The sequence below is a fragment of the Eleutherodactylus coqui genome, chromosome 13 (genome assembly GCF_035609145.1).
Source record: "Eleutherodactylus coqui strain aEleCoq1 chromosome 13, aEleCoq1.hap1, whole genome shotgun sequence".
Taxonomy (NCBI): Eukaryota; Metazoa; Chordata; class Amphibia; order Anura; family Eleutherodactylidae; genus Eleutherodactylus; species Eleutherodactylus coqui.
Window position 1 is genome coordinate 38,879,030 of NC_089849.1, and position 72,089 is coordinate 38,951,118.

The following is a 72,089-nucleotide window of genomic DNA, read 5'->3' on the forward strand; positions in this document are numbered from 1 at the left end:
CCCTCGGCCCTTGGCCGTGTCACCTTCCGGGTGGAAGACGGTAGAGCCACCGTGACAAGGCCAAACTCTACTCTGCTGTCTCCTAGGCTGTGTCTTGCTTCTCGGACACTGCATTAACATCTGCTACTAGTGTTTGCGATTGGCTATGGTGCGATTATGGCTCTGTGTGTCTTTTTACTCTGTCCAGTTGTCCCTGTTGGTGGTGGCATGTGTATACGTCCTAGCCTGGGTGCACAGGCTCCTAGGGGTAGCAAGGGCCCAAATCTGAAAACCGCTGGGCTGCCCCTTATTGGGGTGATGTCCCCGCTAAGGTAGGTCCTTGGTCATCTTCCTTTGTAGAAGATAGGGAGAAGTGTTAATCGGTGTTTTTTCACCTGGTGTTACATGAATGTAACACCAACAGAACTGTCCCAGACAATAGCCTTTTGTGCGTTTGTGTGTTTTATTATTAATAGGCTGAACTGGATGGATATGACTTTTTTTGGCCTTACATACTATGTAACTTGATTTAAACAATAGGTCATTTTCTGATGATACGTAACCTTTAAACTCTGCCTAGTCATGGCAATGGGGCAATGCCAATGGAATGTTTTTTAGCATTAACTTTTGTGTATGGGTTAGGCCAGGATATTTTTCACTCTCCGCTTGCAGGAAACAAAACAAGGTGCTTCCTGAACACCAGGAAAGTATGTTTTTTCATAGACATGGAAGATTTGGAGAACTTCCAGAGTAGAATCCTCTTGAGACAACAGCATGGATCAACACACAGGTAATTCTCTGTTTCCACAGCATTACTGATCCTTGTAATTTACTGTAATTTAATTCACTTTACTGTATTTTTCAACCATATTTAATTTATTTTACCAGGTTTCTAACATTTTTTATCCAGGATCATATAATTTGCAAGACACAGCATTCCAATTAAGATGTTATTTAGCTGTAGACCCAACCAGGGCTTTAGGCTTGTGACAGGAGATAAAACCATATATATTTGTGGTCATCTTGGTCAATCCAGTGCACTCTGACTGTGACCATCATTTTTGGAGTACTGAATAATAAGGAATGGACTGCAGTGATCTAGGAGTGTTTTTTGAAATGCTAAATTTCCTCAAGGAATAATATAGCCTTCTGTTAACTCTACACTTGGAATGGCTTATATTTTACTAGGAATGGGCTTCGAAAACTGATTGTTAAACAAATGACTCTACTTGTTTCACAAATTCTTGATGGTTACAAGCAGATAGAGTGGCACAACAGGCTTGGTGGTTGTAGGTCACACTTTGTGTTACAAAACACTTGAAGGTCCTAACTCTTTTGTTCACCTTTGAACAATCCTCTACCAGGGCTGGGGGACCATATGGAACTCCACTGAGAGTCAAATTGCACCCAAAGTGTCTGCCGGCTTTAATTAATCTTATATGGCCACTATGGACCTCTGTGGGAGCTGACAAAGCCATCTTGATGTTTCTCACAGGGCTGCAACCGACACTTTGTACAGATCTGTCTTGTGCCTCTGCAGGCCCTTGTGACTGGCCACTACCTTTCATGGAATTTAGTCTCAACCGCTCTTGTTTACAAACATGCAAATGGGCAAGTCATTCAACAAACTGTGCAACAAGAGTACAGTCCCAGGTCACTAAGTGGTCACAAAGTCTAAGTCTCAGTAACAGTTTACAGCCTCTTAAAGGGCTGCTCAACTTTAAGGCCACATTGACACCTCCATACCTCCCTTGGAGCTACACCATTTGGCACCATTATAGGAGCCTAGCAATGAATATTGTGGAAGTGCTGGATTCGGTACATGCTGGATTAGAATGGCACCAGGCCATTGATGGGGTCCGTCCAGCTTCTGGCATGCCACCCGAAATGTTCCCAGGCAAGTCTCCAAACAGAGCTGCCAGCACAGATGTGAATGTGGTCATGTTTGCAGCGACAATGATGCCATATTGACTATGCTCACAATTTCCATTTGTGGCTCATAGAGGTCGAAAGCAAAGGGTCCATATATTTCCCTTACATAGGGGCTCTTTGCCGTCTTTGCCCTGCAATAGGAAGTGCACAAAATTTTCCTTTAAGAAACCAATGTGAATATCTTTGGCTGATTTAAACAGTTCCCAAACAATCCATTGCCGAAGGGGAAAAAAGGGAGAAGACAATGATGTACTTTTCATAGTGGAGTCCACGGCTTTGCAGTGAGACAGATCCCTTGAGACATGCAGTCATCTCTGGATCTGGACCCTGCTGAGCCGGTTTGCCTGTTAAAGGGGTTGTCCCGAGGCAGCAAGTGGGTCTATACACTTCTGCATGGCCATAATAATGCACTTTGTAATGTACATTGTGCATTAATTATGAGCCATGCAGAAGTTATAAAAAGTTTTATACTTACCTGCTCCGTTGCTGGCGTCCTCGTCTCCATGGTGCCGACTAATTTTCGCCCTCCGATGGCCAAATTAGCCGCGCTTGCGCAGTCCGGGTCTTCTGCAGTCTTCTATGGGGCTCCGTGTAGCTCCGTGTAGCTCCGCCCCGTCACGTGCCGATTCCAGCCAATCAGGAGGCTGGAATCGGCAATGGACCGCACAGAAGAGCTGCGGTCCACGGAGGAAGAGGCCATCTTCAGCGGTGAGTAGAGAAGTCACCGGAGCGCGGGGATTAAGGTAAGCGCTCCGGTGAGCTTTCTTTACCTCCCTGCATCGGGGTTGTCTCGCGCCGAACGGGGGGGGGGGTTGAAAAAAAAAAAAACCCGTTTCGGCGCGGGACAACCCCTTTAATGAAGCAGGTGCTGCTATGTCAACAAACTGAGCTGAAGGAGATAATTTATATTACCTTGTTCCCGCTGCCGGCAACAAAACCCAACTGTTTTATTGCTCTGTGTGGTATATGACTGTAGGAGAATAGAATATAAACTATACCTGCCATTTTGCACCGATTCCCCAATACTATATACATCTATGGTGGTCTGCCCTAAGCTGGTCATAGGTATAAGCTATCCGCCCAAAGAATCAGTTTGTAGCCAAGTATTGAGTCTAATGCTATTTTCTTTGATTTCCTCAGTAATATAACAATTCTACTCAGTTATAGATATGCTTTGACTCGATATAAAGAAATGGAGCTAAATAGCTGCAATGCACATATGATCTGAGAGGTCAAATCAGGACCATCAGCCTTAGATTGTCGGCAGACCAAAAATAATTCTGACGAAGGCCTCTTTGTCTGCCATGTAACTCTGCCTATTAAGCCCTGCCTCTTGCAGAGTTTACTATGCTGCTGTCATAGGCTTAGTAGACTGCACTACATAAGTATTGCAGTGTACTATCTTAATGTTTGCACGATTACATCTTCAAGACCCCTTCAGGGACTGAAAAATAGGATGAAAAAAGTTCAATAAAGTTTAATCTAAATTTTAAAAATCCAGTTAAAAAAATAAGCATTTTTTACCACAAAAGTTTTTTGAAATGGATAAAATGCATAAGAAAATGTTAACAAAATCAGCACATAATAGGTACTACCGCACTCGTAATCACCCAGACAATCAAAATATTTTGTTATTTATCGCACAGGGTGAAAACTTTAAAAATAATTTTAAAAACTAATGCCAGAATTGCTCTTTTTCTTTTGTTTGACTCCTAAAAAAATGCAATAAAAAGTAATCCAAAAAGCACATAAATCTTAAAATGATACCAATAAAAACTACATCTCTTCCTGCAAAAAACAAAATCTCACTGCTAGAAAACTAAAAATGTTATGAATCTTAGAATGCGGTGATGCAGATTCAATTGTTTTTCAATTTGTATTAAAAAATAAAAAAAATCCCTATAAACTTGGTATCACAGTAATCGTGCTGATCCAGATAAGAAAGTTATCATGTTATTTTTCTGAATGGTGAATGTCGTAAAAACAAAACCCCAAAACAATAGAGAAATTTCTGAGGGTATTTTCCACCACCTAATAGTTGAATAAGTTATACAACACATTATATGTACCTCAGAGTGGGGCCATTAGAATATACAACTCATCCCACAAAAAACAAGCCCACATTTGGCTATGTCAACGAGTTATGGCTCTTACAATGTGAAGATGAAAATCCCTTGGTCTTGAAAGCAAAAAAACAGGCGGCTCACTAAGGGGTTAAGATAGATATACCTAATTGTCACTTTATTAGATCCCCACATCTACCGGTAGTAGCACGTTGGACCTTCTTTGGCCTTCAGAACCGTAGCAATCTATTGTGGTGTAGATTCTACTAGGTGATGAAAGTGGAATCTTCAGTGAGTAAACTACTTGCTTCCATGGTTGTGACTCAGGGGTGAGCAGGGCACACTATTGCCATTGGGGCCACTATAAGGCACACTATTGCCATTGGAGCCACTAAGGAGTACACTATTACCATTGGGGCCACTGAGGGGGGTATTATTACTACTGAGGCCATAGAGAGGGGGCTCTGTTACTACTAAGGCCCCTCAGAAGTGGTGCTTTTACTACTGGGGCTACTCATAAGGGGCAATATTACTACTGGGACCACTGAGATGGGATTCTTTTATTACTGGGACCACTGAAAGGGCATGCTATTATTATTCATACTGCCGATAGGGGATGCTATTACTACTGGGGCCATCGACAGGGGGCTCTGTAACTACTGGGTCCACTCAGAGCTGGTGCTATTAATACTGGGGCCACTGAGAGGGGGTGCTATTACTATAGGGGCCACTGGAATAATGGAGGTAAAATAATATGTTGTGATAAGCCAGCTGGGTACTCATTTTACCAACCTCGGAAGGATGAGTCAACCTTGAGCTGGCTACCTGAACCATGCAGGTTTGAACTTGCAACCTTCAGGTCGTGAGTGAGGGCTTAGGAATGCGCAAAGGTGAGAACCTTCCATTAACCAGAGTGGTGCTGTTTACGGAAAAAAAAAAAGCTGTCCCTTGTTACTAATCTCCGGCACTCCTTTGAACATACCGTAACAGTTTATGTCGCTTCCTCCCCGTTATACATTGTTCTCATCAGATTATTTAAATACCAACTCTAGTATGAGAGCTAAAAAAACTTAAAAATCACATACACAAAGCAAAAAGAACAGAACAATAAATAAGTTTCACATTTTCTCGCAGAGCCTTCATGTCTCTAAGACATCTGACAGTCAGATAGGCATATTTATCTCAACAGGCTAATCCTCTCTATGGTTACACATACCAAGCGCATACTGAGAGGCAGAGGTCGTAGGGAGGAAAAAGGGTGGAACAAAAATTGGGATTGAGCCAGTTGACTGCCTTCTGCTTTCTAGCCTGCTATATGAAGTTCAGTCTGTTTATGCTGAGTGGATTTGGTCATGTACTTGGAGAGCTGACTTGATAATCATTGTACTACTGTACGCCGTATGACAAGTTCTCCAAAAACATACTTTTAGCAAAAATTGTCATATGGCACACAATATTTTTGGTTGGTAATCTGGATGAGAATCTATGAACACCACATGGGAAACCTCCTTGTGTATATGGAATTTCTCCAGTTCATCTGAAGATGCTAGTAAATGACGCAACTCTTGAGCCCTAATACAAAGACAAGTCCCCACAACCTACCATGTGGCATTTATAACACTTATATCTTTTTATGTGACAGAAGGACCTTTAGGCCCCTTCAGGCATCTGGACCCCAGTGCAATTTCATCTTCTCCACCTTTGTTATCTAGTATGGTTGGTAAATCTGTAATTAAAATGAGAATGGGAAATTGATGCACTCAGTAATTTCCCTCCATCCCATAAAAGTAAATGGAGCAGCGGTTGAGCATTCACACTACTTACCAGTGTACCTATCAACACATAGCAACTAGTCATGTATGTCTGCCATAATCCACAAAGTCCATAAAGTTTGTCAAGTGTGCACACACTTAAGGCTTATTTACACGCAACGACAATCTTTCAAAGGATTGAAGGATTGACAGTTTCAGCGATAATTTAGCATAAAGTGCTAATGGACGCTAATGCCCATTAGCACTTTATTGGCTTTATTTACATGTAAATGAGCCTCCAGGAGCTGCTTACTGAACACAGCAGGTGGTCTGAGCTCCGCAATCAGCTCCTTTGTTCTCGCAAGGGCTGTCACCTGAATACAATGTAATCAACTGCTCCCTTGGAGAACACAGCATGCGGTCCCTGCTATCTCTCTCCGGCTAAACGATGGATTTTATGCTCAACTAAAAGTCATCCTTCAGCCAAAGAGTGAAAGATGGAAGCATTTACACGCAACAGCTCTGTATCCGCATCCGGATTGCTGAGGTCTACTTCGGGACCTAGTCCCGGCAGAGAGGGAGCCTCTCTTTCCTTCCACATGGTCTGTTGTTTTTGGCCTTCTAGTGTCTTTCAGTAGTAATGTTCCACATAGAGGCATTACTACTGAGTGTGAGCCTTCCAGGCACCCACTCAGTGATAATGTCCCATATAGGCCCACAAACTCAGTGATAACACCCCATGTAGGCCCCCACTTAGTAATATTGCACCTCGCAGGCCCCCACACAGTAATAATGCCCTATATGAGCTCCCACTGGGTAATAATTTCCCATATAGGCCCCCACTCAGTAATAATGCCCCTCTCCACCTCCATTCACTAGTTACGATAGTTCCTGTGTAAAAGTATAGGAACGATCATTGCGCCCAACAGATTGTCCCATGTAAAAGTTATCTAATGATTTGAAACTGGATTGAAAGACAAAGAATATTAAGAAGTTGAAAAACATCTCATTATAATGATTCAGGTTTATTTATATGAAACCAGAGAAACCTCTTTAATTAAACCCTTCCATCCGCTATCAGTGTTTATGGGGAAATGAATGACTCATTTATTTCGCAAGCCTCTAGGTCAGACATTGCTCAGACTTTTTATCTCACTGTGATATGGTTGTTCAAAGCAATGAACTAAGTAGCTTGAAAGTTTCTTCAACAGCGCTCCAGTCAGGCGAGACGCTGGAGATTTCTTCATATTAACTGCTACATGCTGGGAATTCTGGGTGATTTTTAAAAGTAGTACCGTAGTTATTTTTCTTTCAAAGTGTTATAGGAGAGTCACTTGAAAATCTGCAGAACGTCATTAAGGTTTTGAGTACTGTATAGAAGTCTTGCTACAAAACGTCTAGGTGTAAGCCTAGCTTAAATGGATTGGCCTATAGGATACACAGAATAGATGATAAATTAGTTAGCACTGAGGGTCCGACCACTGGGACCCCCATCAATCACAAGAATAGGGACTCTCAGTCCCCTGTGAGAATGCAGCTGTGGTCATGCATGTGCACTTTCGTTCACTTTCTATGTAATTAATGGAAATAGCCAAGTGCTGTACTGAGCTATATGCCTCTGTCCCATAGACAGTGATTGGAGGAATAGTGCGCATGTGTGACAGTCCCTCCTTTCACATAGGGGACTTGATTGGTAGGCACTGCTGGCGCAGTGCTGGCCTTAGTTTAGACCCCTTCCCCAGTCATAGCAAAAAAAGCTATATATATATATATATTGCACTGATAGGCAGTCTGCCTGTATTCTGCTTGTGCAGAAGGCAGCAAGTTAGCCGCATACCCACACCAGAACAGCTCAATGAATAAATACAGTACCGAACACAAGCTTATAATATAAATACAGCACCAGAACCAAGCTCATAGTATAAATGCAGCACCAGAATCAAGTTCACTACATTAATACAGCATCAAAACCAACTTCAGTACATAAAAACAGCAACAGAATCAAGCTCATAGCATAAATACAGTAGCAGAACTAAGCAATTGTGTTGCAGGGGTCTGATGGGCTTACAGCAGTGCCTCAAAGCATCAGAGGGGAGGAGACAGAGTCAGGAGGAGGATGATTCATGAAGCTCCACAAGACAGTGCCACATGACGGAAGATCATTTGGTCGTGCAGACTTAAAGGGGTTGTCCAGGTTGTATTTTTTAAATTAAATCCCCAAGCTATAACATAACTAACCGGCATATACTCACCTCTCTACGCTCTTACTGTATCTCGTGGCGCTGCTTGGTCCTCCTTTGTTTGATCACAAGTGCTGCAGCCAATGACAGAGCTCAGTGATCAAGCGGTTATGTTATAGTATGGGGAATGGGGGTTTTACTAAAAAATACAACTCGGACAGCTGCTTTAAGCTGGTGGCCAGAACCCTGTGCAACTGCACGGATCCCACGTAGCTGACGTCAGCCATTTCAGTGGGGTCGGACCTCTAGGTATCATACATTTAGGACCTGTCCTGTGATACGTTGTTTATGGGTCAACCTCTTTAATCCGACATAGGAAAGAATCAGGAAGCAAGCAAGAGCTGATATTATTTTACTACATGGACGTACGTTACAGTCACATCTGGGCCCTGGTGTCTGGGGGGAACACTTGTGCCACATAAGAAGACCCCAATATTATAAATAGCACATGTTGCATGGTGAGGTCCTACCAGGATAGGCCCAAGGATGTTGCAACCTCACTTTTGTAGGCGCCTTAGACTTAGGATCCTTGGACCCACCAGATAAGATGATTCAGAAGACCCTTCTCCATTTATATAGAACATTTGTACGCCCACTTTTAATTGCATTGTTACCTTTACTATAATCTCTGTACACACAGGACAGATCATTAAGAAGATCTAATAGGTTATTTGTAATCAACCAAGAAGAAATAGACCTGAATGTTATGTGATTACGTGATTGGCTCCAATTGCGATTGTCTTTTGCTCAACTTTCGAGGTCATATTGTATTCAAAGCCATAACTGACTCATTACTTGGTTCCTTGGAGTATCTTCTGGTATTATGATGGATGAGACCAAGCCTCGTGATAGATAATGGAGTCCATAAGACTTATAACCAATGTGCAATCGAACTGGTCAACGATGGTGCTCTTGGCCAAATAATGCCCTGTTTCAATTGCCGTGGGACTCCATTGTTTCTTGCTCCATCCCTGGATCGGGAACTGAATTTTAACATTATGCCATTGCCCAACAAGTAGTATTTAATAAATGAAGACTTAACATTGAGGCCGTGGGACCATTATACCAAGGTCTGTATTTACATTGGGCTTTCAAAATGTCTATAGAACTACTTGGTCAAACAGTATTATATGTAGAACTACTGAGTTAATATATGTCCCATTTGTCACTGCAAGTTAGGAAATCCCATTTTCATGGTTGCAGGCAGCTCTGCAGGATCCCTCAGGAGTTGCTAAATAAACCTTTGGCCTTGTGATTTCTTAACTACTTAGGAAACCATAAAAGGGAACAGCTGCTTTATCGGGAGGCTCAGCCGGAGACACCACAGGGAACACTACACAGTCATATTTTCCAGTTTCATGTGGATAAAGCTGTATCACTGCATAAGGAAAAGCTATGCAAACTTCTTGATCTACCAGTGAATGGTGGAAGGAATGGTGGGAGCGCTGTTATTTAGTTATACCAGTAGTGGGCCCCTTAGCCAACAGGCTCCTTTCTCTCATTGACGACAAGTCTGTTAAGTTACTTATTAAACTTGTCGTTAATGAGGGAAAATTAGTTATCAGTTACTAATAGTCATGTCACCGCGTCATGTATGGGCTATCTCTTCATACTTGCATACCCAGTGCTTCCAAGTACATGTATAGATAGAACCCATGAAAGATATAGTCACATAATGTCATATGAATGTTGCATACCAGCGGCCATATTGTTTACATAATCATGGCTTTTTACAGGTTGGTATCTTGGGCATAGTTATGAATGAAAATACATTGTCTGCCAGACATAATGAGGTCCTGCAGTAGGTATAATGCACTATAAATTCTGCTCTTCGATAAACCAGTATTCATCTGTTAAATCTAGGGTTGCCACCTTTGTCATCAAAAAATAGTAGCCAAGGTAAAATGGGCATGGTTAGTGGCAGAATAGGGGCGTGACTTATCACAGTGTATATTTTTACCTCCGTTATTCCTATAGCCCCAGTAGTAATAGTGGCCCCCCTCTCAATTGCCCCTGTAACATTAGTGCTCCCTCTCAGTAACTCCATTAATAATAGTGCCTACACTCAGTGGCCTTGTAGTAATGGTGCTTCCTCTAAGTGGTCCCAGTAGTAATAGTGCTTCCTCTAAATGGTCCAAGTAGTAATAGTGCCTTCTTTAGTAATCCCAAAAGTAATAGTTCCCTCTTTAGTGGCTCTAGTAATAACAGTGCACCCTCTCAATCGCCCAAGTAGTAATAGTGCCCCCTCTCAGTGGCCCCAATAGTAATACCGCCCTCTCTCAGTGGCCCCAATAATAATAGTGCTCCCTTAAGTGATGCCAATAATAGTAGTTCCCTCTTTGGTGGCCCCAATAGTAATAATAGTGCCCCTTTTAGTTCCCCAGTAATAACAGTGCTCTCTCTCTCTTAGTGCCCTCCCCACTGTGAACCTTCAGCCGAGCAGCATCCCTGTCATCAAGCATAGTAACTAGAGATGAGCGAACGTACTCGTCCGAGCTTGATGCTCGGGCGAATATTAGGGTGTTCGGGATGCTCGTTACTCGTAACGAGTACCACGCGATGTTCGGGTTACTTTCACTTTCCTCTCTGAGACGTTAGCGCGCTTTTCTGGCCAATTGAAAGACAGGGAAGGCATTACAACTTCCCCCTGCGTCGTTCAAGCCCTATACCACCCCCCTGCTGTGAGTGGCTGGGGAGATCAGGTGTCACCCGAGTATAAAAATCGTCCCCTCCCGCGGCTCGCCTCAGATGCATTGTGACAGAGATCAGGGACAGTGGTATCGTGTTGGAGCTGCTGTAGGGAGAGTGTTAGGAGTTAGTGTAGGCTTCAAGAACCCCAACGGTCCTTCTTAGGGCCACATCTAACAGTGTGCAGTACTGTGGAGGCTGCCTTTTGCAGTGGTGCACATTTTTTTTTTTTTTGCTATATCGGCCGTGCAGAGCATTGCGCCCTGCAGTAATACTACAGGGACAGAAGTGGTGGTTAGGCAGGGAGAGTGTTAGGAGTTAGTGTAGGCTTCAAGAACCCCAACGGTCCTTCTTAGGGCCACATCTAACCGTGTGCAGTAGTGTGGAGGCTGCTGTTAGCAGTGTTGCACTTTTTTTTTTTTTTCCAAATCGGCCGTGCAGAGCATTGCGCCCTGCAGTAATACTCCAGGGACAGAATTGTGTAGGCAGGGCCAGAAGACATATTTTATTGATTGAATATAGTCAGTGGGCCTTTCCTTTAAAAAAAAAGGGAAAAAATTCTATTTGGCTTGCCTCTGACAGTCCTCAGCGTTCTGGGTACGTGTGTGCTGGGGGGAGAACTTAAAAAAAATCATACGCAGCCAGCTAAGTTTAACAGCAGGCTTGCGCCAATTTATTTCCTGGCTGGGAAATCACCGCTCTGCTGCAGTTAATAACAGTGCAAGACTGCAGTTCTGTGACACACTGCAGGGCCACAACACATTTATTATTGATTGAATATAGTCAGTGGGCCTTTCCTTTAAAAAAAAGGGAAAAAATTCTATTTGGCCTGCAGGCTTGCGCCAATTTATTTCCTGGCTGGGAAATCACCGCTCTGCTGCAGTTAATAACAGTGCAAGACTGCAGTTCTGTGACACTCTGCAGGGCCACAACACATTTATTATTGATTGAATATAGGCAGTGGGCCTTTCCTTGAAAAAAAAAGGGAAAAAACTCTATTTGGCCTGCAGGCTTGCGCCAATTTATTTCCTGGGTGGGAAATCACCGCTCTGCTGCAGTTCATAACAGTGCAAGACTGCAGTTCTGTGACACACTGCAGGGCCACAACACATTTATTTTTGATTGAATATAGTCAGTGGGCCTTTCCTTTAAAAAAAAAGGGAAAAAATTCTATTTGGCCTGCAGGCTTGCGCCAATTTATTTCCTGGCTGGGAAATCAAATCACTGGTAATACACCATGCTGAGGGGTAGGGGTAGGCCTATAGGACGTGGACGCGGGTGAGGACGCGGAGGCCCAAGTCAGGGTGTGGGCACAGGCCGAGCCAGTGCGGTGGCCAGGGGTAGAGGCAGGGCCAGACCGAATAATCCACCAACTGGTTCCCAAAGCGCCCCCTCGCGCCATGCCACCCTGCAGAGGTCAAGGTGCTCTACGGTGTGGCAGTTTTTCACAGAGACGCCTGACGACCGACGAACAGTGGTGTGCAACCTTTGTCGCGCCAAGATCAGCTGGGGAGGCACCACCACCAGCATGCGCAGGCATATGATGGCCAAGCACCCCACAAGGTGGGACGATGCCCGTTCACCGCCTCCAGTTTGCACCACTGCCTCTCCCCCTGTGCCCCAACCTGCCACTGAGATCCAACCCCCCTCTGAGGACACAGGCAGTACTGTCTCCTGGCCTGCACCCACACCCTCACCTCCGCTGTCCTCGGCCCCATCCAGCAATGTCTCTCAGCGTAGCGTCCAGACGTCGCTAGCGCCACAGTTTGAGCGCAAGCGCAAGTACGACGCCATGCACCCGCACGCTCAAGCGTTAAACCTGCACATTGCAAAATTGATCAGCCTAGAGATGCTGCCGTATAGGCTTGTGGAAACGGAGGCTTTCAAAAGCATGATGGCGGCGGCGGCCCCGTGCTACTCGGTTCCCAGTCGCCACTACTTTTCCCAATGTGCCGTCCCAGGCCTGCACGACCACGTCTCCCGCAACATTGTACGCGCCCTCACCAACGCGGTTACTGCCAAGGTCCACTTAACAACAGACACGTGGACAAGCACAGGCGGGCAGGGCCACTATATCTCCCTGACGGCACATTGGGTGAATTTAGTGGAGGCTGGGACAGAGTCAGAGCCTGGGACCGCTCACGTCCTACCCACCCCCCGAATTGCGTGCCCCAGCTCGGTGGTGGTATCTGCGGGGGTGTATGCTTCCTCCACTAAACCACCCTCCTCCTCCTCCTACGCAACCTCTGTCTCGCAATCAAGATGTGTCAGCAGCAGCACGTCGCCAGCAGTCGGTGTCACGCGGCGTGGCAGCACAGCGGTGGCCAAGCGTCAGCAGGCCGTGCTGAAACTACTCAGCTTAGGAGAGAAGAGGCACACGGCCCACGAACTGCTGCAGGGTCTGACAGAGCAGACCGACCGCTGGCTTGCGCCGCTGAGCCTCCAACCGGGCATGGTCGTGTGTGACAACGGGCGTAACCTGGTGGCGGCTCTGCAGCTCGGCAGCCTCACGCACGTGCCATGCCTGGCCCACGTCTTTAATTTGGTGGTTCAGCGCTTTCTGAAAAGCTACCCCCACTTGTCATACCTGCTAGGAAAGGTGCGCCAGCTCTGCGCACATTTCCGCAAATCCCACACGCACGCTGCCACCCTGCGGACCCTGCAACATCGGTTTAATCTGCCAGTGCACCAACTGCTATGCGACGTGCCCACACAGTGGAACTCTACGCTCCACATGTTGGCCAGACTCTATGAGCAGCGTAGAGCTATAGTGGAATACCAACTCCAACTTGCGCGGCGCAGTGGGAGTCAGCCTCCTCAATTATTTACAGAAGAGTGGGCCTGGTTGGCAGCCATCTGCCAGGTCCTTGGAAAATTTGAGGAGTCTACCCAGATGGTGAGCGGGGATGCTGCAATCATTAGCGTCACCATTCCTCTGCTATGGCTCTTGAGAAGTTCCCTGCAAAGCATAAAGGCAGACGCTTTGGAATCAGAAACGGAGGCGGGGGAAGACAGTATGTCGCTGGATAGTCAGAGCAACCTCATGTCTATATCTCAGCGCGTTGAGGAGGAGGGGGAGGAACATGAGGAGGAGGAACATGAGGAGGAGGGGGAAGAGACAGCTTGGCCCACTGCTGAGGGAACAGATGCTGCTTGCCTGTCATCCTTTCAGCGTGTATGGCCAGAGGAGGAGGAGGAGGAGGAGGAGGAGGGGGAGTAGCATGAGGAGGAGGGGGAAGAGACAGCTTGGCCCACTGCTGAGGGTACAGATGCAGCTTGCCTGTCATCCTTTCAGCGTGTATGGCCAGAGGAGGAGGAGGAGGAGGAGGAGGAGGAGGAGGATCCTGAAAGTGATCTTCCGAGTGAGGACAGCCATGTGTTGCGTACAGGTACCCTGGCACACATGGCTGACTTCATGTTAGGATGCCTTTCTCGTGACCCTCGCGTTACACGCATTCTTGCCACTACGGATTACTGGGTGTACACACTGCTCGATCCACGGTATAAGGAGAGCCTTTGCACTCTCATTCCCGAAGAGGAAAGGGGTTCGAGAATGATGCTATACCACAGGGCGCTGGTGGACAAACTGATGGTAAACTTCCCATCCGACAGCGCTAGTGGCCGAAGGCGCATTTCCGCGGCCCAGGTAGCAGGGGAGGCGCAGAGATCAGGCAGCATGTACAGCGCAGGCAGGGGAACACTCTCTAAGGCCTTTGACAGCTTTATGGCTCCCCAGCAAGACTGAGTCACAGGTCTCCAGTCACGGCTGAGTTGGCGGGAGCACTGCAAAAGGATGGTGAGGGAGTACGTAGCCGATTGCAGCACCGTCCTCGGTGACGCCTCTGCCCCCTACAACTACTGGGTGTTGAAGCTGGACACGTGGCCTGAACTCGCGCTGTATGCCCTGGAGGTGCTTGTTTGTCCTGCGGCTAGCGTCTTGTCAGAGAGTGTGTTTAGTGTGGCTGGGGGAATCATCACGGATAAGCGTACCCACCTGTCAACCGACAGTGCCGACAGGCTTACACTCATCAAGATGAACAAAGCCTGGATTTCACCAGACTTCTCTTCTCCACCAGCGGACAGCAGCGATACCTAAGCAATACGTAGGCTGCACCCGCGGATGGAAGCATCGTTCTCTCTCACCATCCAAAATGGGGACATTTCTGCTTCATCAATCTGTGTCTAATATTCCTCCTCCTCCTCCTGCTCCTCCTCCTCCTGCTCCTCCTCCTGAAACCTCATGTAATCACGCCGAACGGGCAATTTTTCTTAGGGCCACAAGGCTCACTCATATAATTTTTCTAAACAATTTTTATACGTTTCAATGCTCTTAAAAGCGTTGAAACTTTAACTTGAACCAATTTTTCGTTCAACTGGGCTGCCTCCAGGCCTAGTTACCACTTAAGCCACATTAACCAAAGCGATTAATGGGTTTCACCTGCCATCTTGATTGGGCATGGCCAATTTTTTTTGAGGTACATTAGTACTGTTGGTACACCAATTTTTTTGGGCCCTCACCTACAGTGTAATCATAGTAATTTCTATGTTCTTCGCCTGCACTCATGGTACAGAAAGGTGTGTGGGGTTGGCCTACACTTTAGCTACATAAATGTAACTGGGGCCTTGTCTATACTGCAGCTACTGAAATGTGAAAGAGACTGTTATCTCCCTAAACTGCTGCAATGGGAATGTTACTGGGGCCTGTCTTGAGTGCTACTATTACTGAAATGGAACTAAGACTGCGCTCCCCCTATACTGCTGCTAGAAATATGTTAGTGGGGCCTGTCCCTAATGCTACCGCTGAAATGTTAATAATTCTGGGCTCTGCCTATACCGCTGCTAATGGTATGTCACTGGGGTGTGGAAACAGAGGCTTCACAAAGACATGATGGCGGCGAGGCCATTTCCCACCAACGCTGTTACTGTTAAGGTGCATATAACCACGGACACGTGTAGAGGATACATAGTGCCTCCAAAACATCCCCCTCCTCCTCCAACAATGAAAACATTCTTGGCAAATACCTTTGCATTGGTCCGTCTGGTGGCAGTCCAAGAATTTCACCTTTAACGACAAAACAAGAGAGCACCACCACCATCCCCCCGCCACGGCCCACTTAATCCTGGCCACATTCCGAAAGCCAACTACATAAAACCGCGCTACCAGGTCCGCAGTCACCACCACATTACCACCAACGAGGTTACTGTTAAGGTACATATTACCAGTCTGACTGGGGCATGCAGTGTGGGCCGAAGTCCACCTGTATTGTATCTGACGTTAGCTCTGCTGAGTAGGGCACTGCAATGGGATATATTTATGTACCGCCGGTGGGTTCCAGGGAGCCACCCATGCTGTGGGTCCACACGGAGTTGTAACTGCATCTGTCCACTGGTAAAGAACCCCAGTCAGACTGGGGCATGCAGTGTGGGCCGAAGCCCACCTGCATTAAGCACGACATTACTACCTCAGCTGTGTTGGGCAATGCAATGGGATATTTTTATGTACTACCGGTGGGTTCCAGGAAGCCACCCATGCTGTAGGTGCACACGGAGTTTAACCTACATCTGTCCACTTGTAAAGAACCCCAGTCAGACTGGGGCATGCAGTGTGGGCCGAAGCCCACCAGTATTAAGCACGACATTACCTCAGCTGTGATGGGCAATGCAATGGGATATTTTTATGTACCGCCGGTGGCTTCCTGGCACCCACCCATGCTGTGGGTCCACAGGGAGTTGTTACTACATCTGTCCACTTGTAAAGAACCCCAGTCTGACTGGGGCATGCAGTGTGGGCCGAAGCCCACCTGTATTAAGCACGACATTACCTCAGCTGTGATGGGCACTGCAATGGGATACATTTATGTACAGCGGGTGGGTTCCAGGGAGCCACCCATGCTGTGGGTGCACATGGAATTCCCAATGCAGAGTTGTACCTGCCTGTGACTATTTATAAAAAACCGCGGTCTGACTGGGGCATGCAGACACCTTGACAGAATGAATAGTGTGTGGCACATAGGTTCCCCATTGCTATGCCCACGTGTGCAGCTCCACATGGAGGTGGCACAGGATTGGATTTCTCATTGCTTCTGTACAGCATTGTGGACTATCGCCCCGCCCCTTTTATGGGGGGGTCGCTGCCTAGCCATGCCAACCCTCTGCAGTGTGTGCCTGCTTTTCCTGTGGCAGACGCACTTATAAATAGACATGAGGGTGGCGTGGCATGAGGGCAGCTGAAGGCTGGGCAGGGACAATTTGGTGTACGCTGTGGACACTGTCGTGCGCGCGGGGGGGGGGGGGGGGGGGTTCGGCAGCATGTAACCCAGGAGAAGTGACAGTGGAGTGTCATGCAGGCAGTGATTGTGCTTTGTTGGAGGTAGTGTGGTGCTTAGCTAAGGTATGCATTGCTAATGAGGGCTTTTCAGAAGTAAAAGTTGTTGGGAGGGGGGGGGGCCCACTCTTGCCGGTATTGTGGCTTAATAGTGGGACCTGTGAACTTGAGATGCAGCCCAACATGTAGCCCCTCGCCTGCCCTATCCGTTGCTGTGTCGTTCCCATCACTTTCTTGAATTGCCCAGATTTTCACACATGAAAACCTTAGCGAGCATCGGCGAAATACAAAAATGCTCGGGTCGCCCATTGACTTCAATGGGGTTCGTTACTCGAAACGAACCCTCGAGCATCGCGATAATTTTGTCCCGAGTAACGAGCACCCGAGCATTTTGGTGCTCGCTCATCTCTAATAGTAACTCATTCGGAAGCTCTAGTCCGGATAGGACGCTGCTACAGCACTTAAAGAAGATCCTCTCTTCCACCCCCACTGCCTGTATTCCTGAATGTACTGTACACAGCACAGATGCCGGTGGGAGGATTGAGGATCTTCTCTGAATGCTGGATTGGCGTTCTATCTCACCTGGAGCTTAATAGTGTGTTACAGCACTTAATTAATTTTCCCTATAGGAGGAGTAGCCAGCTTCTGCAATGTAAGCCCAACGAGCTGTTGGGAAATCACTGAGAATGAGACTAGAAGTGCATGCGGTACAGTTACTACTTTCAGGTGGCATATCACCAAGCGAGACCTCTCCTGAAGTAGAGATCTCTGAGCGTTTATTTCAGGGGTGGGCAATTAATTTTCCCATGGGGCCACATGAGAAATTGGAATGGTTTTAGAGGGCCAGACCAACATACGAAGGCTCCATGCACATTGCCTTAATGGGGCCGTATTCCAGCCGCCCGATTTGCGGCCAGAATACGGCCGCCATTGAAAATGAATGGCGCTGTAATACGGCTCCTCCAACAGTGCAACAAATTGTCTGTGATTTAGTGCTCTTGCCCTGATGAAATTAACTATCTTTTGCGAATGCTTCTTTTTTCTCAGGACAAATTAGCGCTGCAGAGTCCACCAAACATTCTTTGACAAACTCCCCATCAGAGAATGGCTTACTGTTTCTTGCAATTTTGTAGGATACTACAAAGCAGGTCTTTACGGCTGCATCCCTGGATGAGTGAAGCTTTTTAAAAAATCCTTGCTGACTTTGCAGTTTTGCTAGCAAATCTTCAGATACCCGTGCCCGCTCTGCCTCCGTCAAGTTCTTGTATTTCTCTCCGTGTTTAGTCTCATAATGGCGATGCAAATTGTAATCTTTAAATACAGCTATCTGCTCTCCACAAACTAAACACACAGCTTTACCTTTGGTTTCAGTAAATAGATATTTAGAAGTCCATTCTTTGTTAAAAACTCGGCATTCTGCATCAATTTTTCTTTTTTTAATGTTAGCCGCCATATTTAAGGGTTAACAGCTAACCTCGGAAAATAGATTTTTTTAATACACAGTAGTATGCTCCTAGGAGAGGGCACAGAGAGCTGCCCCAAGAAGAGAGATTAAAAAGTGAATATTATTAGTATTATTATTCTAATTACAATGCAAAGGGAAAAGTCCTGACACTTACCAATGACGAGCGTGGAACGATTGTCCTGGCACTCCCCAAGGTCCGCAACGAGCATCCTGGCACTCAGAAGTTACAGTGGCATCACTTACTCAGCATCGGGAAGCAGTGAAACTACAAACTCCGAAGCCTTGTCCATTTTGTTAACTTATGTGCTGCTTAATAAAGTTATTCAAGCCTACGTCATTGGTAGAGGTGCTTGAATAAGTAAGGCCTGAATAACTATTAGCACAGCACAGAAGTGAACAAAATGGACAAGGCTTCGGAGTGCATAGTTTCGCTGCTTCCCGTTGCTGACACCGGACTCATTGGTGAGTCACCAGGACACTCTTTGCGGGCCGGTCCGAGCTATTCAGCGGGCCGGATGTGGCCCGCGGGCCGTGCTTTGCCCAGGTCTGGTTTATTTGCTCCCCGTTAGCCTGTTGGTATTCGCGAGTAAGGGCGCCCACCCACTGGCGTTTTTTTACCTGCGTTTGCGTTTTGCGTTTTTCCTGCACAGGCATAGAGATAACATGTGTTCCTGTCCACTGGTGTTTTTTTTTCGGTCCGTTGCGATTTTTAACATAGGAACTGTCAGTTGCATATGTGTCCTTATTTTTCTCTTAATGCACCCATGAATGGCAATGGAAATTAACGGAAAAGCCGCGAAAACGCCGCAAAAAACGCGCGGAAAAATCGCGGAAAACGCGCCAAAACGCTGCGTTTTTCACGCACGGAAATCGCAAACGCCAGTGGGTGGGCGCCCTAAAAAATGAGTTCTACAGCAAACATGTGGCCCTCAGGTGATTTGTGCCGAGAGTTACAAGAGCTGCAACTCCGCTGTGTACCACGTAAGATGTCCTACCACATCCTCCCTACTGGACTCTAGTCTAGAGTACTTTCTTGTGATCCCAGAGAGCTAACCTTGGGTATAGCAATGCCCAATCTAGCTGGGGAAGCCCTCTAACTAGAAACCACCAGGGGCCGATCCTCCGTAACTGTTCTGGACTTTGAAGCATCCAATCACAGCACAGGTTTAATTTCTTAAAATGCTGTGGGAAAATGAAAGCTGTGCTGTGATTGGTTGCTATGGGCAACAAAGCCAGTCTTTGTGTCAGACAGTTTTTATGAATTTCCCTCTCTGTTCAATGGAGAAATATGAGATCACTGGCAATGAATACCATAACAAAATATTTTGGCCCTGTTTCACTTAGAGGATCATCTCCATATAGGGATCCAATGCTTTCTGTACAGCATTGCTCAGTTCTATGCTCCATATCATTGACTAACGTACAATACATTGTCCTCAAAGGCATATTGTTAGGCTCCCGAGCCCTCAACTACCCAGTAATGGCCTTGTAGAAAATGTGGAGTGTTCCTTAAAGGGGCTGTCCGGTTTCCAATTCCCTTCAATAGCGAGACCACGGCAGGGGTGCGTCACTGGATCCCGGTGGAGGGATAAGTAGTGTTTAGTTTGTTATTTTACTATAGTGAGCTCTATTGAAGGGATGTTGTCCACCAACCAGAAAACTTATTCATAGGGCTTTCCTACAGAATGATTGGAAAGTCAGGGCCACCCAGAATATTTTCTGAACAAAAAATAAGTACAAGTAGGAAACTTTGAAGAACACTTAGATCGGTGAGAGAAAACTCTTTGACACTATTTTAGTGTCTATTGGCCATATTGGTGTCAGCCATCTTGGATTCAGCCAAGAAAATTCAATGGAAAGGCGGTCATGGGATACATGATTTAAGGGTAGAATTTTATCACACACTAATAGCTGCAGTCATTTTTTTTCAGTACCTGAAACCATTTTCGAGTTATGGTGATGTCATATTGAGTATTAATAAAATTGTTATGTTGAATTATGTGACTTTTAATCAAGAACATGCAGAAAGATGGACAGTGAGTGTATGAACTGTTAGGAAACTGATTCAGAAGTTCAGGGAAACTGGTAGTGGCTGGGACAAACCGAGAACTGGTCAAGTAAGCCACCCTGGCTAATCAGAGAGCAGGTCTATTGCAGTAAATCTAACACTGCCAATTCACTGTGGGTATAAGGTAGTTTGAAGATTACATCAGGTAACTGGAACCTGGAACTGGTCCATCAGAGCTGAACAGCAGCAGGTAATACACTATTCATCCACTCTAGTCCCAGGACAGAATTTTGTCCTCAAACCGGAGGGTCGCTTAGCTTCAGTAGTTTCCAATAGTATAATTATGTATAATTAGTATTACAATTATGTCTCATTCAGATTATCTACAATTTCCTGTTGGGATTGCTCACTATTATAATGAAGCTGCTGTAAGGATCAGTTGATTCCAACAAGTCTGGTCTCTGTAAACCTTCACAGTCAGCTACGAAGAAGTTACAAGGGAAATTTCAGTGGAACAGATGGAGATAGCCAAGTATATATGCCCTCACTTCAGGATGCGCCTAGGGGGATAACTGTCAATCATAGCACAACTCCTCTAAAGAAACACCGCAATTACCACTTTGAGAGTGTTACATCCATGCAGGCCATTGAAACAATGACCTACACAAACCTAAATGGAAGGCTGGAGGAAAGAGAAACAGAAAGGATATGCACCATGACACAAACAACATACATGAACCGAAAGAGTATACAAACAACCACGAAGACAACAGATGCCAAAATACTTACCAAATGGACTACAACTCAAACAGATGGAAAAAAGAATAAGTAGTTACGAGGTATTGGTTTGTATTTTGGCCAGAATACGTAATTTCACAAGCCCATGTCACACCAACCCTCTCTTACGACCCATCGCTTGTGTTGCGCATCCAGCTGACTGACACCTATAGTCTGTCTAGTCAGTATTAAAGACTGCTGCTATTGTTCAGAGCCCTGTGTGGTTGAAGTAGCCGGATCAAGGTTGACTCATCCTTCTGAGGTCGGTAAAATGAGTACCCAACTTGCTGGGGGGTAAAAGATGACTGGGGAAGGCAATGGCAAGCCACCCCGCAAAAACAGTCTGCCAAGAGAGCCAAAATTGTGCAATAGGGGGTCTGTTTCAGTACACCCTATAACCACCATGTTGCATGTACCCTTTACACTTAGTAAGTTGTTTTTTTTAAGAAAACTTTATACCATTTTCTTTTCATCTTACTAAAGAATTACTATTTTAAATGTTTATTACAAAGGGGTTAACTGGGTGCAAAAGCAATAAAAGCAGCAGAACTCACCCATTCGATACCCCGGCAATCTGCTCTTGCAGTCCTCCTGTTCTTTGTTTACAAATAACTACCACCTGACCACTGAGGCCAGTGGTGTGTGACCAAAGCAATGGTTCACACACTTGCGGCTCAGTCTCTCGTCCCGGTGATGCAAGACACAAACAAGGAGCAGCGCCAAGCTCTGTCACACTCCATGGGCTTGGTAGTTAAGGGACAATTGGCTATGACATGTCCCGACTCTTGGTATCTCCAACACCTCAACATCTCTGGTCTCTTTGACTGAGAGTCCTTTCTAGGGCCCACTGGGCCTCTGGGCTCATCAGTCCTTAACACTTTCCAATCCACTGTCTGATCTCTGAAGACATTATGATTTAGGGCTGTACAGCTCCGATGTTGGAAGATGCCCGTCGGGGGTTCTCTTACTGTATATTGCCAGCCTCTCTGCTGTCGGAGCCTATCCAACGTGTCACTTCATGCAGTACTGGCTTTAGCCAGCATATAGCGCTATTGTATAACGGCAGAAAAAGAGTAAGCCCCCTAGGAAAACCAGCATACAAATTGGATTGTAAAGGGTTAATCCACGTAGTGTCAGTTCAGGGGCCCTTGGCTTTTTCTCCACAAGGCTGAACCCACACCCAGAACTGCCTCTTTCAGCACTACAGTTTGTTATTGCTCTGCCGGCAGTTGCCGCTCAAATGTTTTTTGCTGCTGTGTATTTATCTGTTGCAGCTGGGCATTCACCTGAGCAAAATGCTTGACAAGGTTTTACCCATGACATCAGGCCATTTAGTACTTAAATATTAAGAGGTTGTCCTGCCATTGCCCCTAGTAACCAGGCATGCCCGCATCCTCCACCATATATGGCAATGTCTGCGTGTGTGCGTGTGCGGGGATGACACAGTGGCACACCCAGTTCTTGTAAAAGTCCAAATAACTTTATTTTCTTCAATGTTCAGAGAGAACAGAAAACTCAGTGGAAAACAATAACTACTGGCAGAACATAATAATAATAATAATCTTTATTTATATAGCGCTTACAAAACAGAGGAGAACAGATACAAAAAAAATCGAAGATACAAAAACCACTGTGATATGAAGTAATCAGTTGATGGAAACAATAGGGGTGAGGGTCCTGCTCCAACGAGCTTACATGCTACAAGTAATGGGGGGATACAGAAGGTAAAGGGCTGGAGATGTGCACGGTATGGCGAGGTGGAGAGTGAGGGATGCTATACACATAGACAATGGTCAGACGTAAGCTGTGTGGAATTGCACTTTGTGCAATCAACAAAACAAAAGCTTGCCTGTCAAGGCGCTAACTAAACAGCAGTACTCTCACCTACTACTAATGTGCAGCAATGGTCAGCAAACAGCAGAAGTCCACCAGGTGGATGTGCTCACTTCAGGCTCTGACACTGACTGCCGGAGCTTGTAGCCTTTTATGTCCCAGTGATTACCTCAGTGGATCCAGCTGAGCTCACCGGGATCCAGAAGGAAGACACCTGTACTGGAGTTTTATCTCATATATGTATGCGCGGGTCTGCGCAAAACACTGCACCTACCCTAAGGACTTACTTACACAAGCACATTTGAGCATGAAGACTTTGTGTGTGCAAAGAATAGAACCCATTGTTGTCAATGCATTCATTCTCACTTTCGTTATTGCATGCGCCAAAAAAAAAAAATACACGACATGCTCTATTTTGATACGCATTTGCTCACCAAAGGCACCATACGACTGTATGGAAGTTTGCAAATGCATACTCAATCCTTGCGCTATTGCACAATGAGCTGCGCAATTTTGCAGGAAAAGTGAAAACACCGGGGATTAATCAGTCTGCACAGCTTTTTAAATCACAGCGCTGATGTGAACGGTCCCCGGCAGCACAGAAAGTAAGGAAAAAGGTGCAGATACTCACGCAATAGTGCGACTTTCACAGTTCAAAAAGTCGCACTAACATTTCTGTGCTTACGCTCGTTCAAAGGTACCCTAAAGGGCAGTTTCGATAGTCATTTAGGACGGCTTAACATGAACGTATGTGCAATTGCACGCGCCTCAATTCAATAAATTTGTGCACTGAATGCGGCCTTTTGCCCAGTATTAGAGCCTTGTACTGTACCTTTTCTGCCCACATGGCGCAAAATATAGAAATGTGAACGAATCCATTTAAATCTATTGCACCCGCAAAATTTTCATGCGCAAATACATCCATGTGAAGTTGGTCTAGGTGATTAAAGATAGCTTAGCCATAAAATGGAAATATCAGTCTCTGACTTTTCAGTTGATGTTCTTGTAATACTTTGGTCAGCCATTTATGAGACAAACTGAAAGCACTATAATGGGTCCGAAAACTACTGGGCTATTTAACAGCTTAAACAGGCGTTGTCAGCTCCGCTACATGTCTCCTCTGCAGCTCCGGTACATTTGTCTGTAATCTTTAGCCAGAGCTTCCTGGGATGCCGCCTCCAGGAAGCGCTGGCTCTAATTGGTTCTCGAGTACCACGGCTCAGCCAAACAATGCAGCGCTCGATGAACTAATCACAGCCATCGCATTGAATGGCTGTAATTGGTTCATTAAGTGCTGCAGTCATTGGTTGAGCCAATCAGAGCCAGTGCTTCCTGCAGTTGGGATCCCAGGAAGCGCATGCTGAAGACTACAGACAAATGTTGCGAAGCTTCAGAAGGAGACGTGCGGCGGAACAAACAGCGCCTGTTAATGCAGCTAGGGTTTATTTTCGGGGTAGGGGAAAGCCCCACCGAAAATCCCGGCAAAAGAGCGCTACAAAGTCGCGCAACTTTGTAGTGACACAAAATGCAGTGATATCGCACAGAACACAGCTGCGATATTGCTGCGATTTTTTTCACAGTGATATCGCTTTCGCCCATGTACAAGAGGCCTTAAACCTTCACATACATCTTTTTAAGGCGATGGCTTAGCTGACTACTAACAGCCAGGCTCCTGCACTAACAGCCAGGAACAGAGAGGCCTCAGATCTTAGCAGCTTAACCTGCCACAATCAATAGCAACTGCAGCAAGTACGTAGATGACAGAGGGAGGGGGCTCTTTCTGTCACCCACTGGCACCCTGCAATGAGATCACAAGGTACCAATGGGTTCTAATGGCAGCTGGAAGTCTGACAAAGGCCTTCATGCTTGCTATGTAACTCACTCTATTAGGCCACACTTACCAGTCTAATAGGCTGATGTCATAGGCTTAGTAGAATGCACTGCATAAGTAATGCAGTGTACTATGCTAGCGATCGAACAATCGCATCTTCAGGTTCCCTTGAGGGACTAAAAAATAGCTGAATAAGGTTTAATTTAAAGAAAAAAAATTGTTCAAAAGAACGTAAGTTTTTTGTCCTCACAAAAATCTGTTTTAAATGGATAAATTTTATTGTGCAAAGGTAGCAAAAATAAAAAAAATCTCCATAACCTTGTTATTGCAGTAATCGTGCTGATCAGATAAGAACGTTACATGTTATACTTGCCGAATGGTGAATGCTGTAAAAACAAAACCCCCAAACAATTGCTAAATTTCTATACATTTTCCAATCTCTCCCCCAAAAAACAGTAACAAAAGTTCTACAATATATTATACGTCCCCCAGAGTACTGACATTAAAAAATACAACTTGCCCCCCTTCCCCCCCAAAAAGCCCTCATTTTACTATGTCAATGAGTTATGGCTCTTGCCATGCAACAATGAAAATTGTCTGGTCACCAGAGATGTAACTTGAAGCTCCTTGGCCCCAATGCAAAATCTGTAACAGGGCCCCCAACTATAATACTTTATTCATAGTACTGGGCTCCCTGTATGGAGAAGAGAGGCCTTATGGGCCCCCTAAGGCTCCTGGGATCAGGTGCAGACACATTTCCTATAGTTACGCCAGTGATGGTGAATAATGGGTTAATCAGGATTTTCTACCATCTGAATGATTTGTTGAAGTGGAAGTTGCACTTCAAATAAAGGTTGTGCACCTCTTATCTGGGCATGGAATGGGTCTTAGGAAAGTACAAGTACCCACTTTAGACACAGTGAGGAAACTTTCAAGAAATTTTTACCTCGAGATTTCATGTGTCTTGTGAGTGAATACTTATCATATCCAACACGGGGGTGATACTGACTGGACAACATTTTTTCTCTGGTTGTCATATTTCTCTTTACAATTGAAGAGGAATTCCCAAGATTTATATCTTATTTCTATCAAATTATTAATAGAGATGAGCGATCGTACTCGGAAAAGCACTACTCGCTCGAGTAATTTGCCTCATCCGAGTATCGCTGCGCTCGTCCCTGAAGATTCGGGTGCCGCTGCGGCTGACAGGTGAGTCGCAGCGGGGAGCAGGGGAGAGCGGGCGGGAGAGAGGGAGAGAAAGATCTCCCCTCCGTTCCTCCCCGCTCTCCCCTGCAGCTCCCCGCTCCGTGCCAGCACCCGAATCTTCAGGGACGAGCACAGCGATACTCGGATAAAGCAAATTACTCGAGCGAGTAGTGCTTTTCCGAGTACGCTCGCTCATGTCTAATTATTAATCTTATTCGGATTTACTGTAGATGAGTTCCTATGCCTATAGAATTAATGTTCGTGGTGTGGTCAAAACCTAAAGGGGTATTCCCAAGATTGATTTATATTGCCTATTCGTGGGATAGGTGATAAAGGTATGATCTGTTCAGGATTTCACCGCTGAGACTCCCATCAATCCTGAAAATGGCAGTCCTGTGCCCCCTCTTCTCTTCACTGCAGGATCACTGCACCCCTGCAGTGACATGAAGTTTGAATGAAGGATGGCCGAGCATGTGTGGTGTCGCTTCATTCATTTTAATGATGTTACGGGAAATGGCCAAGTCCGAGTCTAAGTGCTCGGCTTTCTCCGGTAGTCCCATTGAAGATGAATGGAGCAGCACCGTACATGCTCAACCGAAGCTCCATTCAAGCTCCTCCTCAATTCGGAGAGTACAGTGAGTCAACGCTGAGGATTAGGGACAGGGGGTCCCTATTATTAAGATTGGTGGTGGTCTCAGCAATGAGCCCATCCTGTGGATAGGTGATAAGAGTCAATCTTGTCACAAAAGTTTTCTAACAGATTCCTTCTATGTTTTTTTCTCTTTTGGTGGGGGAAGAGTTTGTGCCCTTAACCCTTTCCAATCCACTGTCTGACGTCTGAAGACATTATGATTTAAGGCTGTATAGCTCCGATGTTACTAGACTTCCGTCGGGGGTTCTCTTACTGTATTATTGCCAGCTTCTCTGCTGTCGGAGCCTATCCAACGTGTCACCTCATGCAGTACTGGCTTTAGCCAGCATATAGCGCTGTTGTACAATGGCAGAAAAAGAGAAAGCCCCCTAGGAAAACCAGGATACAAATGGGACTGGAAAGGGTTAAGTCCCGTTTAGATAGAATGACTATCGTTCGGTTTAAACGTGGGCAAACGACTGAACGATGAGCGAGAATCATGAGGTTATTGCTTGGCTTCAGTTTCAAACAGCATAAAAATTATGAGATTCTCGGCCCGTATAAAAAGGTCCATAAGTCTTTTATAACTCTTGCAATGTCCCTGGCGGCTGTGCGGCGTCGGTGGGCTACTTAAGAGACCAAGTGAGGCAGTGGAGCGATTTGGGCAGACCATGAAGAGCAGTAAGTAGGGGGGCCCATGCTGAACTCTTTGCACCTGTACCCATTGGCCTTTAGCTATGCCCCTGGCGCCTTAAGGTGAAAGTGTTATGCCGCTTCTTTACAAAAAAATCAAAATCTGTAACAAAACCCCCAGCCATCAACTCCTCCTTATAAAACAGGTGTCTTACGTGGCAGAGGGGCTTGCATACTTATGTACCCGCATAGATTCCTATTGTGCCTTGGGTGTACAAATATGCACAGAATAGAGCACGGAAAAACGCTGAATATGAAGGAACCCATTGAAATCAATGGATTCTATTGCCAGCGGTATGCGAGAGCGATTGTGTAGACGAGCGCATGCTTAGAACGCTCGCGAGAGCTTGATGTAATTGGGCTGTGAAGGGAGCGCTTACGACAGCTATCGCGCGTGTATCCTCACATTCTGCTGTACTTTTCCATGCTGCCAGGACCATTCACATTGTCGCGGGAGGCCACACCACATGCCTTCATTGAACTGGCTCAGCAGCCTAATTAGTCCTTGTTATTATCAATTAAGACCACAAAATCTCGCAGTTCAGTGCACCATTTTATGCGGATGGGGAGTACATTTGCGCCCCCCCCATAGATTCCTGCGGTGCACAAATGCACACAAAAGTAGAGCATGTTGCGTATATTTACATGTGCGTGAAAATTGAGCGCAAAAATACAGAATGTGAGGGAACACATTAAAATCAATTGGTTCCATTGTCTGCGATTTGCGCAAGTGATTGTGCAAAAACGTTCATCTGCAGAAACCCTAAAGCGGATTCAATGCTGTTTCAAGAAGTAACACGTCAGTTCTTTATTTTTCTGCATATGCGATTTCAAATCCGTGTGCAGAAAAAAATCTGCACCGTATAGACCGCGGCAAAGATTTGCATTGAAAACAATCAGGCACGAAGGAGATGCGGCTTCCACATGAAATCCACGGCATAATCAGTATGAGAGACTTTTGGCAGGTTCATGCGAGCATGTTATGTTCATGCGCCTGTATGAAGAAGCCCTCAGGGTGGCATCAGACAACTGTATGCACAAATACACTAATCTCAGCGCGATGTATTCGCTCAGTGAGCTCGGTTGATTTGCGCACGTATTAGGTTATGCAGGGCGCAACTCCCCCCCCCCCCACTTCCCCGCCATGATTTCAAAGGCTATTTAGCCTAATGTGATCCAGATGTGTCACCTATTCCAGGGAATTGTGTGGCGTATTGTGGATTTGTGCGTGCATTTGCACCCCCCATAGACTTCTATGGGGACCCATGCTGCATAAATATGCGGAAAGATAGAGCACATGACTGAAATGCGCACAAAAAAATTGTTCACGTGAAAGAAACCATCGACATCAATGGTTTCTGCTCTCTGCGTATTGCACATATATTTCGCCTGTGTCACACGGGCATATTTGCACAGTGTTTGGCGTGCGCAGTATGCAGTGAATAGAACCCATTGATTATAATGGGTGTATTCACATTGTGCGCGCATTTCGTTCTTGCAAAAAAAATCTGCAGCGATCTTCGTTAGCATGATTGCGTGTTTCTTTGTGTGTGCAAAAAATACAGTAACACACGCCTAGGCATCTGCAAAAGCGCAACGCCCATTGCGCAAATGCACGCTTATGCCCGTGTGATATTGTCCTAATGGCCCTTTAACAGGAAACGACAGTCAAATAAGTGCCTGTGCAGGAAACAGTAAACCGAATGCCCGTTTGTGTTCCAGCGGTCATAACTTTTTTATTTATTTGTCATTGTAGTTGCGGGACACTTCTTATTTTGCGTGACGAGTTCTAGTCTTTATAGGAACCAATCTCAGCTGCATACAATGTATTGCAAAAGTTTTATTATTTTTTTTTTGCTGGGGGCAATAGAAAAAAGCAATTTCACCTCTGCTCTTTGTAATTTATTTTCACGGCATACACAGTGCGGTATAAACATGATGTTACCCTTATTCTATGAGTCAGTACGATTATGTATTTTTAATCACTTTTGTGCAACATAAACACTTTAAAAATTTTTTTTATAAGAAGACTCTTTGTGTGGCGCCACGTTCTAGGCCCGAAGCGTTTTTACTTTTCAGTTGACAGAGCTGTATCAGGCCTGCCTTTTGAGGTATGTGTAGTTTTTATTGGTACCATTTTGGGGTATATACATTTTTTTAATGGCTTTTATTTCTGTTTGCGGGAAGAGAGCTGCTCAGAAAACGGCTATTTTAGATTTTTTTTTTAATGGAACTATCCCCGTTTGATAAATCATGTAATATTTGATAGTACAGGTTGTTATGGATGTGGTAATACCAATTATGTGTAGGGGAAAGGGGGTTTGTTCTTTTAATTGTTGCAATATTTAAAGTCTTGTATGGGATTAAACGTTGTAGAGGAGTGATTAGATGAACAAGTCCTAATCATTTCACTCTTTGTGACAATCAGAGAGCAAATATGCTCTCTGACTGATAGGGGAGGCAGTGATAACATGAACAAAAAGTCAAGTCGCCTCACCTTGGGATAGAGAATCACAGATGTTCTTTGTTGGCTGCTCTCCCTCCCTCCTTCTTTCCCTCTCTCCTTTGCACACACTAGTTTTAATATTCCTGACCCCACTTCCAATGCGACTCTATTTCTAATGGCTGTAACCCCTGTTCTGTAAGGGATAGTCAAGAATTAGCTTTAAAATCACACCAAAAAAAAAAAAATAACTGAAGAGAAATGTGAAAAAATGAAATTCTGCCAACTTTTACAGACGCAGCGATACCAAATATGTATTTGTGTTTTATTATTTAGATTCTTTTATTATAAATATGGCAAAAGGGTTTTTCTGCAAACTTTTATAACTTTTTTAAATATTTAGTAAAGCTTTATCTTATTTTTAATTTTTTTCTTAGTCCTCAAAAGGCACAACAACTTGCGATGCTTTGATCGCTCCTGCAGTATAATGTAATGCCATAACATTACATCATACTGCGATCGGGCAGGCATTCTGTCAAGCCACCCCATGGGCATGGCTTGTTAGACATTCTGTCATGGCAACCCTGGGGCCATTCAGAAGGCCCCCGGCTGCCATGACATCTTCACGGCTCCCTCCGATCTCATCGCGGGGGTCTGTACAGGATCCACGAACATTGTTCGGGGGATTTAAATGCCACTGTCAGAATTAAGAAACAGCTGGTGCCCGCGATGTATGGAGAGAGATCACCCCGCGATCTCTCTTCATACATATCCCCCTGATGCAGCCTATTAAAAGGCGTATCGGCGGTCACCAAGGGGTTAAAGTAGAACGAGCTCTGTTACTCCTAAAATGTCTTTTTCCTGAAGAAGAAACAGCGCTCGTCCAAAACTGATGGGGGGTTAAATGGGGTATGTTTCTTTAAAATAGGTAACTGTGGATAGCTCAGAGGAATCCGAAGTGAGGATGAGTGGCTCAATCATGTGGTAGCGCAGTGGAGAGTTGAGAGCACAAGTGAGCGGATGCAGTTGAGTGAGCTCTGACTCCTCCATGTAGAAGACCGTCACAGGGGCGTAACTATAGGGGATGCAGAGGATGCGGTTGCACACAGGCCGAGGAGCCTTAGTGGACCCATGAGGTCACTCTTCTCTATACAGGGACACCAGTACTATGAATAAAACATTATATTTGGGGGCACCATTACAGATTTTGCATTGGGGCCCAGGAGCATCAACATACGCCTCTGCCGTAGAGTACAGCTACACCCATATACAAGGATATGTAACCGTGCATTGTCAGGGAGCTCAGGCTCCAAGGATCTGGGAATCCGACGAGCCATCCTCATGAACCAACACCGCTGAGAGTTCTGCTGAAGTACTGCCAAGAATAAAGCTGTATGAACTGTAGAATGTGGCGTGGTTCTGAGTATTATTCACTTGGAGACAATTCTCCATGGACCGTAACTGTGATTTCTTCTGGTCATATGGACAATCCAAACAGGAGTGGGTTCAACCCTGGAGCTCCCCAGCACCAGTCTGCCACCAGATGATGCCCACTGCCAGTCCCACATGTAGGCTACCTAACATCCCATGCCTCATTCCAGCAGGGTGTCCCCTACAATCTAGCAGACTGTTAAAAACAGGCCTAAGGCCTCCTTCACACGGGCGACAAAGTCGCGCGATTTTGTAGCATTGCTACGATGCTACAAATCGCATGTATGTGAAGCCCATGGTTTCCTATGGGTTCCTTCACACATGAGATGTTTTGTAGCATGCTACAAAACGACACACAAACCTCGCAGGTCCGGTGATATGCCAGTGACATGCTAGGTTTAGTAGCCCATGTTTCTCCTTTCTCTCTGTTGCATCGCATCTCACGAAAACGCAGTTTGCATGCGATGCGATGCAACTTTGACAGTAGCAAATGCTACAAAGTCGCGTGATTCCGTAGTGTCACATGTGGCTTTGTAGCGCTACAAAATCGCGGTATTGCTGCGAGAAAATCGCAGCGATATCATACGGTGCAGCGATGCAATATTGCTGCGATTTTCTCGCAGCGATGCGGTGTCGCCCGTGTGAGGGAGGCCTAATATTATTAGGTTTTATTATATACAGGATTTTCCCATTTACTTTTATACAGGTTGTAGAAAAAAAGTCTGATCCAGGACATCTCCATACTGATGTCCTACATGGTATGGCGCACAGGTCCGTGGGGGTTCCGGAATATGGATGTCAAATTTTTTGTTGTGGTTCCTATAAGAGATAGAGGGTGAAACCCAATTGCGAAGCTGAACAGCTTTCCGCAACTTTTTAAGTTCCGGGGGATGGCTACTATGACTAAAGTAAGAAAAAGTGTACACGAAGTGGCCTCCTTCTGCTACGATACATGCATGGAGCCGTTCAACAGTCTAGGCTGATTCTATCATTCCGGGATGGTATTAGTGAATAGCAAAATACCGATTAAATGCAGATGTAATGCAAAGTACTAGTAAGACCACAACTTAATAGGAAGACAATGCACAATTCAGTGTGAATGTGTGGGTTGCAATTTGGCACCATAGCTTTGTTCATTCTGGGGACTCTGAACGTGAATCGGTACTGAATCTCTGTAGATGACATTGGATGACTTCCTGGATGATCTACCCCTATTGTAGTAGAAGGAGGCAACTTTAAGTACGCTTTCTGTACTTCAGTCATAGCAACGGTCCCATGGGTCCCATGAGAGATGCGGAAAGCGATTTCTGCTTCTCACACGCTACTCCTCAACTTTGCAATTGCTTTTTACTCTCTCTCTTTCCTGCAGGGCCCCCAGGAGTCCGTGTGGCATACCATCACGTAGCACATCCATGTCTTCCTATTCAAGTACACTACTGTTATTTCAATATAGGACACCAGTATTGAGATACAGGGCTGATCAGACTTTTTGACTGCACCCAGTTTGATATTACTTTGTAGTTACTTTACTTTTCTGTGTACTGTAAACTAAATCCTGCAAACTGCACCTTTTATTCCACTTTGGTGATAAATGAGTTAAAGTGGAGAATGAATTCTCTGCACCATACATAATCACAGAGATATTTTCTCAGATCTTAGGCTATCTTCCCCCCTTCCTCCCTCCTTCCGTCCCCACCTGAGTCTGAATCAGCTCTTTTGTCTAAACTTTTAGGAAAGGAAAAAAAAATGCAGCCTGTTTGCTTAGTGTCAAATGTAATTTCGGGGGCAGATAAAGATAAAGGGATCATTCTAGCAGACCAATGAGAAATTTCTGTTCTTACTTGGCATGTGAAGAAGGAACCGGTAAAATTCCAAAGGGCTTTGTGGCACCACCCAGCTTGTGAGGCAATAAAAGGAGGCAGGAGGAGAGAGAACAGTTACACTCCTGTGATCTGCATCTCTACGTCTGCACCGGCCAGTTACTCTATAACCATGTCCTACTCTCTTCGCCAGTCCTCTACTTCCTACAGAAGTGGTGTTGGTGGTGGTGGAGCTGGGAGAGTCTCCTTCAAAGCCCCAAGTGTCCATGGTGGGTATGGAGGCCAGGGGGTCTCAGTGTCATCTGCCCGCTTTGTTTCTTCCGGATTCGGTGGTGGTCTGGGTGGTGGCAGTGGTTACAGCAGTAGCTTCGGATCTGGTGGTGGCTATGGCGGTGGGTACAGTGTCAGTGTCTCAGGGGATGCCCTGTTGGCTGGCAATGAGAAGGAGACCATGCAGAACCTGAATGACCGTCTGGCCACCTACCTGGACAAGGTGCGCTCTCTGGAGACCGCCAATGCAGACCTAGAGTTGAAGATCCGGGAGTGGTATGAAAAGCAAGGACCCAGCCCAACCCGTGACTACAGTCACTACTTCAAGATCATTGACGACCTGAGAGACAAGGTAAGCCGGCATTAATGCCAACCCAAACATATGTTACGATTCTAGCTTATAGTGGATGTATCCAGTACCCAACATATGAATGCAACTTTCTTTTTCTTCTCTTCTTCCTTGAACATCCAACTATGTGTCTACTACTCTTTAACTTTCATGTTACACTATATTTTAATTTTACCATTGCAAATCCCATACAACTTAGTTACGTTACTTCTCCATGTGCACTGAATTATTAGTTCACAGCATTATATACAATGTATTCCATGTCCTGATGATGAGGGTTTGCAACCTGTGGCTCTCTGGCTGTTGGAAAACTACAAGTCCCTGCATGCCCTAGCAGCTGGCAAGCAAGGAGTTGTTGTTTGGCAAAGCCAGAAAGTCGCAGGTTGGAGGAGACCACTACATATATGTATATAATAGGTGGACAAATATACATTCTTGCATAGAATTCCTATAGTGGTATCCTTAATTATATAGACTTTAGTTGCTTGCAGTTTCCGCCCTGAAGCAGAACCTCAGTGAGGTTACGCGTGGGACACTAAAACTGGCCAGACCGGTTTCATTAATTGAAATTGCACCAGTTACATCTCTTTGAGCTGCTATCGTATTAATGTAATATAGGATAATGAGGCATCTTTTATCATTATTATTAATTATGTGTAATTTGAAGATGGATTAAGAGTAATTAATTAAATAGTGAAGATTTCATTATTCTGGAACCAGCTTTTAAAGGAGAACAGGTGTGACCAATGTGTGCAGAATATAGGCAGCGCCTCATGGTCCTCTGACTCGGTTATAAGGGTTGTCCACTTTGGGTGAACCCTTTTTGTCATTAGGGTTACCTGAAAATAAGCTGACCACAGAGTTTCCCGCTGCTCATCTATGTAGAAATCTGCTATCAAGTGTAATATTCTCTAATAGCACCCCATCAGGGAAAATGAAGTATTGCACAATTCCCTTTAAAACCGGTGGGTCATCTGTGTAATGCACGAACATGATGATCCTCCACACTACATATGTTATAGTTTCTATTGTCTTGATTTCCATATGCTAAAGTATGTCTAGATTTGACCTTGTTTCGAAATTGCTTTAATTAAATTGGAAGCCCTGCAGGTTTTACACCTAAATAGACATTTTTAGTTTTGGTCATACTACTAATTTAGAGGTTCAGGGATCCCAAGAATGTAAGATAATGAGGTACTCGCAGTGCAGGTACAGTTACCATTATCTCTGTCTTCTGTGTCTCTTGGGTGTGGCATAGCCTTGGAGCACTATGACTGCTGGTAAGCAAGACTAAAGAAGAGTGAGGTGTGGTTTACTGTCAGTGAAAGTGGAAATTAACTGCTGTTTTCTACTAATACGCTTGTAAAAATGTCACCTGTCTTGCCTTCCAGATCCTTGCTGCTACTATTGACAACTCCAAGGTTGTCCTGCAGGTAGACAATGCCAGGCTGGCAGCAGATGATTTCAGAACCAAGTAAGTATTGGACTTTTTAAAGGATTTGATTGCAAGAGCTTTATAAGTTTGCAGGTTATGACCCTTTTATCAGTGGTTCCTTCTTTGTTCATGACTCGCCTTGGCTGGTCCCATTGACCTTCTCCATTGAGGGTGGTTCTTGCTACACATGTACAGGTAGGTGGGAGGGTCAATTTTCCTTGTCCTACTACATAAGGCATGGGAAGGGTGTGCCAACAGTAAATGTCAGGCCTCCCTGACCTAAGATGGGTAGTGTAATAGTGTGAACCAAAATTAACGAAAATCTAATTGGGCCCATTTGATCATCATTATAATTGGTCTGTATAGAATGATATATAATTTACTGGTTATAGAAAAGTCTAGGCTAGATACAGTAGTGTACATAGAAAAGAGGGGGTCCCATAGCAAAGATCAAAATGAGCCCCCAATTATTAAAGTGCTGGATTTTTACATACAAGGATCTAGTGCTTTTTCCCTTCCACTCCCTTTTCATGACCCTTAAAGGGAACCTATCACCACCATCTCACCCCTAAAACTAACTTTACTGGCTTATAGGGGATGAAACATCAATCATTTCTAATCCGTTCCCCCCCCCTAATGAACCCATGTACCACTGTGCAAATAGGTTCCACAGTTATAGCTTGCCATATACAAATGAGCTGAGAAGAGTCATCTGACCAAGAAAAGTCATGATGATATATAAGCCACCAAGCTAAATCTTACCCTCTTTCTCTGGATATACAGGGTTTACAATGCAATGGGGGATATGAGAAGCTGTCTATCAAGAGAAAGTAGGTGTAATTATCTTGTCAGCTCATAAATCAGCATTACTCTTCTCTACTCATCTGCATGCATGAGACAAGCTATAACCTTTGGTACATGGACTCGTTAGGAAAAATGAGGGCATTAGAAGTGATCGATTTTTCAACCCCTACCCGCCAGTAAAGTCAGTTTTAGCGGTGAGATGATGGTGACAGGTGCCCTTTAAAAAGGTTTCCTAACCCCTTGTTTCTGAGAAGTTCAGTTTTCCTGGAAAAAGGGAGTTCTGCACTGATTCTAGCCACCCAGTAGAAAATGGGTTGGAATGAAACACTGCAGGGCATCCTTACTCTGGACCTCATAGCAGCCGCATGGTCTGCCTTTATGATATGTACATCCTTGGGTAGATCTATAACTAATGCTCTCAACTCGTTGTACAGTAACCTCAGGAACATTAAGAAACATTTCTCCACTGGGAGAAGAATCAAGAAGAGTTAATAGCAGCAGATTCTGTATGTGACCATTTATGGCAACCTAAGCCTGTAATAAGTCGCTAGCACATAAATGCCTTTCCTTCTCTGGGGATTATGAAGGCATGGTCTATAACATCTGGAAAGTTATGAAGACACAATCCATTCAGATATTTTTTTTCTATTGTCTTTAGTCAGTATATTTTTGGTAATGCACATTTGCCTCCGATATACAACTAATGGAATGAGCGGTGCATTGCTAAAAAAGGACATGGAGTAAAGTGGCTGTGGTGGAGTCTAGCTGGGCCTGGCTGGGTTTTTAGTGGCTACTGCAGAAGTAGTCAACATTCCATTGAATAGTATAGCAGAATATGCCCACGATTTGAGCATTCAATGAATGGAGCAAAGTTGTAATACCAGACACAGCCAGTCTGAAATAATGGCACTGTTTCTGGAAGTATCAGTAAGCACCCTACCTTAGCTAGGGTATTTAAAGGGGTTGTGTCATTAAGTATGACCTATTTTATAAATCACATTTTTGTGTTAAACATATTTTTAAATAGTTTTTGGTAATTTTTTTTAATTTTTAGTCCCAACTTATATTTAAATAATCCTAAAATACTGCATCTTTCACACGGAGCCTAATAATAGGCTGATACTTTCTGTTCTGTAGAGAAGGCTTTGCAGCAATCATCTCACTAGCATCACAGGCAGGATTACACTGAGATGTAACACCGATATGTAGATAACATAGGATCCACCATTCACAATAGGTATAAGCTGTGACTATCTACTCCCCCTCCCTGCATGATGACCCTCGCACAAGTCCAGAGCATGCCTAGGACACACTCCCATACAAGTCAATAAGTCCTCTTGTGTGAATGGCCCATGAGGCTGCTGTAAAGCATCTCTCTAAATGCTGTTAAATGTAGCTCAGGCAAGATGGCCGCTCCTATAGTCATGCATAGACAACAGAATAAAAAAATTCTACAATTTGAAAATAAAACCAGATTAGAAAAATGGAAAATGTTTTTCTATCTGGTCTTACTTAATAAAAAAAAGTGATTTAGTCCCTTTAAATACCGAGTGAGGGCAGCAAACTGCATATTTGCCTCAGGGCTCTTTCACACGGGTGCTGCGTTTTTGGGCTGGCCATGTCAGGGCCACAGCATGACTGAAAATCGCATGAAGGAGTGGGAGCCGTGATCAAGTCATGGCTGCATCTCCTGTTTATGCGCCTGTTCAGATGGCCAAGTGTGGCTTGTATACGCCGCACCCGGAATACCATCGGGCAAAGGGAGAGAGTCTCTGCTAAAGTCCCTCCCCCTCTCCACCCCTTGCCGGCTGTCTGCAATGGTACGGGGCGGGACAGAGTGGGAGCTAGTGTGCTGATTTCCAGCCCTGTCCTCCCCCCTATCTTTGCCTACATCCAACAAGGGGCGGAGAGAGGGAGGAAAGGGGGAGGGAGATAAGCAGAGACGCTGCTAAACTCCCTTCCACCTCCCTTTTCCGACAGCTCTATTAGGGTCCCATAGGAGTCTATGGACTTGCCAGAAAAGAAATGTCCAAAGCTATCTTTTCTGTACAGTGTAAAAACGGCAGGCCGAAATGCGCTATCTTTGCCTGCCAGCCTTATTTACGCATCAGGAATACGCCCATCTGAACTGATATATTGGAAACCAATGCATCAGATGGGTAGCTTACATTGGCCCGCTGTGAAAATGGGGCTAATATACGCTCGTATGAATGAAGTCTCAGGTGAAGGAAAACCTATTGTAGCTGTGACTGTGCAGTTTATTCTACGTAATGGAATCAAATCTGTATTCATTTAGAGTAGACCCATGAGAACCTCAGGACATTTGGGATACAAAGGAGTGCAGGGTGTGCCCGATTCCTGAGGAACTTTATACATCTGCTCCAGAATATAGCTTTTATTTTCCATTGTCCCATTTCATAATACTGTTTAAAGGATGTTAATGAGTAATCAGTCACAGGACACAAGAGTTACATCACACACAATAACCTTCACATAAGGTGAACCTCAAACACCCACGTCTCCCTTCAAAAACTACGGGATGAAAAGCCACGCTATATAGATTTCTTTATGAATATATTAGAAAAGAACCGGGTACAGAATATCCTATTGTCAACACGGCCATTGCTGGTACATGTCCAGGTTCTACCTGGGTCCTTCAGCTGTATAACAGGATACAGTCTGTACTGTTTCCGCACACAATACTGTGTGTTCTGGCTCGCTACCCAGCTAGCACCTATTGTGTTTGTCTGGGACTTTGGCCGAGATCCGGCTGAGCTCCTGGATTAACCCATTAGAGGGATGGCCACACCTAAATGTAAAAATAAGGGTCTAGCAAAAAGCAATTTAGACATTTTTGTAAATTTTTAATATTTCACATTAATACAGATTGCAATATAATCCTCTTGTGCCTGAGCCCCAAATACAAGGTGCCTATAAAAGATATCAATCATACCTCAATATTATCTCTATAATTGTCCTAGAGTAAGGCATAATAAGGGTCCAAATACAATGCTAAATAAAGCTCCCCATAGATATAAGCTGGAATATTATGCTGAATCTAATATGTATAGCTTCCTTAAAGGGTATTCCCAAGAAGGACTATCACCGCCCATATACAGGATTGTGGATAAAACTCTGATTGGTGGGGATCTCACCGCTGAGACCCCCATCGATCCTGAGAATGGGGTTCCAAGTCCCTTTCTTCTCATCACTACGGGCTCTCTGCACCTACCTGCTGTGATGTAGAGAGTAAACGGAGTAGCAGTTGCGCATGCGCAGCACCATTCCATTCATTTTGATGGGGCTGATGCAAATAGCCAAATAGAAGCACTCAGCTATCTCCACCAGCTCCATTGAAGATGAATGGTGTAGCACAATGCATATGCACCACTACTCCATTCAGTCTACTCCTCACTGTTTGGGGTGTAGTGAGCCCGCAGTGAGGAGGATGGAGGAAGCAGGACCCCATTGTCAGCAGTAAGACACCACCGATCAGACCTTTATTCTATAGATGGGTGATAAGAGTCAATCTTGGTATAAATCCCCTTTAAAGGGTTTACTGGTTCAGGAATCCCATTTTCAATTACCTTATTAGTGAATTCTGAGATAATAGAAGGGGGTTAGAATCTAATAGAGAGAATGGTGAATGGATTCAAAGAGTGTCCCCTTTTATGGAGGACCATGCTTAATGGGTGTGGTGGAATACTTTATATCTCCTATGGTGGCACTGCTGACAAGTTTGGCCCTTGCTGCCAGACTGAAGTTGAACACAGATGGATAGTAGAAGCTAAGGAAACTAATCCAAGCTCACTTGCTTTCTTAGGTTTGAGAATGAACTTGCTCTTCGCCAGAGTGTGGAAGCTGATATCAATGGACTACGTAGAGTTTTGGATGAACTGACCTTGGCCAGAACTGACTTGGAGCTCCAGATTGAGAGCCTGAAGGAAGAACTGGCCTACTTGAAGAAGAACCATGAAGAGGTAAGACTTTAAAACACTATTTAATGTTATATATGGCCAAGAAGAAGGGATGTATCCTAAGGAAAATCAATAAAGATATTCTAAGAGGACTAAGACTATACTAAGGGGTTTGTTATACGAGTCTGAGGACATGTATCATATTACATTTTACTGTCTCTTCTAGGAAATGAATGCAATGCGTGGGCAAGTTGGTGGACAAGTCAGTGTAGAAGTAGACTCAGCACCAGGTGTAGATCTAACCAAGATTTTGGCTGACATGAGGGACCAGTATGAGATTATGGCTGAGAAGAACCGCAAGGACGCTGAAACCTGGTTCTTTACAAAGGTAAGGAGTTCACATATTCACTATTAATTTCTGTTGATATCCTATTCCAACCTAATATCTTCCTTTTTATGGTCTAGTCTGAGGAATTGAACAAGGAAGTTGCTGTACATACAGAACAGATCCAATCAAGCAGGACTGAAATTACAGACCTAAGACGCACTCTCCAAGGCCTTGAGATTGAACTTCAGTCTCAGCTAAGCATGGTTAGTATTGGGTGATTCCTTGGGCAACCTAATTGTAAAATCAAGAACAGATGAGACTGATCCATCACTTTTTTTCTTCATAGAAAGCATCCCTTGAAGGTACCCTTTCAGAAACAGAAGCAAGATATGGCGCACAGTTATCGCAAATTCAGGCGTTAATCGGTAGTTTGGAGTCACAACTCCATGACCTCAGGTCAGACATGGAACGCCAAAACCATGAGTACAAAATGCTGATGGACATCAAGACACGTCTAGAAAAGGAAATTGCCACCTATCGTCAGCTCCTGGAAGGACATGATGCACAGTGAGTAGTAGTACTTCAATATGTATGTTGATCTAGAGTGGCTTTTTTCTTACCAGTACCTAGTAGCTACACAAAGTATGAAATCTATTGTGTGGGCTGAGTGTATGCAAATGTCATAGAATTAAGTGGGTTGTCCAGTTGTAAATTATTGATGGCCTATTCTCAGAATAGGTCATCAGTAGTAGATCAGCGGGGATCTGTCGCCCAGGTCTCCCCACGATAATCTGTTCACCAGTGCGCTTGTGCAGTGAGCTGATTTCTACAGGTGGAGAACGTCTCCATTCTTACTGCAGTGGCCACGCTTGGTATTGCAGGTCAAGTTCCCATTCATTTCCCTGAGAACATGGCCTACAATACCAAGCCTGGCCACTGCAGTTGGAGCATTGCTGTCTGCTTCCTGGTAAAATGAGCTCAGGGCGCGAGAACATCAGACAGGAGAACAGCTGATCGGTGGAGATCCCTGGAGACAGACCTCTGCCGATCTACTATCAAGAATCTATCCTGAGGATAGGTCATTAATTTTTTTTAAACTAGACAACCCCTTTAAAGGTTCAACTTAGAATATATTTGACATATCATAGATCCATGAACTAGAACTCCTACCAAATGCTAAAATAAAGAGACCATTGGTGATTATCTCAGTACCCACAAGATCTTCACCCCCGTTTAACAATCACGTTTATTTCAATAGGAAAACCTGTTAATATGTGTGAAGGTCCAAAGATCAATGGATCTCTTCATTCTAGCTATTAATGGCTGTCCCATCTCTCTGAACGTTATGGTTAACATCTTCTGACATATCTCATCGAGAAGTCAGAAAATATATTTTGTGATCCTTCACTTTAAGTAGGACTGAATCATACCTCTAAATTTTTAATCTCCATTGGCAGAACATTTTTAAAGGGGTTGTCCAGGGCTTACCTATTGATGACCTATCCTCAGGATCAGAGGTGTAACTTGAAGCTCCTGGGCCCCAATGCAAAACCTGTAACAGGGCCGCCAACTATAATGCTTTATTCATAGTACTGGGCTCCCTATATGGAGAAGAGAGGCCTCATGGACCCCCTAAGGCACCTGGGCTCAGGTGCAACTGCATTCCTTGTATTCCCTAGAGTGGCACCATTTCTTTTTAAGCCACATCCCAATCTGCCCAGAAATATTGGGCACACTTGCAAAAGCGCTGTACCCTTTGTAGTCCATATCTTTCGACAATTCCGTGAGAAAGGGAACATTTTTGAAGTATGCTGAATAGTAGATGAATCATGCAATCGTTCTTACATCTGTCATTATTCTCTTCTACAGGCTCACTGTGGGCAAAGAGGGTGAGTACGCATCTTATAATATATTCTGTTCTAGGTAAGGCTTTGTTCACATCAGCCTTAAGGATTCCGTTTTCCTGCTTCATTATAAGAGCATGAAAATAGATTATCCCAACTCAATGGTTCCGTTTTATTACAGAACCGAATGGCGCCAAATGGACCTCATTGACTATATTGACTATAATCCGTTCCGCTCCTCTCATCCTGTCTGGCATTTTACAGAATGAAAATGTTTTGCATGCAAGACTTTTTCATTTGGCATTTAATGCCGAATCTGCACCGGAGCTTCTGGTGCAAATGTGAACAGTCTTTACTGGCACTGAGAACTAAAATATTATTCACTATCTATAAGTGACTCATGCCAAGTGAGCATTGACCTTAAAGGGGTTGTTTGAGATGAAAAAAAAGGTTATCTTATTTTTTCCCCCTAGAAACAGCGCCACCCTTGTGCATGGGATGTGTCTGGTATTGCTGCTAAGCTCTATTCAATTGAATGACAGCCTTTAGCGGTTTTTTTTTTTTTTAAAACTGGTATTTTTCGTCTCAAATATACCCTTTTTCATATAGAAAGGGAAACCGTGTTCTCCGTAAATCATTGTATGCTTGTTGGAAATGTCCAACGTAGAGAAGTTGCAGAGCTACCACTAGGGTCTTATCAATCATGAGCAACAAGTCTAGCCAGGAACAACCTGAAAATGTAATGGGTGATTCTGTTAAGAAAAACAAACTTCTCCCAGAAACTCGTTCTGTAGAATAATTGGAGGAAATGCTTTAAAAACTCCTAATGACCTCAGTAATGGGACAAAAACATAGCTCAACCCAGAACCCTGCCAACTATCTAAAATAATAAAAGTCGGGTCCGGATGAAGGTTGGCAATGACCCACTTGTAGCTTCTGATCCCCATAGTAAAATTGGCAATTTGGCCCCCACCTACAGAACTATATGCCTACTTATGATGTGGCAGAGAGGTCTTTGCCCCCCCCCCTCCCCCATGAACCCGTGACAGAGTGTTGACTTCTTCCTCCACACCTCTATGATCGTGTAGACCAGGATTTATTGCTAATTTTTGGTTCTTCTTTATTTTTTCTAGTTAAAATCGAAAGGAAGTGAAGTCCTCGGTAGACATTAGGCGGCTGCATCGTAAGAAGACCCTCCTCTTTTTCCGCACTGAGAATGGCTTACACAGAGGCTAGGAAGCCGAGATCTGTTTTTAGTTTCCGCTGGTTCTACAGATCTCCGTAGATGTTTGACATCTGGAATTAGTGAATGAATTAGACGCTTGCTTTTAAAATCTTTTTGCCGCAGCTGTTTAATAAATAACAACTTTTGGGTCAAGCATAAAATAAGTGTCTTTGTGTATATAAACCATTACCTTCTAAGAGAGTGATTGACTTTTATCACCAGGGTGCGGGCAGACGAGCGTAGGCGTATTTACGTTCGCACGAGCGCAACGTATAATCGCCCGAGAGAACGTTTTTCACCGATCACGACCAGAGCTAGAAAGCGTATTTTCGTTTGTTCCTACTTTGCAAACGGTCTTTTTGGCCATCGAATATGCGTTGGCGCGTATTTCGGTCGCATATGTTCCGTTTTTTTTCGGGTTGCTGTTTTTACGCGCCGTAAAATCGCCCATGTGAACGAATACATTCGAAACCATTGCCTCAGATGGTCACGTATATACGTTTGGTCGCAAAAACGCGCCGTTTATGCGCTTGTCTGCCCGCACCCTAAAAGTCTCATCGGTGGTGGTCTCACTGCTGAGACCTCCACAATCCCAAGGGGTCTCATGTTCTCCTCTTTTCTCCCCTGTGGGCTTGCTGCACCCCATTCCCTGCATGGGCATGGACAATGAACGCAGCGGCGGTCACACATGCGCAGCTTCACTGCATTCATTTCATAGGGCTGATGGAAATAGCTTGAGTAGAAGTCACCGGTATCTTCAGCAATCCCATTGAAGATTAATAGAACTGTGCAACATTCAATTTCCTCCTTACTGCAGATGGTGGTGTGATGCCACGGTGAGAGGGAGAAGGGGATATGGGATCTCCATTCTCCGCAATGAGACCCCTAGCAATCTAGTGATAAAGGGCAATATTGGTACAACCCCTTCAAATAGAGTTGTCCAAGAGTGGCCATACAAATTAGATCTAGATTGGTCGAACTCGCCAATTTTGATGGAACCAGCTCATCTAATGTGTATGGCGGCGCTCAACTCTTCCCCAATGGCAAATGTTGGGGGAAATAAATATTTGGCATCTTTGTCCATTCTCTCTTCTTTTTTTATGCCTGCGGTTCTTGTGAATGTAAAAAAGTAGGACTTGCTTTATTTTGGGCATATTTGCGCACCAAAGAGCCCCATAGAGGTCTATGGCAGGTGCACTAACGCCAGGTCTATGGCAGGTGCACTAACGCACACATCTGCACACTTGGGTATGTGCTAAGCCCTATGCATACTTGCAATCACCAGCACCTCATTAGGCTAATCAGCCATTTAAATCAGGGCCTGTGTGAACTAGCGGTGCTCACGCAAGTACGCACATTATTTGTGTATGCACGCACACAAAATACACTTGCTGTCTGTGCAAAACAATTGCGCAGGAGCGAGCGTATTTTGATATACACTCGTTTGTCTCCGACTTGTTCAGCTCATATTTTAGCCCTTCCTTGCACATAAGCACTGGAAAAGCTCCCAGCACACCTTCATCTAATGAACATGGCCCCCTCTACGGGGCTCTTTGGTGCGCAAATACAAACCAAATAGAGCAGGTCCTATTTTTTGTGCCCGCGGGCATTAATGAGAAGAGTGAGGATGAACCCATTGAAATAAATAGGTTCTATTCTATGCACAGTACAAGCGGATTCTCCCACACAGAAAAACGCTTAAACACGTCCATCTGACGCCACCCTCAGACCTTTCAGAACATTGCAGCAACGAAAATGAAACACGAACACACCCAGAAGTCACCTTTTATTTCTAACACGACTCCTTATATACTTTACAGTTTACTTTGAGGGGGATGTATTTCTTATAATATGTATCTCGGCTACTTCAAACCTTCTTTTTGCAGAGTAAAGGCTCAAACAGATGGGTGCATGCGCGAATACGCTCACCGCTCTGGAGGAACATTTCAAAAAAAATTTGACTATTCAAACTCCGCGCTCCTGCAGGCGAGTGTGAAAAACAATTGGGAAGATAGGTCCAGCCCCATATATCTCGCAAGTCCTCTCATTTCTCGCCCGTAGTATTAACGCCTGAGAATCCCGATAGCGACACGCAGATTTTAGTGCTGATTTTCTTCATGGTGGAATATTGTGCAGCGTTCCGTGAAATATTCCATCCCGTGTAAAAGCCGCCTTACAAGTCATTCAATCCATGGTGGAAACGGGAGTCGCAACTTTCCGCAGAAGTGATTTGTGACTGACTGTTTCTGGAGGAAGAGATAAGCACACAGACAAGTCATCTGAGCTCTCAGCGCGGCTTCACAGCAGCGATTGCGATTTTGCTGCGAGAAAATTGTGGCAAAAATCGCTGTTGGATTTAGGTGTTTTTTGAGTGTCGGCGATGATTTTTCTTCAAAATAATCTCTCGTCACATCGCTGCTGCCTGCGATAAAATCACACTATTTTTTAGCGCGAAAGTCAATAGGACATTCTAATGTTAAAAACGCATCTCATCGCATGAAAATCGCAAGTTCTTGCTTTGCGATGCGATAAGAGCAGGCTCTGTAGGGAAGCACGGGTGATTTTAAAAAACGCAAAACGCAGAAAGACAGTACATGCTGCGATTTTTTTTTTCCATGTCACATCACAGGAGTGACAGCATCGCAAATGGGAATTAAACCATTGAAAATCGCTGGTCTCATAATTCAGCGTTTTCACTTGCTCATATCGGAAGTCTGAATGCACCCTGAGACTGTGGTCACATGGGGCGGAAATCCCATGGAAATATCGCGGAATGTTCTGCAGCGGGACCGCACGGAAATTCCCTGAGATTTCTGTAGCAGAAAGGCAGTTACAAAACCCGGGTTTTGAAGCGGCTTGTCTGCCTGTATTCCGCTGCGGCGTTCTCTCCCCATAGAGAGAAGAGAGCCCGCGTAGAAACGGCGATATAGTTGACATGTCGGGCGGATTCAGTGCAGTTTGGCCGCAAGCGGCTATCCGCAGCGGGGGAGGAGATTTTGGCAAATCTCGGCCACTTTACTGCTTAGGCTCGGGTTTAAGATTGCTGGCGGAAAGTCTGCACGGAAACTCTGCGGCAATTTTGCCCCGATTGAATCCAGCCTTAGGGCTCCCACCCACTAGCGTTTTTTTTCACTGCGAAATTCGCACGTTTTTTTTTTCTACAGGGGGTCTATGGGACTTGTAAAGCTAAAATCGCGATTTACCGCGAAATCGCGATTTTGCGCAATCGCGATTTTAGCTTTACAACTCCCATAGCCCAAAGACCCCTGCAGAAAAAAAAAACCGCTGCGAATTTCGCAGTAAAAAAACGCTAGTGGGTGGGAGCCCTTAGGGCTCTTTTAAGCGGGCATCATTATCGAACAGAATAGGTGAGAAAAAAAATTGGGTCTAAATGCACCAAAAATGGCGTGAATGGGCGGATTTCCAGCTATCCCGTCCTGAGCTTAATTAGCGGTGAAATTGTTCTTCACACGCTCTGTAGCTGCGTGGTGCGGGTTATCCAGCTCCCATAGGAGTCTATGGAGACTCCTGCGCAGCTCGCACCAAAGATTGGTCAGGTCCTATCTTTTCTCGCAGCACGGACCTTAGATTAGTTCTAATAGATGCAATTTTTTTTTGACACGCCTATTCTGAGCAAAAACAACGTCCATGTGAAAGAGCTCTAAGGGCGGCTCCAGACGAGCTTGTGCGAAAATACGCACGTTTTAGCGTAATATATTTGTGTGGTGAACCATGTTGATTTGTGCTCCTATTGGCATATTGTTCTGTACTCTTTTGCGCATGCAGGCGCTGTTCATATGGATGTGACTCCCCCTCCCTGATTTAAAACACTATTTAGTCTAATGAGGTCCAGATGTGTTCTTTTTTCACAAAATATTGCAGCATTGTGCACATTCTGTTGCGCATTTGCGCCCCTCACACAGATTTCTATGGGGCCTTTGGGGCGCAAATACGCAAGAAAATAGAGCAGCTCCTAATTTTTGGGTGTGCAAGAAATGCGCGCACAACAGAAGGAAATGGGGACAAACCCATTGATATAAATGGGTACTATTCTCTGCATATTGCATGCGTATATTATGCATGCGCAAAAATGCTCACAAATACATTGTCTGCAGTAGCCCTGAGGCTGGGTTCACACGGAGCGAATTTCCTGCGGATTGTCTGCACTCTACAGCAGATCTGAAGCGAAAAGTCTGCCTCAAAACCTACACCATTTTGTTGGGGAATCCGCCCCCCCCATTGAGAAGAGATGGGTTCCTCAAGTGTAAACTGCAATACCTACACCGCATGTCAATTTCCACTCGGGTTTTGTGTGAAATATTTCCGCAGCATCTGGACAAGATTGTCAAAATCTCATTCACTTTGCTGCTACGGAAAATCCACCCCAAACTGATTAGTCATTTGAACAACTAGTCCGTATGACTATTTGGACGATGGTCTCCGGTGTGAAGCCGTCACATCTCTGTAGATTGTCAGCTTCTCATATTAAAATGTGACAATACGCTCTCGTGTATCAATGACCCTTTGCTTAAATAAGCCGTCAACTTTGCGCCTATTATCCTGCCAGCCTGAGTTTTATTACCATCTACAAGGTCAGAGACGTGGATCTTGTGTAAACTGGAGGATTACCTGAGCAAACTCACTAAGAAAGTGTAAAGTTCCCCAATGATGATAAAACCCCTGTCTGTCATTCATCTCATATTATATGGGGGGGGGGGGGGGGGGGGGAATAATCCTTTATCACTGACAACAATGTAATCACCGTTGCATGTTACACTGACATGCCAAAAGTCATGGGACAGGAACTGATCGTGTAGTATGCTCTCAAGCCTGGTGAGGTGTAAAGAAGGTGTCTGGTGGGATGGTGAGTCGTCTGGAGAGCACCCATAGTTTGCAAACCAGGGGTCCCCATAGAAGTCTATGAGATGTGCGCAATACCTCATTAGGCCTTTTAAATCAGGGCGGCAGTGTGTCATGCGCATGTGAACAGGCCCTACAAAAGAGTACAGTGCAACGTGACAAGACACGTGCATATCAACCTCGTTCTCCAATGATGATAAAACCCCCGTTTGTCATTCATCTCATATTATATGGGGGGGGGGGGGAATAATCCTTTATCACTGACAACAATGTAATCACCGTTGCATATTACACTGACATGCCAAAAGTCATGGGACAGGAACTGATCGTGTAGTTTGCCCTCAAGCCTGGTGAAGTGTACAGAAGGTGTCTGGTGGGATGGCGAGTCGTCTGGAGAGCACCCACAGTTCTGTGGTATTAGTAGGTAAGTAACAGTTGTTCGGTGTAAACTATCACTATGTTGTGTTCACATGAGGCGGACTTCACACTGACGTATATGTGCGCACAATACACTGCGAATAAAACCTATTGATTTCGATGGGTTTGTTCTCATTTGCTTTTTGTGCATGTGCAAAAAAATAGGACCTGCTCTATATTTGCGCACATTTGCGCACCAGGGGTCCCCATAGAAGTCTATGAGATGTGCGCAATACCTCATTAGGCCTTTTAAATCAGGACGGCAGTGTGTCATACGCATGTGAACAGGCCTTAAAAAAGAGTACAGTGCAGTGTGAGAAGACTCGTGCATATCAACCTCATTCACTACGGAAATACGTTGCACTAAAACGTTTGCATGCGCTCGTCAGAAGTTACATTGATAAAAAGTTTTGTCGTGCATGGAGAAGGAGAAGGTCCAAGATTAACGCATAGTACTATACTTTTTGCACACGCAGGGAGTTGTAAACGGGCTTCAGAAGGCAGTTTATGAGGTTGTTGCAGCAAGCAACCTCTGGGGGTGCCATAGCTAAGAACAGCGCTCGTTTTTTGGAAAACTTACTTACTTAGTAACTCACATTCCTGAAGACTTGTAGGAGGAGGAGGAGGAGCCCTTCGTAAGTGAGACCAAGCGAGGCTGGTGCTCTTATCTCCTGGCATCTTCTGCTTGTGTAATTATCTTCCCAGAGGAATGTAGGAAAAAAAGAGCCTTGTGTATCCAGCCGGTTGCAATGGTATGAGACAGGGACCAAAGTTGTGTCGTAAGCTGTAATGTTTCTCAGGTGCTTGACCCAACCGTGCCCTGTCCAAATGGCACTGAGGAATAATGGTTGCAGATGCCAAAGTCTGATGGGGAACCTGACCGTAGTTGATTCTGCCTGAAAACACATGCGATTGGTGTTTTTCATACCACATAATTCAACCTAACAACTTTATTCCCACGCAACATGACATCAGCCCTAACTCAAAAATAGTTGCAGGTATTGAAAAAATGACTGAACCTCCCAATATCTGATGAAAATCTACCCTTAAATCATTCCAAATGACCCCCATTCCATTCTTGGGCTGAATCCAAAATATAGTAACTGCCAACAGGCACCGCCATAGCATCAGAAAGTTTTCTCCTACCCGTCTAAGTGTTCTATTAAGGCCGGCTGCACAGGAACGGGTCGGATTCAGCATGCGGAAACCCGTAGTCGAATCTGGCTCTGTGCCAGATTAGTTAGTTTAATTAGTTTAATATGTGCTATTTTCTTGTGCAGAATGCGCCCGAAATTGGGGCATGCTGTGTTTTTTGTGTGTGACCTAAATGTGGCTCCACCCTATTAAATCAATGGGTTCTATTCACTGCACATCACGTCCGCAAATTTAGCATGTGCAAATGGATTAGTGTGAATAAGCGCTAAGAGCTCCTTCAAACTGGCAATGATTGACGGCCCGATATCACTCTCGCCATCCATGTGAAAGCTCCATGGATGCAAGGCGTTTTCAAGTGAAGGAATCCCCTGGCACGGCTGTCACAGCTGCGGAAGAGGATTGCTGTGTTCTCCCATTGCTTTCAATGGGGCCGGCGCTTCTGCCACGGCCATACTGACAACAGAACTAGGACATGCTGCCATTTGTTTTCCGCATGGCATTGCAATGCAGTGCCATGCAGGAAAACATCGCGAATGGGGTTCATATTTATGCATCTCACAACGCAAAAATCTTGCGCCTTTTTCTCTTCAGTGTGAAGGTAGCCTAATACTGATAAAATTGCTGATCAGAAAGTTTGGTTGCAGTACAGTAGTATTCTCTCTCCAGAGATCAGCGGCATCAGATTGCCGCTTGTCTCCATTCAAACTCTCTAGAATTTCTGCTTACAGGAGTAAACTTGTTAATGATGGACTATGAGGAATCACTATGGGTGACTCAGATGACTATTATTAATGAAAGGGTTTAAAATATTAATGCTCATAGGTCTTTAAGGTTGAGCCGCTTCCAGCTCTACAGATCAATTTTCACGTTTTCATCAGCGGCTTTGATGATTAAGTAACTCATTAAACAAGGGCGCACATTTATATGTTTACCTTGGGATTCAACTGTGAGCTTACAAGATGAAGAAAGAAGACGTCTTACCCAATCACAACGCAGCAAGCCGTTATTCATGAACATTGCCTCGGGTTGGTCTTCAACCGGTGACCTTGTGCCGCACCCAGCTATTGGCTACAGGCCAAAAGTAATTCTAGTAGTATTGTGCAATGGGCTGACTTGACCAGCGGTGTCAGTAAAATACCACAAAACTAAGCTAGTCGAAAGTCAGCAGAATCTTTCCATGTTCTATTATCTTGATACTAGAAAAATGCATAAAGAGTAATTCCCCAAAAATCTACGTATTAGCTAAAGTAGCCATGAGAAACTATGTGGATGGGTTGATTTAAATTCCATTCAGGCTTATATTGACTGGCTTGTTAAAGGGGTTGTTTCACTAAGATAACTGCTTTTTCATGCCCTTTAAGTGCTTATGGACCTCATAGAGTGAGCCATATAATAGTTCCTCCAACACCAGTGTATTGTAGACAATTCCAGCCTCTCAGTAGTCCTTATGCTGCCAGCCCAATGATAGTCCATGGAACTCACTTTCTGGTGGAAAATGTCATGAAGTTACAAGGCTGCAGCAAATTAGCAGCTGCTAGCAGTAGCACTCTGTTCAGGGCGGTGACAATGACTAGGCTGAGTAGGCAGCTACCTAGGGTGCCATCAGTGCCTGCCTTAGTTTAGATAGCACAATGTGCAAAATTTTTTTTGAAGCCTCCGTAATGATAAAAAAAGGTATATATATTGCATTGATAGGTAGTATGCCTGTATTCTGCTTTTGCAGAGAGAAGCAAGGTAGCAGCTTACCCAAAGCAGAACAGAACAGCTCAGTCAATAAATACTGTACCGAATGTAGGTTCATCATAACTTAAATATGGAATTAGAACCAAAATCATAAATTTAGCGTGAACCAAGCTCAGTACATAGATACAATACCAAAACCAAGCTCATAACATCAACATAGCATCAGAACCCAACTTATAACATAAATACAGCCTCAGAACCAAACTCATAACATAAATGCAGCATAACTCAACCTCAGTACATAGATACAATACCAGAACCAAGCTCATAATATCAATAAAGCAGCGGAACCAACCTCAAAACATTAATACAGACCCAGAACCAAACTCATTACATAAACTAAGCATGAACCAACCTCAGTACATAAATACAATACCAGAACCAAGCTCATAATATCAATATAACACTAGAACCAAGCTCATAAGATAAATACAGCCACTAAACCAAACTCATAAAATAAAGATAGCCCCAGAACCAAGCTCATAACATAAGCTCAGTATGAATCAACCTCAGTACATAGATGCAGTAGCAGAACCAAGCTCATAACATACACATAGCACCAGAATCAAGCTTATAACATAAATACAGCCCCATACCCAAGCGCAGTGCATAAATATAGCACCATAACCAAGCTCAGTATATAGATACATTACCAGAACCAATCTAATAACATAAATACAGTAGCAGAACTAAGCAATCATGTTGTGGGGGCACCAATAGGCTAACAGTGGCATTTCTAACATCAGAGAAGACGAGACAGGGCCAGGAGAAGGATGATTCATGTAGCTCTACAAGAAACTGCCATACAGAGGAAACGGATCACCTGGTCGGACAGACCAAAGGGAAAGATTGACTCCAGTCTACATCCTCCTGATTCCTCTCTATAAGCTGGAGGCCAGCACCCTGTGTGACTACATGAGTCACATATAGCTAAGGCCGGCCATGGGTGCCATTGTAGAGCATGTATTATGAGCACTGCATGCACAGGTACAACATGCATGTTCATCTGACATAACCATGTATGTTACTGGCTGTTTCAGGGGTGAGGGAGGTAGAGCGGTCCCTTACACTGCTACTAAATACCCCTAATAGAACAGCATGGATCATAGTGAAGGGGGGCCAGAAAACGGCACGGGAATACACAGTACATGAAGGTATAGTGCCAAAGGAAAAAAACACAGAGTTTCAGTGGTGCTACTCTTAATAATTGGTCAAAGAATAGCTGGAAGAAGCACAGTCTATTGGCCAGGGGGTGCCTAGCTGTGTTTGCTATGAGGATATGCAATTAGGAAAATGGAACAATACATCTGCAGCACCATCTATTGGAAGGTAGCATTTTTGCAAGTCAATGTCAGACTTTTTAACCCCTTAAAGACCAAGTGAGGTAGATATAAGGCACTTGCTCCTGGGCTTTAATCCCGGCTGATAGCAAAAATACGCTCCTGCAATCACTTGTGCAGGCTGTTTAGACAGGTAGATGCATTGTTGGCTCGTCCAAACAAGAATTGTTCAGTCGCTGTATAAGATTGGTTTCATGGACAGAAGATCACCACCAATTAGTGGCCATAGCCTCTTGTCTTTTGTATTCCATACAAGTCAGTATTTTCCCAAAATCATACCTACTGTAGTTAGTAAAAGTAATAATGACCCCGAAAGACTAGAAAACCCAAAGAAACTACTGAAAAGTATGAGACGCTTTATTTTCTGTTGCCTCTAGAGGGCTCTGGTGCATCAGCTCAAGTCTTCACTCTTTGCCTAAGGCCGTATTTACACAGTCAAGGGTGAGTTGCGCACAAGAATCTCGTATTGCACAGCACACTATCACCCTCGCCGTGTGCTGTGCAAGACACCACACATAGCTTATAGGGTTCAAAGTAGCTGACAGAGTATTCTTACGCTATTCTCCCTTCTCTCTGTCTCTGCAGTCTTCTTCAGGATGGCGCCAGAAGGGAAGATGACTGGAGGAGTCCGTATTAAGGAGAGTCTAGTTTTGGATTTTGGTATTTTGACTAATTTCTGTAAACTTGGTATATTGGAAAATAAATTAAAGAATTTATAAAAAAAAGGGGCTGTCTAGTCTGGGATCGGAATTAAAGGTGGGTGGGGGTGCGTGTGAGTAGACTGGGGTTTATATTTGGATGTATCTGGTCTGAGGTCTTTCCATAGCTTCTAGAGATGAGCGAACGTACTCGTCCGAGCTTGATACTCGTTCGAGTATTAGCGTGTTCGAGATGCTCGTTACTCGTGACGAGTACCACGTGATGTTCGAGTTACTTTCACTTTCATCTCTGAGACGTTAGCGCGCTTTTCTGGCCAATAGAAAGACAGGGAAGGCATTACAACTTCCCCCTGCGACGTTCAAACCCTATACCACCCCCCTGCAGTGAGTGGCTGGCGAGATCAGGTGTCACCCGAGTATAAAAATTGGCCCCTCCCGCGGCTCGCCACAGATGCATTCTGACAGAGATCAGGGAAAGTGCTGGTGATGCCGGAGCTGCTATAGGGAGAGTGTTAGGAGTATTTTAGGCTTCAAGAACCCCAACGGTCCTTCTTAGGGCCACATCTGACCGTGTGCAGTACTGCTTTTTGCAGTGTTGCACATTTTTTATTTTTTTGGTATATCGGCCGTGCAGAGCATTGCGTCCGCAGTCTGCAGTAATTTTACATAGTATAGGGCCAGTAGTGCTGAGGCAGGGACAGTGAAAAAGGTGAAAGACGTATACTGTCTATATAGGCAGTGGGCTTTTCCAAAAAAATTTGGGAAAAAACATTCTATTTGGGCTGCCTGTGACCGTCCTGACTGTACTGCGTCTCTGCTGGGGGTAGTAGTCCTAATTAATACGAAGCCAGCTAAGTGTTACAGCAGGCTTGCGCAAAATTCTTTCCTGGCTCTGCGTTGGCCGTTACATCACCGCTGTCATCCTGTCCAGAGGGAAACAGTCTGCAGTAATTTTACATAGTCCAGGGCCAGTAGTGGTGAGGCAGGGACAGTGAAAGAGATATACTGTCTATATAGGCAGTGGGCTTTTCCAAAAAAATTTGGGAAAAAACATTCTATTTGGGCTGCCTGTGACCGTCCTGAGTGTACTGCGTCTCTGCTGGGGGTAGTAGTCCTAATTAATACGCAGCCAGCTAAGTGTTACAGCAGGCTTGCGCAAAATTCTTTCCTTGCTCTGCGTTGGCCGTTACATCACCACTGTCATCCTGTCCAGAGGGAAACAGTCTGCAGTAATTTTACATAGTATAGGGCCAGTAGTGCTGAGGCAGGGACAGTGAAAAAGGTGAAAGACGTATACTGTATATATAGGGAGTGGGCTTTTCCCAAAAAATTTGGGACAAAAAAATATATTTGGGCTGCCTGTGACCGTCCTGACTGTACTGCGTCTCTGCTGGGGGTAGTAGTCCTAAATAATATGCAGCCAGCTAAGTGTTACAGCAGGCTTGCGCAAAATTCTTTCCTGGCTCTGCTGTGCGTTCCGTAAGCGAAGTCAGCCTCCAACCACAGGCCAATAAGCGGCACATTTAATTACAGCGTTCTGTTTCTGCACTACTGGTAATACACCATGCTGAGGGGTAGGGGTAGGCCTAGAGGACGTGGACGTGGACGCGGGCGAGGACGCGGAGGCCCAAGTCAGGGTGTGAGCACAGGCCGAGCTCCTGATCCAGGTGTATCGCAGCCGACTGCTGCGGGATTAGGAGAGAGGCACGTTTCTGGCGGCCCCAGATTAATCTCACAATTAATGGGTCCACGCGGTAGACCTTTATTAGAAAATGAGCAGTGTGAGCAGGTCCTGTCGTGGATGGCAGAAAGTGCATCCAACAATCTATCGACCACCCAGAGTTCTGCGCCGTCCACTGCTGCAACTCTGAATCCTCTGGCTGCTGCTCCTCCTTCCTCCCAGCCTCCTCACTCCATTACAATGACACATTCTGAGAAGCAGGCAGACTCCCAGGAACTGTTCTCGGGCCCCTGCCCAGAATGGGCAGCAATGGTTCCGAATCCTCTCCCACTGGAGGAGTTTGTCGTGACCGATGCCCAACCTTTGGAAAGTTCCCGGGGTCTGGGGGATGAGGCTGGGGACTTCCGGCAACTGTCTCAAGAGCTTTCAGTGGGTGAGGAGGACGATGACGATGAGACACAGTTGTCTATCACTCAGGTAGTAGTAATTGGAGTAAGTCCGAGGGAGGAGCGCACAGAGGATTCGGAGGAAGAGCAGCAGGACGATGAGGTGACTGACCCCACCTGGTTTGCTAAGCCTACTGAGGGCAGGTCTTCAGACGGGGAGGCAAGTGCAGCAGCAGGGCAGGTTGGAAGAGCCAGTGCGGTGGCCAGGGGTAGAGGCAGGGCCAGACCGAATAATCCACCAACTGTTTCCCAAAGCGCCCCCTCGCGCCATGCCACCCTGCAGAGGCCGAGGTGCTCAAAGGTCTGGCAGTTTTTCACTGAGAGTGCAGACGACCGACGAACAGTGGTGTGCAACCTTTGTCGCGCCAAGATCAGCCCTGGAGCCACCACCACCAGCCTCACCACCACCAGCATGCGCAGACATATGATGGCCAAGCACCCCACAAGGTGGGACGAAGGCCGTTCACTGCCTCCGGTTTGCACCACTGCCTCTCCCCCTGTGCCCCAACCTGCCACTGAGATCCAACCCCCCTCTCAGGACACAGGCACTACCGTCTCCTGGCCTGCACCCACACCCTCACCTCCGCTGTCCTCGGCCCCATCCACCAATGTCTCTCAGCGCAGCGTCCAGCCATCGCTAGCGCAAGTGTTTGAGCGCAAGCGCAAGTACGCCGCCACGCACCCGCACGCTCAAGCGTTAAACGTGCACATAGCCAAATTGATCAGCCTGGAGATGCTGCCGTATAGGCTTGTGGAAACGGAGGCTTTCAAAAGCATGATGGCGGCGGCCCCGTGCTACTCGCTTCCCAGTCGCCACTACTTTTTCCGATGTGCCGTCCCAGCCCTGCACGACCACGTCTCCCGCAACATTGTACGCACCCTCACCAACGCGGTTACTGCCAAGGTCCACTTAACAACGGACACGTGGACAAGCACAGGCGGGCAGGGCCACTATATCTCCCTGACGGCACATTGGGTGAATTTAGTGGAGGCTGGGACAGAGTCAGAGCCTGGGACCGCTCACGTCCTACCCACCCCCAGAATTGCGGGCCCCAGCTCGGTGGTGGTATCTGCGGCGGTGTATGCTTCCTCCACTAAACCACCCTCCTCCTCCTCCTCCTACGCAACCTCTGTCTCCCAATCAAGATGTGTCAGCAGCAGCACGTCGCCAGCAGTCGGTGTCACGCGGCGTGGCAGCACAGCGGTGGGCAAGCGTCAGCAGGCCGTGCTGAAACTACTCAGCTTAGGAGAGAAGAGGCACACGGCCCACGAACTGCTGCAGGGTCTGACAGAGCAGACCGACCGCTGGCTTGCGCCGCTGAGCCTCCAACCGGCATGGTCGTGTGTGACAATGGCCCTAACCTGGTGATGGCTCTGCAGCTCGGCAGCCTCACGCACGTGCCATGCCTGGCCCACGTCTTTAATTTGGTGGTTCAGCGCTTTCTGAAAAGCTACCCACGCTTGTCAGACCTGCTCGGAAAGGTGCGCCGGCTCTGCGCACATTTCCGCAAGTCTCACACAGACGCTGCCACCCTGCGCACCCTGCAACATCGGTTTAATCTGCCAGTGCACTGACTGCTGTGATACGTGCCCACATGGTGGAACTCTACGCTCCACATGTTGGCCAGACTCTATGAGCAGCGTAGAGCTATAGTGGAATACCAACTCCAACATGGGCGGCGCAGTGGGAGTCAGCCTCCTCAATTCTTTACAGAAGAGTGGGCCTGGTTGGCAGACATCTGCCAGGTCCTTGGAAACTTTGAGGAGTCTACCCAGATGGTGAGCGGCGATGCTGCAATCATAAGCGTCACCATTCCTCTGCTATGCCTCTTGAGATCCTCCCTGCAAAGCATAAAGGCAGACGCTTTGCGCTCGGAAACGGAGGCGGGGGAAGACTGTATGTCGCTGGATAGTCAGAGCACCCTCCTGTCTATATCTCAGCGCGTTGAGGAGGAGGAGGTGGAGGAGCATGAGGAGGAGGGGGAAGAGACAGCTTGGCCCACTGCTGAGGGTACCCATGCTGCTTGCCTGTCATCCTTTCAGCGTGTATGGCCTGAGGAGGAGGAGGAGGAGGAGGAGGATCCTGAAAGTGATCTTCCTAGTGAGGACAGCCATGTGTTGCGTACAGGTACCCTGGCACACATGGCTGACTTCATGTTAGGATGCCTTTCTCGTGACCCTCGCGTTACACGCATTCTGGCCACTACGGATTACTGGGTGTACACACTGCTCGACCCACGGTATAAGGAGAACCTTTCCACTCTCATACCCGAAGAGGAAAGGGGTTCGAGAGTGATGCTATACCACAGGACCCTGGCGGACAAGCTGATGGTAAAATTCCCATCCGACAGCGCTAGTGGCAGAAGGCGCAGTTCCGAGGGCCAGGTAGCAGGGGAGGCGCGGAAATGAGGCAGCATGTACAGCACAGGCAGGGGAACACTCTCTAAGGCCTTTGACAGCTTTCTGGCTCCCCAGCAAGACTGTGTCACCGCTCCCCAGTCAAGGCTGAGTCGGCGGGAGCACTGTAAAAGGATGGTGAGGGAGTACGTAACCGTCCTCCGTGACGCCTCTGCCCCCTACAACTACTGGGTGTCGATGCTGGACACGTGGCCTGAACTCGCGCTGTATGCCCTGGAGGTGCTTGCTTGTCCTGCGGCTAGCGTCTTGTCAGAGAGGGTGTTTAGTGCAGTTGGGGGAATCATCACGGATAAGTGTACCCGCCTGACAACCGACAGTGCCGACAGGCTAAGGCCTCCTTCCCACGAACGGATTTACGCCGCGTAAATTCACGGCAAAAATCCGCTGCGTGGCCCCCTGCTATTAGGTTCTATTGAACCTAATAGCACAATGCTCACGATGCGTAATTCCACCGCGGAATTACGCACCGCGATTTCTCCCGTCCTCACCCGCAGCATGCTCTATTTGCTGCGGGTGAGGACGGGCTGTACGCGCTGACGGCTTCCATTGCAGTCAATGGAAGCCGTCCGTTCACGCTATCTCCCGCTGTAACCAGCGGGAGATAGCGTGAAAAAACGCTTCCCCACCTACCGCCGCAGCGTCATTTGACGCGGCCGGCGCGTCACGTGACACTGCCGGCCGCGTCACGTGACGCGGTGGGCATGTCACACGACGCGACGGCGGTGGGCGGGGAAGCGGCTTCACGCTATCTCCCGCAGGTAAGTATAGGGGCTCTGGGGGGCGCCGTGACGGGCTTCACTGCGTAATATTACGCGGCGGAGCCTGTCACGCTCGTGGGAAGGAGGCCTTACACTTATAAATATGAACAAAGCCTGGATTTCCCCAGACTTTTCTTCTCCACCAGCGGACAGCAGCGATACCTAAACAATACGTAGGCTGCACGCGTGGATGGAAGCATCGTTCTCTATCACCATCAAAAACGGGGACCTTTTAGCTTCATCAATCTGTGTATTCTATTCATCCTCCTCCTCCTGCTCCTCCTCCTGAAACCTCACGTAATCACACCGAACGGGCAATTTTTCTTAGGCCCACAAGGCTCAGTCATATAATTTTTGTAAACAATTTTTATACGTTTCAATGCTCATTAAAGCGTTGAAACTTGCACCTGAACCAATTTTTATTTTAACTGGGCTGCCTCCAGGCCTAGTTACCAATTAAGCCACATTAACCAAAGCGATTAATGGGTTTCACCTGCCCTCTTGGTTGGGCATGGGCAATTTTTCTGAGGTACATTAGTACTGTTGGTACACCAATTTTTTGAGGCCCTCGCCTACAGTGTAATCCAATTAATTTTTAGCCCACCTGCATTAAAGCTGACGTTACATCAGCTGTGCTGGGCACTGCAATGGGATATATTTATGTACCGCCGGTGGGTTCCAGGGAGCCACCCATGCTGTGGGTCCACACGGAGTTGTAACTGCATGTGTCCACTTCTAAAGAACCCCAGTCTGACTGGGGCATGCAGTGTGGGCCGAAGCCCACCTGCATTTAACATGACATTACCTCAGCTGTGATGGGCAATGCAATGGGATATATTTATTTACCGCCGGTGGCTTCTTGGCACCCACCCATGCTGTCGGTCCACACGGAGTTGTAACTGCATGTGTCCACTTCTAAAGAACCCCAGTCTGACTGGGGCATGCAGTGTGGGCCGAAGCCCACCTGCATTAAACATGACATTACCTCAGCTGTGCTGGGCACTGCAATGGGATATATTTATGTACCGCCGGTGGGTTCCAGGGAGCCACCCATGCTGTGGGTCCACAGGGACTTCACAATAGGGAGTTGTACCTGCCTGTGTCTATGAATTAAAAACCCCGGTCAGGTTGGGGCATGCAGTGTGGGCCGAAGCCCACCTGCATTTAATCTGACGTTAGCTCTGCTGTCCAGGGCACTGCAATGGGATACATTTATGTACAGCCGGTGGGTTCCAGGGAGCCATTCATGCTGTGGATGCACACGGAATTCCCATTGCGGAGTTGTACCTGCCTGTGACTATTTATAAAAAAACGTGGTCTGACTGGGGCATGCAGACACCTTGACAGAATGAATAGTGTGTGGCACATAGGTTCCCCATTGCTATGCCCACGTGTGCAGCTCCAGATGGAGGTGGCACAGGATTGGATTTCTCATTGCTTCTGTACAGCATTGTGGGCTATCGCCCCGCCCCTTTTAAAGGGGGTCGCTGCCTAGCCGTGCCAACCCTCTGCAGTGTGTGCCTGCGGTTCCTCCTCATGGCAGACGCACTTATAAATAGACATGAGGGTTGTGTGGCATGAGGGCAGCTGAAGGCTGCGCAGGGACAATTTGGTGTGCGCTGTGGACACTGGGTCGTGCAGGGGGGGTTGGGCAGCATGTAACCCAGGAGAAGTGGCAGCGGAGTGTCATGCAGGCAGTGATTGTGCTTTGTTGGAGGTAGTGTGGTGCTTAGCTAAGGTATGCATTGCTAATGAGGGCTTTTCAGAAGTAAAAATTGTCGGGGGGGGGGGCACTCTTGCCGCTATTGTGGCTTAATAGTGGGACCTGGGAACTTGAGATGCAGCCCAACATGTAGCCCCTCGCCTGCCCTATCCGTTGCTGTGTCGTTCCCATCCCTTTCTTTAATTGCCCAGATTTTCACAAATGGAAACCTTAGCGAGCATCGGCGATATACAAAAATGCTTGGGTCGCCCATTGACTTCTATAGGGTTCGTTACTCAAAACGAACCCTCGAGCATCGCGAAAATTTCGTCCCGAGTAACGAGCACCCGAGCATTTTGGTGCTCGCTCATCTCTAATAGCTTCTCTTCATAAAGACCGCAGACCAGCTCCCCTAAATTCAGACCCTCCTTGTAATCCGGCCCTAGGACCATTTGCAACCATTTCATGTTTCCATGATATATAGTAACATAGTATGTTAGGCTGAAGGGAGACGATGTCCATCTAGTTTAGCTTGTTGATCCAGAGGAAGGCAAAAATCCCCAAGAGGCAGATGCCAATAAACCCATTAAAAATTCCTTCCCAACTCCATCATGGCAGTCAGAATAATCCCTGGATCAACATTTGATAGTTCCTACCTAGATGATATACCTGATCTTCCCTAGCATATCTCATGGAGGTATAGTGTAAGGAAGAAGTACTACCCACGCTCCCCCTTACAGGTAGAAGCAGCTTACTGCCGCTATGACAGGCAGCTGATGACCACGCTAGGCTTCACCCCCTTCGGCCTGAGACTTTGCCAGATGGAGAGCGAAGGCAATAGGGAGCGAAGCGAGGAGCAGAAGAAGCACAGTGTAGTACTAGATGAGGCACAGATAGTGCCATGTACAGGAGGCTCTGCCACATGGTGATGTCAGCCGTGATGCGACTAGCTGACAGGGGTGATGACCTGTACTGTTAGAAACAGACTTTTTGATAGAATCCTTATAGTCAAGAAAACGGTCACCTTATACCGTGAGACACAGAGGACTATTTATGGACAAAGTGGTGTAATGATTGGGGCAAAGAAGGTTTCAGAGTCCGTGGTCAGCGGAACTTGTCCCTTTTAGTGTGACGTCTATAACGGGTATCTTGTGTGCAGAGGTGAGGCCCCTATTGGGTGGTACAGGTCTAGGCTACACGTGGTAGAGTCAGTAATGGCCAAGGGCAAGTTTGACTAAATCAGGTGACTTGCTGTGGCTCGGTTTGGGACAAAATGTAAAGGTGGTGATGTACCCAAATGGCAAATGCAATTGTATGTTCTAAGATAACCTTTCAGCTTCAAGTATCCTCCTATGGAGTGAAATCATCTACCTATTTCTCATTAAATAAAGTTATTTTAAAAAAATGTGTGCTGCCTCCACCTCTGTCTGTTACCTCCACGCCATATATACCACTACCTGCTTCAATAATATGGCACCACAACAGGGTATGGGTGCTGTATTCAGAATTCATACAAGACAGATCCATAATACCAGCATGTGCATGAGCCCTTATACCAAGAGTAGTCAGTCATAAATAGAGGAAATGTTCCTGAAAACAAAAAAAATGTGAAAAATTTCTCACTTGAATTTCTCACGCTTTCTATTGGCCACTTTGGATCCTATATACCAGTGTTCCCCAACTCCAGTCCTCAGGGACCGCCAACAGGTCATGTTTTCTGGATTTCCTCAGTGTTACACAGGTGATGTAATTATTGTCGGTGCCTCAGACATTGCCATAGATGTTCTTACCATAGAATATCCTGAAAACATGACCTGTTGGTGGTCCCTGAGGACTGGAGTTGGGGACCCCTGCTATATACACTATATGCATGATTGGCTCCTGACATTACAGGATATTGAGTACTGCTAAAAATTCACAAACCACAAAAAATGCCAGTTAGTTAGGACATTTCAGCATTATCCAGACGTCTCCGATAGATTTGCAGATGCATGGAGTGAATCACGCCGTTGGCTGTGCATATAGGTGAACGACACGTGTGAAGACGATGACTCCAGCACTAGTGTCCTGTTTACTGCTGAAAATTACTGACCTTTGATTTGACTTTACAAGTTCACAAATTATATATTTTTGCCCAGAATGTCAGCTATGAGTACTTGAGAGGTAAGTACAATCCTGAAGCTCATCTGTCCTTGGGGTAACACAAAGGGCTCATCTGTCAGACACCAAACAAGAATTACCGGCGCTCCTCCTTGTATATAAGGATCATGTATTCTATTGGGTTCATGAATATAGCTTAAAATTGCTAAAGCTCTGGAGATAATATCAAGAGGTTGCAAATATGTCTAGATCTACATATCTATGTATCCATTACATGCTAAATCGGAAAACATGGAGAAGAACTTGAAGATTGGACTTAACTGTAAACTTAACTGGAGCAACCAGTGTCAGGCAGCTGCTGCCAAGGCAAATAAGATCATGGGGTGCATCAAAAGAGGTCTAGGGGCGCATGATGAGAACATTGTTCTTCCTCTTTACAAGTCACTGGTCAGACCACACATGGAATATTGTGGACAGTTTTGGGGAGCGGTACTCAAGAAGGACATATCAGAGCTTGAGCGGGTACAAAGGCGAGCAACCAAAGTAATAAATGGAATGGGCGGACTACAATACCCAGAGAGGTTATCAATTGTAATTATTTAATTTAGATAAAAGACAACTGAGGGGCGACCTAATAACCATGTATAAATATATCAGGGGACAATACAGAGATCTCTCCCATCATCTATTTATACCCAGGACTGTGACTGTAACAAGGGGGCGCCTTCTACGTCTAGTGGAAAGAAGGTTTCTACACCGACATAGAAGAGGGTTCTTTACTGTAAGAGCAGTGAGACTATGGAACTCTCTGCCTGAGGACGTGGTGATGGCCAACTTGACAAAAGAGTACAAGAGGGGCCTGGACGTCTTTCTTGAGCAATACAATATTACATGTTATATCACTGATTACTTCAGAAGGGTCGATGATTCGGGGATTATTCCGATTGCCAAATTGGAGTCAGGAAGGAATTTTTTTCCCTAAAATGAGGAAACCTCCATGTAGTGGCCGGTGCTTGAGACTGCAGGCACAGTTACCTTTGAAATCAATGGGAGCCGTGCCTGCAGTTACAAGTGTCGGCCACTACATGAGAGGTCGGCGTGGAGACTTCCGCTCCAAATGCACAGTGGTTGTATTATGAGATGACTGCTTTGGACAATTACTGAAAAATTCCCCAATGATAATGTGGTCACAGGCTATCCCACTGTTAGTACATGCAGTGATCAACTGTAATCTACAGGGGAACCTCCTGGTTGCAAGTCTTCAAATTCCTATTGCTGGATGAACTATAGTCTCTGGAGGTGCCTAACAGAAAGTGTTCAATTCTTTTTTATCACCAGGCAATGAAGCATTGCATTGTTCCTATCGAAATGACTGGGCTGTATGTGCAGTATCCTGTAGGGTAACTCTGGACACATGATATACGTTGAGGAGCTGGGAGGGTAAAGTGTTGGCTTGTCCCGGGCGGCACTTACCACGCTCCTTCCCGGAGGGATATGCGTAGCTAATGCCAGGGCAGGGCTGGGCCTCTTCCGGACACCCCCAGCATCGGGATGCCCAATAAACAGGGTAACAGGTGTAGAGGAATTTGTCATGGGTGATGTCACCGTTCCGATACCCCCCCCGGCATGAACATCGGCGGGGAAAAATAAATGAGCCACAGACAGTTTAAGAACCTTAGGTGCCCGGGAATGGACAGGGCCTGGAAATAACTTTACTAGAAAACTTTAGCAATACAAGGCACAAATTCAAAAGACACACTAGTGGAGGTAAGACAGAAGATTTTAGGTCAGGGAGGAAACTCAGTGAGATACCGGTCCTGCAGTCCAAGTTATCTGTCAGGCACTGTTCCTGGAGAGGAACACTCCAGAGGAGAATAGGGGTAGGAACACTCCACAGACTCTCGGTCAGACAAGTACCTCTACCGGAGGTTCCAGGCTTCAGGACACGCGAGTGTGCAAAACAGACAATTGTGTACCTCTGCACTAGGCCTCGACAGACTGAACTGGCTCTCTGCTCACTCTCTCTCTCTCTCTCTCTCTCTCTCTCTCTCTAGGGCTCACTTACAAACCATGCAGATCCTTGCACTCGGGAAACCTCTCCTCTTCTTCCATCTTCAACACATGAGGGCTGAAGGTGCCCCCATGTGTTTTTGTGTTCTCTCAGCTCCAGAACATGGACCCCAAGATGGAACTCAGATTGAAGACCCAGATGGAAAACCTTTTCCCGCTCTCAAGCACTCACATTTATACCTGCTCTCATACCACGTGACAGGATAGAATTGATACATTCACAGGCAGACAGCTCATATTTTGCAGACATTAACCCATCACACGCTGCAGCTGTGCAATACACATACCAGAATGACAAGACATTTTGCACAGTGCATCAGGACATCACATGTATGACATTATGGAGGGGGCCAAGAAAGTATGCACTGGGCCACTACATATGTATCATACACAGTTGTGTTGGGTCCTCAACGTTAAGAGATGTTCTCCACTTTTACTAAAACTTACTCTTTGTCAAAAAAATAATCGCGCCCCCTAGAAGGAGTTTTGCTTTGCTGCAGCTACATCTCAGGCAGATATGCAAATGATTAGAGTTGTGGTGGGATTAGATGAACGGTCTTGTCCCCCATAGGCCCTAAAAATGGTTCTACCAGTGGGCTATAAAAAGCCCTTCAGAAGCTACTTGTATGTAGTGACATCTTTTTCTGCTTGTGTAGAGCTTGTTGACCACTAGATGCCTCTAAGCTGCAGAGAAGAGATTTCATCCGGTTACCAGAATTTGGGAGGGGCACATTATTGGAATGTGAGAAACTGGATGGTTGTATCAACGAATTGTCCGCCACCTCGATCGTTCTGACCAGACTGTTAGGAGGTGTTGGAACCAGCGGATGCGCGACGACACACACAAAGCGATTAGTCTCAGGATATCCTCAACAGACCCTCATTAGAGAGGATTGTCTGATTGTCCGACAAGCACAAGCAGCTCTAACGGTTTTATTGTCCACCATCTTGAGACAAGTGGCGCCGTTGTTATAGGCCCCTGTGTCTGTCGCAACCATTTACAGACACCTTGCTGAAGGGTATTTGATTTCATGGCACCCATTACATGTATTGCCTTTGGCACCCACCCACTATCACATCCATTTGTAGTGGTGTTATGATCGATGAAACTGGACTGCTACGGAGTGGAACCGGGTTGTCTACAGTGACTAATCTAGGTTTGGTTTGGGCACTGACGATGGCTGTATTTATGTCTGCAGACCTTGGGGTGAGCATCTCAATGCTGCGTTTGCTGTGAAACGCCACACTGCCCCCATTGCTGGTGTGATGGTCTGGCGGGCATCGCATATGACAGTCGGTCACCCCTAGTAGTAATCCAAGGGACAATGACAGCGATATGTTCAGGACATCCTGCAGCCACATGTGTTCTTCTCATGGCTGCTTCAAAGAGGCAGCAGGATAATGCTCGGTCGCACACACAAAATAGTTTCAGGAACGCCTCCACAACATTGTCACATTTCCATGGCTGCCTGGTCACCTGATTTATCGCCAATAGAACATGTATGGAACCATCTGAGGAGACAACTTCCACAGCCTATGGGTTTTCACGATCTATAGGCTCAGTTACAGCAATTGTGGAGCAATATACCACAGGATACTATATAGAACCTGTATGCCTCCATGTCCACCTGTATCACATCTTGCATCCAAGCTAGAGGCAACCCAACAGGGTACTAGAGCCTTCATGCCCACCCATATCACATTTTATATCCAAGCTAGAGGTGGCCTAACAGGGTACTAGAGCCTCCATGACCACCAGTATCACATCTTTTATCCAAGCTGGAGGCAGTATAACAGGGTACTAGAGCCTTCTTTCAAGGGGGTAGTCCCGCAACAAATTATCTTTTTGCTCTGGGATTCTAATCACTTACTTATATCAACGTTAGAATTACAGAGAAATTCCGTTCAGACAACTTCTGTGGGGGAGGGGGGCTGGTTTCACAAGGAGTGTATGAGAGTTTAGATAAGTCCAGCATTATATCTGCTAGAATGTTCTGCAGTTTTCCTTCTGACTTTATACCATGATGTCAAATTTGATAGTTCACAGGCTCCGATGTATAGAACAGAGAGGAGCGGTATCGGGGTGTATGACCTAGTAGTGAGCAATGATGAGTTCCAGTTCATGTAACCCAAGATCCACCTGTGACATCTTCTCATTTTACTCCTTTCTGTCTGTCATCAGAGGATAAATGAGAAGTTTAAAGGCTTTACTTCATCAACATGCTGTACAAATATTTACCCGGAATACAATGGTTCCCTCTTGGTCACCCCTGCTTCATCTAATGCAGCCTTATCTGCAGAGACCAGCAGCCTTCAGAGGGAGCAAATAAATGGGCATTGTCCGCATTCCTTAGATAAAGGCAGCAAATCCCAGAGACAGGGAAGGGTCATGCATGGAAAGTACAACACTGTGCAAAGGTTTTAGGCGAGGTGCACAGGGGCCGGATTTACCGTGGAATGTCTGTGGAGACGTTCCACATGAAAATTCTGCGACACTTACAGTAGCAGCAATAATGGAGGAGATTTTGAAAATCTCGCCCCCAAAAACGGCGGAAATAACCCACACAAAACCCATGCGGAAATTGACACGCGGTGCAGAATTCAATTCCTCAACATGGCAATTTTATTGCCATCTCCACTGCGGAATTCACATTTTCTCAATGAGGGGGTAAATTCCGCACAGAAATTCACGCTAAAACCAGCACCAAAATTTTGGGGCAGGCTTTCAGTAGCTGATCTGCAGAGGAATGCCCGCCGCGGACAGTCCACTGCAAAACAGCCGATATGTGGACTTAGCCTAGGGGTACCTTTACACGGGATGATGGTCGCCTTAATAAGCTCTCTAACGAGTAATTTAGTGCGACTGTTGGTCCTTGTACACACCGCCCCTGACAGGGCACTGAGGGAGAAGTTGCGCAATAGTCGCTGGCCGTTACATTTCAGCTCACGGAAATAAAACAACTACCGAGCAACTTCTCGCTCAGCGTAAACTGCAGTCATTGAATCTCGGAACGACTCTTGTTTACTGTGAATGGAGTCCGGGTGGGGAGGTTGGAAGAGATCCCCTGAGCGCTTAGCCTCCATTCTCTGACAGACAGTCGCTCCTGTGTAAAAGCACAATAATGGCGCTTTTAGTGTGAAAAAAAGGCTGCAGTGTAAGGGCGGCTTCAGGCGACCGTATTTGCACGCGCCATATGCAGTGCATAGAGCCCACTGATTTCAATGTGTTTATTCACATTACTCTTCTGCGCACTTGTTTCGCACGTGCAAAAAAGAACACAGTATGCTCTATTTTTGTGCACATTTGCGCACCTAACGTCTTTAAAATGACGGGCCCGTGTGAACTGGCCCTGCAAGACCAAAAAGAACAGTAATATGCACAAAAACGCACACAAAAGTGCATTGTTTACGGCGCAAATGCACTGCACTTACATGTATGTTTTTGCGCGTACGTTTCTTAGGGCAGCTTCATACGCTCACCTCAGCACACCCTATTTGCGCTATGAACGAGGTTGGTGAGGTTGATTTGTGCACACTTCTGCGCATAGTACTGTACATTTGCATGCAGAGCCAGTTCAGATGTGCAGGCGACACACCCCTTCTGTGGTTAAAAAGGCTGTTTAGCCTAATAAGGTCCAGATATGTTCTTTTTTTCATGGAATTGCTCCGTGTTTTGCGCAATTGCGCTTATATTGAGTGCGTGTTTGCGCACCTCGGATAGACTTCTATGTGGGAATTTACTGAGCAATACACAGAAAGATAGAACAGGACCTATTTTTTTGCCACGCATGAAAAAACATCAATGGGTTCTATTCTCTGCGCACGTATATTTTACAGTCGTCTGAAGGAGCCCTAAGAATGCTTTCAAAAATAGAATTGTTAGTTATTTTTTATCAATGAGAAAAAGTACAAAGTACATAAAGAAAAGTGAAATCTGAATCACATCGGTATTTGGTGTGAGCGCCCTTTGTCTTCAAAGCAGCATCAATTCTTCTAGGTATACTTGCACACAGTTTTTGAAGGAACGTAACAGGGAGGTTGTTCTAAACATCTTAGAGAACTTAGCACAGATCTTCTCTGGATGCATGCTTGCTCAAATCCTTCTGTCTCTTCAGGTAGTTTAGTTGTCACAGGATGGGACACGCGTGGAAGCAAGTGAACATGTTTTATGTAAGGCGGGCGTGTGGTTGCTACATCCGTGTCTTCGCTTCAGCTCGGTAATCAGGGATTCTTCTGCAGAGAGTTCTGAAGTGCCTTCAGCTAATGGAATCCAGCAGGCATTATCCCAAAGGACTTATATGGACCTCAGAGGCATAACTTGAATCTCCTTGGCCCCAATGCAAAACCTGTAACAGGGCCCCCAACTATAATACCTTATTCATAGTACTGGGCTCACTATATAGAGAAGAGAGGCCTTATGGGGCTCCTAAGGCTCCCGGGCCCGGGTGCAACCGCATCCCCTGCACCCCCTATAGATACACCAGTGACGGACACTCCGGAGCTGCGGAGCTGGCCACGTGCTTCCAGCCTGCCGTGTCTGCCATTGCCACTGGAATGTGACTATTGGCGTTCAGCGCCTAGAGGACTTGACTTGATCGCTTGGGCATAGTTAAGGAGAGACTCGTTAATATCGGTGGCTGTCAGATCTGGGGGATAACAACCAACCACACTGTGCCTGCAAATAAGTGACTATTGTTCAGCTAAATAGTTGTTTGCACGTTTAAGCCTGCCGTGCCTCCGGATATACGGACAAACTACCTGCCAATAAATTTGTTTGTGGTTAAGTACCATGGAAAAGCCATTTACTTGGCGGCACTGGACGCTCTCCCTGCGAGGGTGTGACTGTTGTCTCCAAGGGAAATTGAGTAGAGACTTAGTTAGATATATTGGCCTCTGCTCGGATGGAGAAGAGTTTTTCCTCAGCATGGCCGATCTCTGGAAGCAGAAGGGGTATTCCCATCTTACCCCCAGCAGAGCCCCTATTACCTGTTATACTGGAGGGCTCCCACCTTACCTTGGCGAACTACCTGACTGTGGCTCCTTCCAGCAATCCCCAGATTAATTATTTAGGGCAAGAATAAATATATATATAGTGGCCCAGGTTTGGGATACCTCTAGGTGGTGTTCGTCTGCCCCAGTTGGATTGTTTTTGTGTGTATGGTGGTCTATGTACTGTGTAAATGTTCATGTCACCATTCTTGATGGTGTTGGTGTGTCAGTCTCTCTAACCTGCTCTGAGTGGTGTGATGGGCCATTAAAGAGGTTGGGGCAGAGCTAGTAGTGTCAAGGGAGAGTAGAGATGTAGTCGGTGGAGGAGGACGTGTGAGCACGTGGCTCTGCTGCTGCTGCCTGGGCCAAGCCCGGGCCCTTTTTACCTATTGCCATGGGAAGTATTCCCTCGGGGGAATGGAGATCAAAGACCGTATCCTATATCAAGGAGTTGGCGGATGGTATAACACACTTCCCTGCTTGTTGGAGGGAAGGGACTGGCTCTATTTCGGTTCAGAGGACAAGTTTCACTTAAGTAACTGCACTGCAAGGAATCCACTAGAAAAGCGAGTTCAGGGACGTAGCAAGTGGTGAATGAGAAATAAGTGTTTCCCCTCCGTGTCTGGAGTGTTCTCTCAAGAGCTCTGCCATCAGATAACTGAGACTGATGATGACTGTACTACAGGAGAAGAGTGACTCGTAATTACCAAAGTGTTGTACCTAAGACTGTCTGCTGTACTTTATGGAAATTGTGAGTAAAAGAAAACCATGTGCCTTTGGTTTAAAACTGCATCTTTGACTGTGGACTTATTTATTTGACTCGGGTGATTTATCATTCAGAAGAGGCACTGGCGTCACGTGAACAGATAAGTACCAAGAGTTCCATAGCACAATTGCTACTTTTATTACCTGCAGATAGCCGGACCGGACTGTGTGTTTGGAGGTACCGGGAGGAGACAGTAGCACCTTCGTGACCTCGCACCATCTTGCACCCCCGCTGTCTCCCCCAGCCAAAGGTCTGGCCCTGGCCGCTGCATATAGGCTTCAATTTTATTCTCAGTGGGGGAAGGCTCCACCGACTGACCCCAAATTTACTTTATAGGGAGACTCCTCTCCATCTGCCCTGACTTTCACGATGTAGGGAGTCTCACTCATACCCACTAGTCTTCAGTGTCCAAAACATTGCAGTCTTGCTTTCTGTTGGGTCCCAGAATGTCACCATGCTGTTAGCAACAGGCGTTAAGTCTCTCTTCCTACCACAGGCCCCTCTTTGATTAGCATCAGTCTGCCAACCCAACTACTGCCATTTATTAAACTACATATTGCTATATCTCACAGGCTGGCACTAAACTACAGTACGTGCCTGGTATACATGCCAGGCCAACTCCCTAGTAGGTGGACATGAGGATTACCTCTAATAACAAGGTGTTAGAGCTGTTAATCTATGCTATTAGAAAACAACACCAATAGTTCCTTATCATATTACTCGGTGAAGTAAACTATAGATAAAACGGTCAAATAATATTATTTGAGGAGGTTGAGAGAAGGGTTATACTTGTACACGCCATATATCCAATTCATGTAAAACCAGTTGTTAATGGTAGTCAAGTAGGGCTATCTTTAAGTTGATTGGTATCTGCTACAGTGCCTTGTATTGTCTCAGATCCTTATGGTCTACCATATAGTGGCCAAAACTACAACTATACAGTGCTAAAATAACATTGCCCTATGGGCCTTCTTCCATGGGATGAACTGTCCAGTGCAGATGTCCAACAGGTCATCCCAGAGATAATCGTTCCTGTGCTTTTACATAAGAATGAGCATCGCTCAATGATCGTTCCGGCCGCCCGTCTCCCTTCACAGTAAATAGGCAGTCATTCATAGATGATGCTATGCAACCATGCAATGCAAGCTTTTCCCATCCCCCCCGCCCCCCCCCCCCCGTCCCCATACACTTCTACTTGGGACCTTTGGTGCGCTAAAGACAGCATGTTCTATTTTCATGCGCACGCAAAATCAGGAAATGTGTACAAAGCCATTGACATCAATGTGTTCTATTTTCTGCGTATGGCACACGTAATTTTACAGCGCCGATTTGCCCATGTAAGGAAGTCCTGAGGGTTTGTTCAGATGACCGTATTTGAGCATAGTTTTGCGCTTATAAAATATACGCACACAGTGCACAAAGAATAGAGGCCATTGATGTCAATGGGTTCGTTCCCATTAACGTTTTTTGCGCCCACAATTCAGGTGCGCACAGTAACATATGGCTATGGAGTTTGAACAGCCGACGAAAAACCTTGTTAATGTGCAACTATGCTCCGTGCCGTCGAGCGTAGTTGCACATACAGGCGTCTGAAACTACCCTGAGTCTGGGACAAGGATGCCTGTTACCCCCGCGTGCACAAAAAGTACAGTACTATGCGCCGATACGTGCGCAAATCTACCTCGTTTGCAGTGCAG

At 45.8% G+C, this 72,089-nt stretch overlaps 1 protein-coding gene across 1 annotated transcript; it reads left to right on the plus strand.

Annotated features, from left to right (window-relative positions):
- Positions 1 to 33,224: 33,224 nt before the first annotated feature.
- On the plus strand, positions 33,225 to 43,452 carry LOC136587606 (keratin, type I cytoskeletal 19-like). The gene is made up of 8 exons (XM_066586301.1): positions 33,225 to 33,738; positions 35,127 to 35,209; positions 39,798 to 39,954; positions 40,118 to 40,279; positions 40,357 to 40,482; positions 40,566 to 40,786; positions 42,089 to 42,108; positions 43,197 to 43,452. The coding sequence occupies exons 1-8, from the start codon at positions 33,289 to 33,291 to the stop codon at positions 43,214 to 43,216; spliced, it is 1,239 nt and encodes a 412-aa protein (XP_066442398.1). The 5' UTR covers positions 33,225 to 33,288; the 3' UTR covers positions 43,217 to 43,452.
- Positions 43,453 to 72,089: the final 28,637 nt, after the last annotated feature.

Excerpts from the sequence above, each read along its gene's own strand:
- LOC136587606 (XM_066586301.1), top strand. The coding sequence starts at position 33,289 with ATGTCCTACTCTCTTCGCCAGTCCTCTACTTCCTACAGAAGTGGTGTT. Across the intron at positions 40,483-40,565 it reads TTCAGTCTCAGCTAAGCATG|AAAGCATCCCTTGAAGGTAC; the intron begins GTTAGTATTGGG and ends TTTTCTTCATAG. Across the intron at positions 42,109-43,196 it reads GCTCACTGTGGGCAAAGAGG|TTAAAATCGAAAGGAAGTGA; the intron begins GTGAGTACGCAT and ends TATTTTTTCTAG.